Raw genomic sequence first — 72,089 nt, 5'->3', positions numbered from 1 at the left:
TGAATATTCCTCTGCACACTTTTAAGTTGACCTCAAAAATTTTATATTTCTATTTAAAATGTTATATTGACATAAATTATATATATTTAAAAATACAAATATATGATTTCCACTGTATCATAAATATGGAGATTTTAATGTAAATCTGTTAAAGCACTTTTATAAATGTATCCCATGGAACCTAAGAATCATAATGACTTTGCACTCAGCAACGTCTACTTTATAAATTGTCGGAAAGCTCTTCCCTCACAGCTGGAACATTCACCGTGGTCCTTTGTTTCTCCTGAAGCTGTATTTATATTCCACTTCCTTAATGGACTTTTGTTTTAACATAATATACATGTTATGGCTGAAAATGTTTTATTATTTGCTATATCATAGTTCTCTGCCACAAAAAATAATGTATATATTTTGAAAATTGTCAGTATTTTAATAATAAGACTACATAAAATTTTAGTAATTGAATTATAGTTATTAGTAATACATACTATTTTGATATTTATGCACAGATGAAAAGCAATATTATAGGAAATATCTCTCTAAATGAAATTGATTAGGAGAGGTTTTATATTGCTTTGATTAAAGGAGACTTGGCTAATAACAAACTCTCAGAAGAGAAATTAAGAAAAAATTCCACTTACAATTGCATCAAAAATAATAAAATACCTAAGAATAAATTTAACCAAGGAGATGAAAGGCCTATATTCTGAAAACTAAAATATATTAAAGGAAAAAAGTGGAAAAAGACACAAATAAATGGAAAGATATCTTTCCATGTGCATGGATGTGAAGAATTAATATTGCTAACATGTCAATACTACCAAAAACAATATACAGATTCAATGCAAAATTCCTATCAAAATTCCAATGGCCTTCTTCACAGAACTAGAACAAACAATCCTAAAATTTGTGTAGAACCATAAAAGACTCTGAATAGCCAAAACAACCTTCAAAAGGAATGAAACTGGAAGCATCACACTTTCTGATTTCAAACTATTTTACAAAGATATAGTAATTAAAACAGCATGATATTAGCATAAAAACAGACACATAGGTCAATGGAACAGATAGAGAGCCCACAGGAGCCAAGAATATACAATAGGGAAAGGATAATCTCTCCAATAAATGGTGCTGGAAAATTGGACAAACACATGCAAAAGAATAAACCTGGACGACTATCTTACATCATGTACAAAATTAACTCAAAATGGATTAAAGACTTGAATGTGAGACCTGAAACTGTAATACTCCTAGAAGAAAACATAGGTGGTAATAAGCTCTTTGGCATAGGTCTTGGTGAGCATTTTTTGAATCTGACACCAATAGCAAAAGTAACACAAGCAAAACCAAACATCTAACTAAAAAGCTTTTGCACAGCAAAGGAAAGCATTAACAAAATGAAAAGCAACCCACTGGATTGGAGAAGATATTTGCAAACTCATGTATCTGATAAGGGGTTAATATCCAAGATATATAAAGAACTCAGCAACCGATTGAAAAATCTGATTAAAAAATGGCCAGAAGATCTGAATAGACATTTTTCCAAAGAAGACATACAGATGACCAACAGATACATGGAAAGATGTTCTACATCACCAAACATCAGGGAAACGCAAATCAAAACCACAATGAGATATCACCTTATACCTGTCAGAATGGCTGTTCTCAAAAAACAAGAAATAACAAGTGTCAGCAAGGATATGGAGAAAAGGGAGCCCTCCTACACTGCTGGTGGGGATGTAAATGGGTACAGCCTCTGTGCACAAAGTATGAAGGTTCCTCAAAAAATTAAAACTAGAACTATCTTATGATCCAGCAATCCCACTCCTGGATATTTATCCAAGAAAATGAGAACACTAACTTGAAAAAGTATCTGTACCCCAATGTTTATTGCAACATTATTTATAATAACCAAGATATGGAGACAACTTGTATCCATCAATGGACAAATGGATAAAGAAGATAGTGTTTACGTACAGTGGAATATTATTCAGCCATGAAAAACAGTGAAACCTCACCATTTGCAACAACATTTGCTAGGTGAAATAAGTCAGAACAGAAAAGACAAATACTGTATATCTCTCTTATATGTGGAATCTATAGACAAACAAACAAATACCAAGCTCATGGATACAAAGAACAGACTCATGGTTGCCATACATTGGGGGTCAGGGTGGGAGAAATGAGTGAACTGTTTTTACTCATCAAAAAAGGGGAGCTTTTTTATAGATGAAATAAATTGAAAAAAGATACTTTGCTGACCCCACTATTCCAGTTTTTCTTTTTCTTTGATGACTTAGAAGTTATACCTTTGGGGTTGCAATATCACAGCAGGTCAGATTTCAATGCAGGCAAGTCAGGTGTTCTAAAACTGAATCCATCACCCTACTCTTCCCCCGGGAAGTCTCTTGCCTACAGAATTTTGTGCTTTCCAGCTATTGACTAAATGGACCATTTAATTTTCACAATTCCTCTTTACCCTGTGCTTGTTAGTCACAGAGAAAATGATTTTCAAAACAGTAATTCTTCTGATGTTAAGAGGAAAAAATACACCTGTTTTCAAGTGCAGAGATTTTAAAACTTTTGGTTCATTTCTTTAGGGTTTAAAATAGATTAATGTCTTTCTCATATGAGGGAGTAGAAACACATTTTGCTTTAATGAAAAGCCTGAAAAAGATTAAGTTGCTTATAATGCATGTAGAGTTATTTTGCATTTTATATTTATGCAAGAATTTTTCATATTGTATAGAGCTGTGTAGCTGTGTCCTAGGTTCCTGGTTCTCTGAACAATGTTTTTAGTCTCCACCTTATTTTACTGGCCTGTATCTTCCCTTAAACTCCCACCTCTATTTACCATTGATATAAAGACAGGAAGAGTAACTATCCACCTTGCAGAAATCCTATGAACTGGCACTGATTTTTCTAAGTTCCTGAAGTACTGTATTGCTGTGGAAAGAGATTATATTTAAACAGGGCTTATTTTTCCAACTTATGTCTTTTTCCAAAGTTCAACCTAATCAATGTGCCTTTTGAATCAGATCTCCAATAAGTTTGTTGAAATATTAAGAAAAATTTGCACACTGACTGCGACTCAAAGGAGGGGAAAGTTTAGAAAGCTCATTGGCTTTTCTACGTGCACTAGTATAGAAACAACTGACAGCTATGAAGTGAGTGTGTAGAAGAAGAAATATAGAAAGTCAGATTCCAACTGATTCAGTGTACTGTGAATTTGACGTTAAAATCTTCTCTTTTTATATGGCTTTTGCTTTAGCCCATCCTTCCCAATTTCCTAATGTAAGAGTCTGTGAATAAACAGAAAGTAAAGTAGATAATTTTTTAACTTATCTGACAATCATTCTCACCTCCCTTTGGGTTTATTGCTTTGCTGGGTAGAGTAGAATAGATTTTATCAAATACATTTTTTAAAGAATAAACTGGATTTGCAAATAAGCCTGTGAGTACTTTTACAGATGGTAGTTCTGTGAAGTTTAAAGTTAACTCTTTAGGATTTGTGGACATATGTTTATATATAGGAAACATGATGAATTTCAATAGAACTCCAATGGAAGGAAACAGAAGGCAACCACAGAGGTAGAAGTCAAGCAAAAGACACTGCAGTGTTCTCAAGGTGGTTGTTCCAATGTGTTACAAAGCAGTCATGATATGTGCCCCTATTGTTAACTGCAAATACTCTCTAACAACCGATTTCCATATAAACATAAGGAAAATGGAATCAACTTACAGCATCAAACTCTAGCAAGACAAAGAGAGAGAAATAGCCTAGTGGGAAGCCACTGTTAGGGCAATAGGAAGACATTTCTACTGAGGGATTTCCAGGCATTAAAGCCATTGCACAAATAAAGGTATAGATTAGAAGACTGAGGTTGGAAGCCATAACAGATGACAAGTTTTACATATTTCAACTGCTAACTATTCAATAATGACTGTTTTTCACCTTCTTTATCTCATTTCAACTAGCAGATGCATTTTCTTTCTGTCTCCACTAAGGGTAAATGTTCATCACTGCAAGGAAGAATTTTCATGTTTGCTGTATTTTGAGCTCTGATTCCCACCAATGCCACTGTGAACCTGCCGTGACAAATCCTGACGTGATGCCTTCGGTACCACGCCCTCTTGTTTTCCCACCAAGGAAAAATTCACTAATGCTAAGCACAGCAGAACCTCCAGGTGATCTTGGAAGTTTCTGAGTTAGAGTGGGTGGACGGCAAATATGACTTGTTTGTGACAATTCCACTCACGCCTGCTCTCCAGGCAGGGTAAGTCACAGCCCTTCCTCTTGGGCTCAGTGGTACCTTAATTTGGGCAATAAATGGTATAACCATCCTACCTACAGATGCAAAGAGGAACATTACCTGACCCAATAAAATTCAAAATGTTTAGAAATACTGCTTCCCTAGATTCAAGAATGTGACAATTAATTGAGTGATTTAAAAAATACTGTTTTCTATTTTACTAGCATAGCCTCTCCAATAAATTGAATAATTCATTCACTTAAATGTGTGTTGATTTACTTACATACATACATAAGCCCTAAGTAGTTATTCATCTCAGATCATGAAACAGGCCACCACAGATCATGCCTCAGGGACAGTGTGCTTTAGCTTTCCATGGCAGCATTTGGAGTAAGCTAACTAATGCCCTGGGTAGTGCCAGTTTGGTTTAGAATCCTGGTTTCAGGTCTAGCTTTTGGGAAATTAACCATCCTAAACTGTAATTTCCCTACCTTTAAAGCAGAGTAGTTGGAAGGAATATGGACTGAAATTCACCTTTAAACCTAAGGACTGCTTCTGGTACATTGCAAATTTACGATGGTGTCTGTCTTGTCATAAATCTTGCTTTAGCCTCAGATTTGGTTCTAGTGGGAGTATCTCACATCCTCACTGAGAAATAGCTGAGTTGTTTTTGATGCTTGTTCCTCTTAATTCCCAAGGGGTGAGCTAAGTCTCAGAAGCCTTTCAAAGTCTATCTGCAGTATTTAGAAATGAAAATAAAGGATACCAGGTTAATTTTGAATTTCAGATTAAAAAACAAATATTTTTGGTATAAGTATGTTCTATAATTTTATCTGAATATCCTATCCTTAATGCTACTCAGACGTGCAATAGGAAATGTGCAATAGTTGTGTCCCCTGTGAAGACGTGGGAGCAGGATAAAAGAAATAAAATTGGAAGACCAAAGTTGTTTCTTTAATCTGATACGGTATTATATAAAGATAAATGATGCTTTCATTTAACTATTAGGATATAGCCACTCTAATATTGATTTGAAATAGCCAATACATTATGAAATAGAACACTGTATACCATTACTAAGGAAAAATAAGAAAAATAGAAAAGAAATAAAGGTTATTTTAACAATATGTTGATGGTCAAAGAATAAATCTGTTCCTTTAAATTATTATAAAAGCTCTAACTATGTAGATGGGCAAGACTTAAAGACATTCTTCAAATATAAGAAGAGATAAAATGTCTCCCAGATAAACAAAAACTGGGATAGTTCATCAACTCTAGACCTGACTTACAAGACATGGTAAAGAGAGTCCTTCAAGTTGAAATGAAAAGATAATAAACAGCAATATGAAAGTGTATTAAAGTGCAAAGCTCATGGTAAGGATAAATAAACAGACAAATACAGAATATTGCAACAGTGCAGCAATGGTGATAAAACACAATTCTGGTATAAAAGTTAAAAGACAAAAGTAGAGAAATAACAGTGAAATATATTAATAAATATATAACAAAAAAGTGTGACTTGTGATATCTATAATACAGTGTGGAAGAGGGAAGTAAGAGTATAGAGTTTAAGTATGCAATTAAAGTTAAGTTGTTACATCAGTTTAAAATAGATGGGTGTAACTACACTTTTTTTTCCTGTAAGTCCCATGGTAACCATAAAGAACATACTTATAGAAGATATACAAATGAAAATTGGAAAGCAATCAAAGCATACCACTGTCAAAAACAAAAACAAAACACAAAGGAAGGTAGCAAGAGAGGAAAATAGGGACTAAAGAGCTGTAAGATTGACAGAAAACAACAAAATGGCAGAAGCAAGTCCTTCACCATAAAAATCTACGTTAAGTGTAGAATTAAGCTCCCCAGTGAAGAAATGTAGAGTGACTGAATAAATTTAAGAAAAAATAATAAAAACAAGATCCAGTTATATGTTGTCTACAAGGGACTCACTGTAGGTGTAAGGGCACACATATGCTAAAAGTGAAAGGATGGGAAAAGATATAACATAGTAACGAAAAAAAAGGAGGGCTGGATACACTCATATCAGATTAACAGGCTTGAGTAAAAAAATGGTCACAAGAGGCAAAGGAAGACATTGTATAGTGACAACAGTGTCAATTCACTAGGAAGATATAATAACAATAAATATACATGCACCCAATATTAGAGCAGCTAAATATATAAAGCAAACATTGACACAACTGAAAGGAAAAATAGACAGCAACATAATAACAGTAAATATCTTATTTTCAGCAATGAATAGAATATCCAGACAGAAAATGTATACAAAAACAGGTAATATTAACAGTAACAGGCATATACAGAACATTCCACCCAACAGTAGCAGATTAAACATTAGTATCAAGTGCACATGGAACACTCTGCAGGATAAGTCCTGTTAGGTTACAAAATGAGTCTTAACAAATTTTAGAAGATTAAAATCATGCCAAATATTTTTTTCAACCACAATGGAATGAAACTAGAAATCAATTGCAGAAGGAGCACTGAGAGATCCACGGTTATGTGGAAATGGAACACTACACTCTTGGACAATCAATGGGTCAAAGAAAAAGTCAAAGGGGAAATTAGAAAATATCTTTAGACAAATGAAAATGAAAACACAAAATACCAAAACTTACGGGATGCAGCACAAGCAGTACTAACAGGGAAGTTTATAGCAGTAAAGGAAGTGTCCACATTAGAAAAGAAAGTTCTCAAATAAACAATCTAACTTTACATGCCAAGGAACTAGAATAAGAACAAAGTAAGCCCAAAGTGAGCAGAAGAAAGGAAATAATAAAGATTGAAGAAAAATAAACAAAGAATTTAAGAAGCAAAAAAACCCAACAGAACTAGAGTCAGTTCTTGAAAAGATCAATAAAATTGAGAAAACTTCATCTAGAATAACAGGAAACTAATAAAGAATAAATAAAATTTAAAAATGAAAGAGGAGACATTACAACTGATGTCACAGAAATAAATATTATAAGAAAGTAATTTGAATAGTCATATACCAACAAAATAGATAACCTGGAAGAAATGGGTAAATTTCTGGGAACATACTCACCAAGACTAAATCATAAAGAAAGAGAACATTTCAACAGAGCTGTATTTAGTAAAGACATTCAATCAGTAACCAAAACATCCCCAAAAATTAGAGCCTATGACTAGATGTTTTTGCTGGAGAATTCTACCAAACACTTAAAGAAAAATTAATACCAATTCTTTTCAAATGCTTCTAAAGATTGAAGGAAATTTATTGAAATTTATTTTATGAGGAAAAAATTACCCTTATTCAAAAACCACCCAAAGACACTATGGGGAAAGAAAACCTCAGGCCAATATCCCTTGTGAATATAGAAGCAAAATCTTCATCAAAATATTAGGAAACTGAATTCAGGAGCACAGTAAAAGGATTATAAAAATGATCAGTTGTAATTTCACCCTGTAGAGCAAGAATGGTTCAGCATATAAAAATCATCAATGAGATATACCATATCACCAGGATAAGAAGGATAAAAATCACATGATCATCTCAAGCAACATAGAAAAACCATTTGACAAAATGTAACACCCATGTATTGTAAAAAAAAAAATTACACAAACTAGAAATAGATGGAAATTACCTCAACATAATAAAGGCCCTATGTGAAAAGTACACAGCTGGCAACATATTCAATAGGGAAAACCTTAAAAGCTTTCCCTTCAAGATCAGGAACAAGGCAAGGACACCCACTCTTACCACTTCTATTCAGCAGAGTATTGAAGTCCTAGTGGGAGCAATTAGGCAAGAAAAATAAATAAAAGAAGTAAATGGTTTCTACAGCAGAGAAGATATAAAATTATCCATTTTCAGATGACATGATCTTTTATGTAGAATACCCTAAAGCTTCCATAAAAACTGGTTAGAACTGATGAATGAATTCAACAAAGTTGCTGGACAAAGAGCCAATGTATAAAAAAACAATTGCATATCTATATATTAACAACAAACAATCTGAAAAGGATGTTTTTAAAAATCCCATTTATAATAGCATTTAACAAATACACAGGAATAAACTTAACCAAGGAGGTGGAAGACTTGTATAATGAAAACTGCAAAATATTACTGAAAACAATGAAAGGAAACGCAACTAAATGGAAAGACATTTTGTGTTCATGGATTAGAAAACTTAATATTACAAAAAATGTCCATGCTACACAAAACAATATACAGATACAATGCAATCCTTATTAAAATCCCAGTGGCATTTTTTACAGATATAGAAAAAACAATTCTCAAATTCATATGAAAGCATAAATGGCCCAAATAGCTAAAACAATTTTTTGAATGATGAACAAAGCTGGAAGCCATACATTTCCCAACATCAAAACATATTACAGAGCTAAAGTAATCAAAATAGTATGCTACTGGGTTAAAGACAGACATATAGACCAATGGTACAGACTAAAGAGCCTGGGGGGAGGGGGGACATGCATATACAATCAAATGATGTTCAACAAAATGCCAAGAATGGAAAAGATAGTCTCTTCAACAATTGGTGTTGGAAAAACTGGACATCCACATGCAAAAGAATTAAATTAGATTCTTATCTTACACCATACACAGAAATCAATTCAAAATGAATTAAAGATTTAAATGTTAAAACTTTAAACTTCCTTGAATAAAACAGGGGAAAATTTTCATGACCTTGGTCTTGATAATGATTTCTCGGATCTGATACCAAAAGTACAGGCAACTAAATCAAAGATAACAAGTGGGACCATAAATTAAAAAGCTTCCATACAGCAAGGAAAACAATCAATGAAGTGAAAAGGCAATCTATGGAATGGGAGAAGATATTTACAAACCATATATCTGATAAGGGGTTAATATCCAAATATGTAAGGAGTTCCTATAACTCAAACATTTAAAAAAACCCCGAATAACCAAATTAAAAAATGAACAAAAGGCTTGAATAGACATTTCTCCAAAGAAGACACATAAATAGCCAGTAGATTTATGAAAAGATGCTCAACGTCGCTAAACATCAGGGAAATGCAAATCAAAGACACAATGAGACTTCACCTCACACCTGTTAGGATGGCCATTATAAAAAACAAAAACAAAAACACAAAAAATCCAAAATAACAAGTGTTGACAAGAAGTTGGAGAAATTGGAATCCTTGTACCCTGTTGACTGCTGTAGAAAACAATATCATTTTCCTCCAAAACTAAAAATGCAGCTACTATATAATCCAGCAATCCCACTTCTGCATGTTTATCCAAAAGAATAGAAAACAGGGTCTCAAAGAGATATTTTCCCTTCTGTGTTTACTGGAACAGTATGCATTTGGTCATGAGGTAGAAACAACCTAAATGACAGATGAATGGATAACATGGTATAGACATGCAATGGAATAATATTCATCCTTGAAAAAGAAGGAAATCTTATGTGAATGAACTTTGAGGACGTTAAATAAAACAAGCCTGTCACAGAAGGACAAATATCCCTGATTCTACTTACACGGCCTATATAAAGTAGTCACACTCAGAAGTAGAAGGTAGGATGGTGGTTGTCAGGGCTAGGGGCAAGGAGTTGCTCTTTAACGGATATAAATTCTCAGTCATGTGAGATGGAAAATTTCTAGAAAAATCTGTACAGCATGGCACCTATAGTAAACAATATTCTACATTTTAAAATTTGTTAAGAGAGCAGATCTGTTGTTATGTTTTTCACAATAAAAAAAATAAGAATTGAGGACAGTAAGTGAAAATGGTTAGTGTCCTTTTCTTTTTTTCAACATTTTTTAAATTGAGTTATAGTCATTTTACAATGTTGTGTCAAATTCCAGTTTAGAGCACAATTTTTCAGTTATACATGAACATACATATATTCATTGTCACATTCTCTTTTGCTGTGAGCCACCACAAGATCCTATATATATTTCCCTGTGCTATACAGTACAATCTTGTTTATCTATTCTACATTTTGAACTCCCAGTCTGTCCCTTCCCACCCCCTATCCCCCTGACAACCACAAGTTTGTACTCTATGTCTATGAGTCTGTTTCTGTTTTGTATTTATGTTTTCTTTTTAGATTCCTCATATGAGCAATCTCATATGGTATTTTTCTTTCTCTTTTTGGCTTACTTCACTTAGAATGACATTCTCCAGGAACATCCATGTTGCTGCAAATGGCGTTATGTTGTTGGTTTCTATGGCTGAATAATATTCCATTGTATAAATATACCACTTCTTCTTTATCCAGTCATCTGTTGATGGACATTTAAGCTGTTTCCATGTCTTGGCTGTTGTAAATGCTGCTGCTATGAACATTGGGGTGCAGGTGTCATTTTGAAGTAGGGTTCTTTCTGGATATATGCCCAGGAGCGGGATTCCTGGGTCATATGGTAAGTCTATTCCTAGTCTTTTGAGGAATCTCCATAATGTTTTCCACAGTGGCTGCACCAAACTGCATTCCCAACAGCGGTGTAGGAGGGTTCCCTTTTCTCCACAGCCCCTCCAGCATCTGTCACTTGTGGACTTTTGAATGATGGCCATTCTGACTGGTGTGAGGTGATGCCTCATCATAGTTTTGATTTGCATTTCTCTGATAATTAGTGATATTGAGCATTTTTTCATGTGCCTATTCATCATTTGTACTTCTTCCTTGGAGAATTGCTTGTTTAGGTCTTCTGCCCGGTTAGTGTCCTTTTCATATTTGATTCTGACTTCTCTTTTCCAGGCAAGCAAAATTTTCCTCTTAGGACTCAACATGTCTCCCACATGATGCTGGCTGATTGAGTCTAAATGCCACTCTGTGACTGTTTACACTTGGATAATCAGCAATGTGTAACTGCACTGCATGTGACAATATAAAATGATTTTTCTGCTTCTATAAACCCATTAGTCACACTCTAGGACTTCAGTTACTCTTAGTATTGAATTAACACAGCTATAAAAATGACAAAGTTAAGATTCTCCGATCATCTTAAGATGGAAGTAAATTCATGATGAGCCAAACATCAGTTGGACGTCTATGGGTTTCATATTCTGGTGACATCATATGATAATAATGGGTGTTTTATTCTCTAGTTTAAATTTAATCAGGCTTGCAACTTGGGTGGTAAAATTGAGCACAAATAGATACCCACAGTTTCATCTAAGTTGTCTTAATGGAACATTTAAGAACAATTCATCTTGTTTAGAAGATAATAAGGCAGCATGGAAATGTGTACCAGCTTGATTCAGCCTTAACTTTAAAAATGAAAATCCTAGTAAGTCAGCAATTTAATGTTCTTCCCTAGGGAAACAGGCAACCCATATTCCCTCACATTCCAAAGATGAGGAGGAGGACAATCTCACTAGCTGACAGCAGTAATCATCTTTGTCTCCAGGAATCACCTCTTGGATGAGAAGATGGTTCTCTGTAGGACAAACACAAAATATTTTTGAAGAAAGGAAAGGAGTATGAACATTGATACTATTATTTGGTTCTAAAAATAGACCTTGAGTTTATCTGTAGCTATTCTTAGAATAGACCTAGCAACTCATGAATAGATTTCCTTTTTTGTAATCTTACAAGAAGGGTAGGAAGGAGAAGGAGGGGAGGATAGAAGTGGAATGAAATTTTTTAATACAAAATTGAAATCAAGGCAAGTTAACTTCGGTGGCAAAATGAAAAAAACTATAATGCAAAAGACTATTGCTATTTTGAACTGCGTGATGGAGCATTAATGAGGTGATTAGAAAAACAAACACAACAAAATTAGACTCCCAGGGAGTGCTCAGCCATTGGGGAAAATGGCACCCAATGAGAAAAGAAGACTAGGTCTGAGTTCAAAGGCTTTCCTGCACAAGCTGTGTGACCTTCAATGTATGACTTAACTTTTCTAAATCTGAGTTTCTTTTCATCCATAAAATAGCATAATAATTGTATAGACTCATTAGGTTACAGTGATCATGAAATGAGATAAAGCATTTAAAGCACAGATGAGAGCTGCGATAAACCCGCACTCTTATGGTATGAGTACCTTCATGGTATCCTAGGGCTCAAAGTAAAAAATGGCAATTCATATAGAATACTTGCCCTTCCTGTCCACAGTCTAATTAGTTATATCAATGAGATTATTTATGTATCTACTCCCTGTACAAGATTAGGTATTTATTATTGCAATTTTGTAGACGTTAAATAAGTTTTTAAATACAATAGCAGAGACTGTGGGAAGAGTTGGGTAGTTAAACCTTCAGATACAATGCTCTTGTGAACACGTAGGCACCTGATTCCAGAACACGGTGAGGCCAACACATTCCTCAGGGAATCACTAGGCTGCAGCATTTGGACAAAGGCGGCTGTGAGAAAGGACTTTCCTCTTCTCAGAGAAGCCATTCCGCCTCGTCTTCCTTTGGATTCACAATGACACTCCCTGAAACATGGCAGGTCCTCCTCGAGACCCAGTCCATTTTCCTGACCATAGACCAAGGCAGACAAGCCTGGAGCTGGGTTAGACCTGCAGGTTAGCTACGCTGCCCTCCTTCCTCCTCCCTCTCTGGGCTGCTTCTCCTATTGGAAGCAAACTCACATGCAGAAATGCTACTTTGCTTCCTGTTTCACAAACAAACAATTCTAAATTCTTAGATTTGTCTGTTTCTCATCTGTCCTACACCAGGATGTATCAACCCCCATCCTGCTTTCTATAGAAATAAATCCCTGTGAGATACTCCATTCAATGAAAAGATGTTTAATGAGTGCCTGCCTTGAGTTCACACTTTGCATTAGATGCTGCAGATGATGTGGTCAGACCCCATCTGGGTCTAGGCAATAAGACTTTACAGCATCGTGGGTGAGTGATTACAGCCAATGGAATAATGGACAATATGGGGTCTATGGGGTCACTGAGGAGCAGAGCCCAAGCTAAATTTAGGAATAAAGAGGCGTCACTGAAATATTCAGGGAGCAGTTTCCGAACCAGTGTTTGGAGAATGGGCCGCAGTGGCGGGTGTGTGCTTTAGGACACTGGTGTCTGTGCTAGAGACATTACCAAGCCAAGGACGTAGTGAGCGTGAAGTCCCAGAGGGAGAGGACTTGGTGTGCTCAGCAAACCAGAGGTACTAGTACAGCTGGAGCAGAGGAGGGCAGAGAGGAAGGGCTAATACAGGCATGAGACCGCTCAAGACAAGAGTCTGACCACGGGGGGCCTGGCACACATGTCACAGGTTGGGATTTCCTCTTGCAGACAAGAGGGATGTGCTTTGTGAGACTCGTGCTGGGGCGAAATGATCAGGCATGTGTTTTAAAACCTTCTGGCAGCAGACTGAAGAAAGGCTCTCTCGTGGGTGCCACAGGAAGGGTGCAAAGTGGGGAAGGAAGGATGCAACTGAGGCAGGAAGATGAGCAAGGGGGAGATAATGGTCATTCAGCGAAAATAGTGCCCAGAGCCAGGGCAGGGCCTGGGCCATGAGGGGAATAGGCCCCCTGTGAGGGAGGGAAAGAGCCCACTGGAATTGGGAATTACTGGGTCTGGTTGACTGGGAGAGAGGGACCTTACTTTCTAGCATGAGCTGGACATACCACAGTGCTTTATGGGGAGAAAATTTCTTAGCATTCAATCCCTGCTTTTCTCATTCTGAAAAGTTTGTCAACACGGGCAGATGTCTTTGAAAGTTCAAGTTTGTCTTGACGTTTTTGCTTTAGCTCAGTTACAGCCCCTAAATGTTTACTGAGTGCTTACCCAGAAGGTAGGTAAAGGCAGGATAGCTGAGATCCTTTTTGGGGGAAACTGTGACACGTAAGTCAGTGGGAAGAGAGCCACAGTTGAGACGTGTGTGGAATCAGAGATGGGCACGTGAAGGTGTCTGGAGGACAGCTGGCCCCAGCATCTCAAGCAACTACCACTTAACTGTTAGACACATCACCTGGAACGGAACTTGGACTTGCCCCCCACTCTGTCTCCATCTCTCCACCAGCAGCTCCACGTATTCTGTTCTTGCTTCTTTCTGCTCATCTGAGCTGCTGTCCTCTCCTCTTCAAATCAGCTTTTTCTCCTTTCTGCTTCTTCAGAAATTTGCCTTCTCATAGCCCAGCCATGTCCTTCTCACCTTCTTCTGACAGGATGGTCCAGTTGAGCTAAAGAAGCTTTGCTACTGACCTCACCTCTCCATATTTCTTATGTTTCAAATTGTCAACAAGAATCTGATGGTCTCACCAAAAACTCTGTCCATGGGGAACGTCAAATATCCTTGCAGACTCTATGCTTTTGCTGCCCGTGGGTCTTCCGCCCACTTCTAGTCTAATTATATGACTGGGTTAAAAAAGCCCTTTATGGCCATGTGGTCCAGAACTTGATGGCAGGGTACTTGGAACTGTTTGTGGGAGATGGAGATGGGGTTGTGTGAGCAGCAGGCTTCCTTGAGGGCACTTCATTCAGTGTCTGACATGGAGAATTGCAGCATCGACTTGGGATGCCCGATGTAAAGGGTGCATGTGTTAGATATCTGTGGAGGAGAGGAAGTTGGCAGAGTGAAAAGTGTCTTCTGAGCAGAGTGGCTGACATCTGGGTTCATTCTTGAACCAAAAGAAAGAAGCAGAGTAGGGAAGAAAGGATGTAGTCTTGTGAGTGGCAATTTCAATTGCAGAGACATGAGGGTCTGAGAAGCCAGGCACCATCAAAGAAACATCCAATCAGAATAGCTGCTGGGCTTTCATTTCCATCAGGTGAGAATGTGTGAATGGTTTGAGACAGGAGCAAAGGGGGCAGGGCACAATCATTAAAAGAATGACACAGCCATTAGTGCAATATGGCAGAAGGTTCAACTCCCAGTGGAACTTGAACTTCAGTATCCACTCACTGAAAGGCAAGAGCTGCTAAATGGTCCTCCCACAGGTTCCAGGACAGCTCTAAGGGTGACCATCAAAGGTCAAAAGGTGGGTGATGGCTCAGTTCCTGGGCATCCCAGCCTCTTCCCCAAAGTAGTTGGAATAATCCTTCCACTTGTCAGCATATGAAGTTACCCAGCCCATAAAAACTAACAGCCCCACACCTCGTGGCCTTTCTCTTGCCTTCTGAAATGGCCCGCACTCTTTCTATGAAGTGTACATCTCTCTGAATAAATCTACTTTTACTCCACTGTGGCTCACTCTTGAATTCTTTCCTGCATGTAGTCAAGGAACTTCACTTGACACAGCACATCCCAGGGACTTGTGGTCCCCTGGGACATGGCCATCCTCTCCTGCCCCATTTTCTCCTGCATCAGGTTGACTGGAGCAGTGTTTTCCAAACAGGGATCTGCAACCCTGCAGGGAGGGGATGCATTGCTGCAATGGAACCACGGAGACCAGTTAAGTTAGAACCTCCTTTTCTTTGTGTTCACATGAACAGGAAACAGAAGACAGAGCATTTTCCTACTGTTTGCGTTTAGTTTCTAGGGCCACCACAACTGAGTACAACCAGCAAGGAGGCTTAAAACAACAGAAATTCATTCTCACAGATCTGAAGGTCAGAAGTTAAAGTGTTGGCAAGGTTGTTTCCTCCCAGAGGCTGTAGGGAGCCTGCTCCAGGCTGTTCTCCTGGCTTCTGGAATTGCCTGCAAGGCTTGGAGTCTCTTGAGCTGTAGCTGTCAGTCCCACATTGGCCTCCATCTCCACGTGGTCATCTTACGAGTCTCCAGATATGACATTTTTGCACTGCTCTAATGCAATATGATGTCTTAAACTGATTACATAGACAAAGACCCTAATTCCAAATAAAGTCACATCAACATGGCTTCCTGGGGAAACAAATCAACCTATGACCAGCACTACTTCTCATGTAAGAATCAGTGACTCTCCAGGGGTGACTCAGTGGTCACAGGGGATCTGTGAAGACTCCCAAGTTGCTTTCCAGTGAAAGAAAACTAGAAAAGATAGAAACTGCATTTCATTGATTGCCTTTTTTGCTATTTTTGAATTCCTGTTGATGACTTCTGGCTTTCAGACATGATTTTACTGGATGACTGCTACAGTACTTAAAGTAGCAAGCTGGTCTGATGAGGTGTCTTCTGCAGATGACCATGTTTGTTTGAAACTGGCTCCACCATCCAGGTCGTTCACATGAGCAGCAAGAATGATGCCCTGAGAACAGCATAATTGCACTGTGTCCAGTGCAAGGAGACATGGTAAACACAGAATGTGGGAGAATGTTCCAGCGACATCTTTCCCTGGAACTTGCAGCCTCGGGTGTAACTGGTGCCAGCAAGGCTGCAGGTGGAGGACAAAGCACACTATACAGGGAGGGGCCACTCAAGTCTAAGAATCCAGGAATGTTCTCCAGTGAATACAAAGACACTCCAAGAAAAGGAAGTTTGAGATGCACAGTCACAGGGTCATAGGACTCATAGCCCTTTTTGGTGGTTTCTCTCAAATACTCTCTTAGCATGGAATCAGAGGATTAGGTGGGAGCCTGGGGCACAGCCCTGTTTGAATTTCCAGGAAGTCTCCACCATCTGAGAGTGGATGTGTAGCATTAAAGGGTTTCCCTCTGTGGGCTGCTCACTGAGCAGGCCCTAGGATAAACACCAAATTAGATAACAGTAATCCTTGTTGACATGCAAGGTGTGTCAATCTTACACCTGGCCCTCAGGAACACGGCATAAATTCTCATATCTCAGAAGGGGCTTAATCTGTCTTCCCAGTTCATAAAGATGTTTGTAGTAGATATTGTGGCTCTTGGAAAAGCATTTGCCTCAAAAACTCAAGCAACCAGCTGCTGTTAGAAAATGCTCCCCCGGTTAGAAGAGATAAGGGCATTTCATTTCTAAACACAATTTTATGTAAAATAGTCTTGTAATAACCATCCAAATAAGGTTTTTATTGACTCATCCTTAACCTCCTTAACAGCATGATAATTCTGTTGATGATTCTGTAGTAGGACATATGAGCCTAATTCTGGAAAGAAAAATGGGGGCAGTGAGAAGCTTCTCACATCCAACTCCATCTGTGACGTTCTCGTCTGAACGTTCAGTAGCCTTTGCAAACTTAAATCTTCTGGCAGTTAAAAAGTTTCTGACAAGTTGGCTCCTTCCATAATTTTGCAAATTCATTCTTCCATCTTCTCAGACTATAAACCTTGGAGCTGTCCCTGACGCTTCTCTTTCTAGAGATGAAAACATATGTAATTCCTTCCTGCTATGAATTTTTCCTTTTGTTTTTGGAAGTGGAAGGAGAATCCAGCATAAGTTATTCCTTTTTTTTTTCCAAAATTGAAGTCTAGTCGGTTTATAATGTTGTGTTAGTTGCTGGTGTACAGCGCAGTGATTCAGTATCCATACATATATATTCGTTTTCATATTCTTTTTCATTATAGCTTATTACAAGGTACTGAATGTAGCTCCCTGTACTATACAGTAGGTCCTTGTTGTTTATCTGTTTTATATACGGTAGTGTGTGTATGTTAATCTCAAACTCCTAATTTATTCCTCCCCTATCCCTTTCCTCTTCATTAACCATAAGCTTCTTTATGTCTGTGAGTCTATTTCTGGTTTATAAATAAGTTCATTTGTGTCATTTTATTTTAATTTTTTAACATTTTTTATTGAGTTACAGTCATTTTACAATGTTGTGTCAATTTCCAGTGTAGAGCACAATTTTTCTGTTATACATGAACATACATATATTCATTGTCACATTTTTTTTCGCTGTGAGCTACCACAAGATCTTGCATAGATTTCCCTGTGCTATACGGTATAATCTAGTTTATCTATTCTGCATATGCCTGTCAGTATCTACAAATTTGTAAATCCCAGTCTGTCCCTTCCCACCCCCTCCCCCTTGGCAACCATAAGTCTGTATCCTATGTCTATGAGTCTGTTTCTGTTTTATATGTAAGTTCATTTGTCTTTTTTTTGGGTTCCATACATGAGTGATATCATATGGTGTTTTTCTTTCTGTTTCTGGCTTACTTCACTTAGAAGTAAGCCAGAAACAGATGTTCTCCAGGGACATCCATGTTGCTGCAAATGGCGTTATGTCGGTTTTTATGGCTGAGTAGTATTCCATCGTATAAATATACCACATCTTCTTTATCCAGTCATCTGTTGATGGACATTTAAGCTGTTTCCATGTCTTGGCTATTGTAAATAGTGCTGCTGTGAACATTGGGGTGCAGGTGTCATTTTGAAGTAGGATTCCTTCTGGATATATGCACAGTGCCTGCACCATACTGCATTCCCACCAGCAGTGTAGATTTCCCTTTTCTCCACAGCCTCTCTGCCACTTGTCATTTGTAGACTTTTGAATGATGGCCATTCTGGCTGGTGTGAGGTGATATCTTATTATAGTTTTGATTTCCATTTCTCTGATAATTAGTGATATTGAGCATTTTTTCATGTGCCTGTTGATCATTTGTATTTCTTCCTCAGAGAATTGCTTGTTTAGGTCTTCTGCCCATTTTTGGATTGGTTTTTTTTTTCTTATTACATCATATGAGCTGCTTATTCTGGAGATCAAGACTTTGTGAGTAATAATATACCTAGGGATAAATCAAACCAAGGAGGTGAAAGACTTATACATGGAAAACTATAAAACACTGATGAAGGAAATTAAAGAAGACTTAAAAAAATGGAAAGATATCCCATGCTCCTGGATTGGAAGAATCAATATTGTTAAAATGGTCACACTGCCCAAGGCAATCTACAGATTTAATGCAATTTCTATCAAATTACCCAAGACATATGTCACAGAACTAGAACAAATCATAATAAAATTTATATAGAACCACAAAAGACCTAGAATTGCCAAAACATTACTGAAGAAAAAGAAAGAGGCTGGAGTATAACTCTCCCAGACTTCAGAAAATATTATAGAGCTACAATAATCAAAACAGCATGGTATTGGTACAAAAACAGACATATGGACCAATGAAACACAATAGAGAGCCCAGAAATGAATCCACAAACTTTTGGTCAACTAATCTTTGACAAAGGAGGCAGAATATACAATGAAATAAAGACAGTCTGTTCAGAAAATGGTGCTGGGAAAACTGGACAGCAGCATGTAAATCAGTGAAGCTAGAACACTCCCTTACACCATATACAAAAATCAACTCAACATGGATCAAAGACTTAAACATAAGACAAGATACAGTAAATCTCCTAGAAGAAAACATAGGCAAAACATTATCTGACATACATTTCAAAAATGTTCTCTTAGGGCAGTCTACCCAAGTAATAGAAATAAAAGCAAGAATAAACAAATGGGACCTAATTAAACTTACAAGCTTCTGCACAGCAAAGGAAACCATAAACAAAACAAAATGGCAACCTACCGAATGGGATAAAATTTTTCTCTCATTACTTTAGATTCCACATTTAAGTGATATCATATGATATTTGTCATTCTCTGTCTGACTTACTTCACTTAGTATTGCCATCTCTAGGTCCATCCATACAAACCACCCTATTCTAAGCCACCATTTTCCACACCTACTTCTATTTGTCACCTGAAGCTGGAGAGGTGTTTTACAACATAGGCCGAATCATGTCACTCTTTTGTTCTGAACTGTCCAGTGGTGCTCTTTCTCACTCAGAGTCAAATCCAAGTTGGTATAGTGCCCGGTGGGGTCGTGTGACATCACTGTTGCCTCTTCCCTCAATAACCCTCTCTGATCTCATCATCCTCCATTCTCCCTTGGCTCACTCCACCCCATCACCTCCACCTTGGGTTTTCATCTTTTCCTTAGATGCCCCATGACCCCGCTTCCCTCAGGTATTCAGGATTCTCAGCCTGTGGGCTCCTCTGTCCAGGTCTGCACACACCCCACCCCTTTCCCCTTCAGCTCTGCCCTCATGTCAGTTCCACACACCTTTAACAAAGCTGCATTGCCTTCCCAGAATGTGTCATTTTTCACTCTTTTACTTACCTCACCCTACACGTGATAAAAGTATTTTTGGTCTGATTATTTCCTGTTTACTCACTGATGTGTAAGCATTATAGAAGCAAGAAATTGACTTTGCTGCTGTAACTCATTCGTTCAGGACCAGAGCAGTACTTGGCACGGAGTAGATGCCCATGGTTGTTGCAGCAATGATTAAGCGACTTTGGTTAAACAAATACAGGCATTAAAGGAAGTTTCATACACATGCTGAAAATTCACTGAAGTCTTTTCCCTATAGCTTAAGGCAACAGAGACATCTAAAGGAATGAAAGAGACTAAAAAGCAAGATTAATATGAAATTATTAAAATGTTTGCTGTGGTTTCATTGTGAAATATCTATGAGTCTATGAGCACAGTTTCTATGAGTCTCAGAAGCAAAAACCTACAATACCACCTTACAGATAACCATTTACCTAATTGTATGAGATGAAAAAAATGTAGATTATGGAAGGTTTAAAGCAATGTTGCTTTTGTTTGAACATTTGTATACCTGATAGATAATTACCAAGTGGGAATTAATGCATGTAAGGTGCAGTTTGAAGCTACACATGACAAAGGCAAACCAGTTTCTTGCTTTTAAAAGATTTTGGCTCCTTGAGGTGATGAAACATAAGGCCCAGGAAGCAATTGAGAAGCAACATATCTGAATACTATAATGAGAAATAACATGGATAAATTTGACGCGTGGTCAATAAAAGAAGTTATCAGATAGATCAGTTCCTTTTGAGTCCTCTAAACTGAGATGCACACACCAAAGCAGTATGTGAGGGTAAGTATCAAAGAGGAAAGGAAAACAGTGTGCTGATTCAATGAGCATTTATTGAGCACCTACTGTATACCAGGCAGTATTCTAGGCACTGGCTATTCAAAACAGAAAAATTACAGTCTGTTTCCCCAGTCTATGGGGAAAGAGACTCATACATCAGTGATTTCATCACAATGGGAAGTATTCCATGGTAGACCTTCAACCAGGGGATTATGGGAACACAGCAGAGGGGAAGGAGCAGGGCCACCACAGCTGCCACCTAACTGATGGGTAGAAGCTGAGGAGTTTCTGAAAGATGTGTGTGTGTGTCTCCAAGAAGATGCAGAGCAAGTACCCAGGAAAGGAGGGGAGAAGGAGCTGTTCTGCCAGGGAAGCCGCAGACAACTTGAAGATGCCAAAGCCAAACCCTTCAGAGATCAGGAGGCAGTAAGTCACAGGTTTGGTCAGTATTGCTTGAGATCTTGAGTCTATCTTTTTTAATCCTTTTTTTCTTTTCCCTTTTTTTTTGTTTTTGTTTTTCCACCATTTTAACCATATATATGGGTATAGTTCCATGGCATTAAGTCCATGGAGAGTGATGGCCAACCATCATCTCCAGCCATTTCCAGGACTTTCTCATTATCTCAAACAGAAACTGTCCCCATGAAACAGCTACTCCCCCAACTCCCGGCCTCATTTTTTAGAAATTGAAGTGACATGTGGGCTGTAAATTGGAATAAGAGAGGCCAATTAGAAGAATGTTGCAAATCTGATTTTTAAGATATTGTGTTTTTAAGGTATTTTTGTGGAAACATCGTGTTGGTGAGTTCATTCTGATGTCAACTTTACAGTCAACAAGATTTTAATAAGAGTCATTTTAAACTAGTATGAATGGAAAGTCACAGGTAAAAGCTAGTTTTTATAGAAACTCGTGTTCACCAACTATTTTTCCCCCCATAGAAATGTTTCCCTTTAAATTGAACTAGACTAGTTTAGTGGAAAAACATTTCTATAAGTTTTTGAAAAGAAAGGTATCTCTCCAATGTTATAATTAAAAGACTGAATTTCTGCCAAATTTTATTTGATGTAAACCCATGTTTATGATTAGTTTTGATAAAACTTTCAATTACCAAGTCTTGTTTTAAGAATACAATGTGTAAGTTAGTTGAAAATTCATATTTATAAGCTCTATTTGTGAAAACTCATGTTTTCTGATATTTCTGATGAAAATTTTAGAATTATAATTTTCTTTGTTTTGAGAAAACTAAAGTATTCAAACCAATTTTAATTAAAATTTAAGTTCACGGGCCATTTTTGTTAGAATGCACGTATCCGATCATATTTGATGAAATTCTATTTTAAAAGTATATTTTAAAAGTTTGGGGATTAAGCAGATATAAGAAAGGAAGGACAAAGAGAAGTTAATTTATGATTCTAGGTAAAAGAGTTGCTCCTAATAAAAACATAATTCTTAGTGTCATAAGTGGTGCATAGTTATATTATCATGAATTCAGATTGCACGGCTCCCTATGGCTTCCATGACGTGGAAAATTTTCCATCTCTAACTTGCTTTCCATTTTCTGTTTTATTCACAGTTTTCCCCCTTCTACTGCTTCTTGGACAGTCTCTAAGTTTTAATGCTTATTTCTCTTCTTATTTCCCTCTATTTTCTTTCCAGGAATAGGCAGAGTTCACTCTGATGCATTTGGGTACATCTCCAAGGTTGCCCTGTAGTCAACAGGATAACATTTCCTTGATGTCCAACCTGGTGCTTTTCTCCCTCTGCTAGTTGTCTGCATCAGAGCATCCATGAGTGAGTGACCTGGAGAATCTCTGAAGTCAATGCACTGATATTCTATCTCCCCATCCCCAAAGCCCCATCACCACCACGCCCATGGTGCGGTCCCCAAGAAGTGCCTGGATCCGAGGAGCCTCTGTGGGATCACTCATACTTTTCCCTCCTTCACTTTCCTACTAAATCTCTGTAGGTCATAACTTCAGCCTCCATGAACAGGGCTCTCCTTATTCTTCTCTGTTTCTTTCCTGAGTTTATTCCAAGGAATCCATCATACTGACTGTAGGGAGACTGGTCTTTACAAAGTATGAGTGACTAGTCCAGAAGTCGTTTCCTGCCACTTGAACAGATAACCATCCATTCTGATGGATGGTTATTCATTTACTATCAATTCTGAAATTACCTCATCATTGTCCTACTCCAACAACTACTTTAATCATCTTCAGGTGCTCAGTGAATATTTTTGAATAAATGAGTGAACAAATGACATCACCTCCCACCTCTGTCACAATTGCTGAATTTTGTACAAGTTATTCCCTAAATGTGTCTACTTTCTCTTTTCTGTTCCTGCTACCCTCACCCTTCTCATCTCTTGGTATTTCTTGCTGGGAGTATGTGTCCATAACCTTCTTACCGATGGATGTTGTATCTCAGGAGTCGATATAACCATTCTGCCTAGAACCCAGCAATGGTTCCTTGGGAGTAAAGTCCTGGATTTTTAACCTTGGAGAAAAACTCTTGTATCATCCAGTATGCGCTGAGTTTTGCAGCATTGTACTTTACCACTCTCTGCCTTAACTTGATATTCTGCCTAATTAAACTTAGTGTCCCTCTTGTTCACTCTGTCCCAGTTTGTTGGGGATGGAGGGGGTTCCCAGAACACAGAATTTTCAGTGTGAAAATTGGGGAAGTCCGGGGAAAACCAGGGCCACCCTAACGTGCTCTATGTGCCTATGGACCAAAAGCCACTCATCCTTAGAATTCTGTCTTCTCCTCTTTGTCTGCCCAAGCCTCACTGATCCTTTGAAATCGTGTCCAGCAGTGCTGCAAGCAGCCCCCTACACCAACCCTGGACCAGGAAAACCAGGCAACGACCTCCAAAGGCTCAAAGACTGTGGTGCCTGTCTTTGAATATCTAGAAACTCTTAAGATGCTCAATTTGTGTTAAGCAAGTAATAAATATGTATTCATGAGTAAATTACCTACCAACAGAATAAATTCTAACATCTACAGTTTGAATTTTGAGACCTCCATGAATAAGCCTAACCAGTAATTCCTTTCCATTTATTCAATTAGTCAATGTAATTTAAGTTCAATTTAACCAAGATTTATTAAATGTCTACAATTTTCTAGGCTTAATTCTCTTCTGTATTACTTTTTAAAAAATTAAGGTATAGTCAGTTTACAATGTTGTGTCAATTTCTTATGTACAGCACAATTCAGTCATACATGAATATACATATATTTGTTTTCATATTATTTTTCACTGTGAGCTACTACAAGATCTTGAATATATTTCCCTGTGCTGTACAGTATAAACTTGTTTATGCATTTTACATAAACCAGTCAGTATCTGCAAGTCTCAAACTCCCAGTTTATCCCTTCTTACCCTCCTCCCTTCTGGCAACCACAAGTCTGTATCTTATGTCTATGTGTCTGTTTCTGTTTTATATATAAGTTCATTTGTCTTTTTTTCTTTATATTCCACATATGAGTGATATCATATGGTGTTTTTCTTTCTATTTCTGGCTTACTTCACTTAGAATGACATTCTCCAGGGCCATCCATGTTGCTGCACATGGCATTATTTTATCATTTTTATGGCTGAGTAGTATTCCATTATATAAATATACCTTCTGTATTACTTTTTATTCTTTACTCACAATTGAACCATTTTTCAAATGTTCTGTGTTTGTTTGTTTTTTGTTTGTTTGTTTTCACCTTTACTACAAGACTGTCCTCAAAAGATATCTCCCTAATCGCTACTAGCCTCATCTATCATGTTTGTTAAGGCCCAGGTTACCCCCAGCTGCCCCCACTCTCTGTCCCCATGAAAAGGGATAGGATCATCAGTCTGAAGGAATTTCTTTAATCCTGTCCTGTTATAGCACCTTCCTTGTTGCATCCTTACGTTCCTTGATGCCTTTGGAGCTGTACTTTATTATTTAGTCTTTGTCTTTTCTTCCTTGCTAGGTTGGAAGCAATCATTTTCAGTATCTTCATCATGATCTGATTCAATGCCTCGTGCATGTATTGAACTAAATATTTGTGTTTTTAGATTATAAATCAAGAATGTGGCATGAAATCTGAAATCCAAATGAACAGTGAAAATCTCTACTGCCATTGAAAATGAAATTATTGTGCTGCAGACCATCTGGTGAGAAGGAGGCAGATTCAAATGCATTTTACTTTCATTTTTCTAGGTATGAATTAGGACATGTCTGGTATAGTTGACTAAATATAACCTTGGCAGCAAGCTTTCTCTTATTTATTTTGAAGAATACTTTGCACAGAAAAATTCTTTTTGGTTATTTAGCTACTAAAAGTCCAATATGCTTCATTCACATTTAAAATTGTCTTAGCTTATTAAGTTCTGTATCACCTTTTATAAATTGTTGCCATGGAAACAGTGTCTCAGGCATTTTGTCTTCCTCTAAATGTCACATCTGCTGTCAGGCTGTATATGAAGACATCACATACAGACACAAATAAGATGCACACATTTCCTACTTATGTAGATCAAAGTTAATACTTCATGATGTCAATACACTACCCTTTACACTAGTGGCTAATATTTGGAAAAGAATTAGGGACAGTAAGACACTAGACTGAAAAAGATTTAGTGGAGGTAATTTACAATCTGAAAAAAATGACTGATTATTGTTTTACCAAGGTGTTATTTTCCAGTGTTCAGCACATGGCCACATGGCTCTGCAGCTGGGAAGTGCTTTGCGCACCTAGACCTGCCTTTCAGATTCACTTATGTAAATAATAGCTTCTTCTCAAAATGTCAGTTCTGTCAAGCCTTCACTCTTCCTTGAATTCTGAGTTTAGCCTTTGTACCTTTGTCTCACACAATGAGAAGACAGAATCCATCCTTCCACCCCATCCTGCCGTGTAATTATGTTCTTAATCCCTTTCATGAAGACATTGACTTAGCCATTTATTTTCCTCTCAGACAAAGAATATGTCATCATCACCAGGTAAAATGCACAGAAAAAAGAGCCAAAGATTAAACCTGAAGAATCCTGACTGGTAGGGGTTGTGTTGAAATATGAGTTTTCACCATTCAGAGGAATCAGCAAGGATTAATATCCCTGGGGCTTTTCCTTTAAAATCAATTATGTGACCAACAGGACTGATTCATAACCTCAACCTGGGTCAACAAATCCATTATCATTAAATGTTCTGCATCTTACCTAGTATGTGCCCCGAAGTGAATTCTGTGGAATGTGAGTGCAACATCTTTCCCCATGGCTGGCTCCTGCTGCAAGGTCAGGATGGTATAAATAACCTGGAAAGGGCTGTGTATGTAAATTAGCTCAAATCCATCATGCCTTCTGTGAGTGGCTTTCTAAGTCAACTGAATTAACAGCCATCAACTTCACTTACTTAGAAAATGAACATAATCTGAACACTTTAGGTGGGGTCAGGGGAGCTCTAAGTTAGGAAGACGTGATACTGGATTTCAAGAGTATTTAGCACAGTGGAATAATGTAAGATGTATCCAAATATATAGTAAGTCAACACTTGATAAGTGTCACAAAAATATTTTAAACAATTCTTAGGAATTCAGTGGCTTACTTCTGCCCCAGAGAATCATGGAAGAGCATGAGCATGTGTGTGGAGGGAGAATAATGCATAGATAACCTTGAGGCTTGAGAGGATATTAGTGCCAATTACAGAGATGACAATTGAGAAGGTATTTCTGGTTAAGAGGATGTCCTTGGGATTAATAGAAACAAACTACTGAATATAAAACAGATAAACAACAAGGCCCTAGTATATAGCACAGGGAACTATATTTAATTTCTTTTAATGAGCTGTAATGGAAAAGAATCTGAAATATATACATATATTTATCTGAGTTGCTTTGCTGTACACCTGAAACTAACATTGTAAATTGACTACATTTCAATAAAAAATAAGAATTAAATTTTTTTTTTAATTTAAAAAGAGGATCTCTTTTAAGACAGCTTTTCAGACATGTTAAGTTTGGTTTTGCCTATGAAATGTCCAGGGAGATCTATCTTGCATTTTATAAAAGCAAAGCTGAAGTTCAAGAAAGAGATCAGGAAAATATATAAATATGGTGTCCATGATATACATTGATTGAAACTTGAGACCTTGGCTCCTGAAGGAGGATGGTATTTAGATTGATAAGTAGGTAGTATAGTAGTTGCTATGGAAATAGAGAAAAACAAGTAAACAGACAAAAAATATCAAAACCTTGGGAATGTTTACAGAGAACAGAAGGGAAAGAGAAAAGAGAATGAAAACATAAAAGTGCAGTGTGATGGGTTTCACCAAAAGTTGTGGAGATCTGCCCAAAGGAAAGGGCTTGTTAATGCCTTTCCTTGGAAGATAAGCACTAAGCAGTGATACTTGGTGATGTTTTGGATATCAGATTTACTGGGTAGCTGGGGAAAAAGATTGTATGGGGCTCTAGGTTAAGTGAAAGAGCAAGTACATATGCGCTGTCATTAGAAAAGTTTCTGTGAAAATAGAAAAATGTAATAGACTTGCGTGAGTAGCAGAAGTAGGAAGACCACAAGGTTTTCTAACTATCGATTGAGAGTATAGAATTATATTCCCACGTTTTACCATTCTGATTCCTTTTCTGCCTCCCATGAATAACTATGATGTTGTCTAACTAATTTGTATGGCTTGGCACATACCTTTTAGCACACCTTTTAAGTTTGTGAGAGAGCCGTCTGCATTATTTCATAAAATGGTATATTTTTAGGATGACTGCAACAGATCTTAAGATGTGGCCAGTGTCCTGGATGGCAGACTGCAGAGGAAGTCAATGTCTCTAAGGATGTTGATCGAGTGAAATAAAACTGAATGCCCTTGACTGGCTGAAAGTGTGAGCATGCACTCTGTGGCTCACTGAAGGCACACCACTTACTTATATCTAAATACTTCTTTGATGAATCTGTAGAAGAATTACTTTTCTTTTTCAACTTCTCATTTGTTTGATATTCAGCTTTTTATTTTAAGAATTCCAGATTATTCTTCGTTGGTGAGAATCCAGCCGATATCTTTCTGTTACCTGGGAAGATATGATTGTGTGAAGAGACTTATACAATCTTAGTACAAAACTCACATAGAGGGAAGATGAAAATGGTGGGGAGAGGAGGGTAAACATCCTGTTGTTATCTCCTCTTTCACTTACAGAGCATTCAAGGTTTTAATTAAAGTCAATTAAAAATGTTTTTCCAGGCTTCAGGCACCTGAGAGAATCATGGAAGTCTTTAGAGCTGTGGTGAAGGATCTTTTTTTTAAGCATAAAAAATGGCTTTATTAATTTGGCTCATCCTTTCTGCAGCCTGAAAGCAGCTCCCGTCCCTCTTTGAAGCTTTCATCAGGCACCCTGCCAGGTGAGACACCAGCCTCATTCCTGTGCTGAGATCCTGTCTTTGTGTTTGTGCCTCAGGGCAGGTTTCAAAACTGATAGATCAAGTTCTCTGTTCAGCCAGTCTTTAAAAACCGGGCCATTTCTAAATGAGCTATTTCAGCCCTGAGAAAGAAGTATTTGTTGAATCTTGACTTATGGAATGTTCCATTCTTCAATTCTTTACATAGCACATTTCCTACAGTTCCTGAGTCCTGAATTATTAACTGGGTCTCAGAGAGAAGGAATGAGAATCAGCAATTACAGAAAAAATTTTAGTTTGATTTATCCTGTCAGTCAAAGAAAGTGTTGGAGACCTTTAAAAAATACGCTTTTGGGAAAAAGATTTTAAATTGTGTGATTCAAAATCCATGTTGTAAATAAACATCACAGAAATTCTGAAAGTCCTCCACTCCTTGAGACTGGAGAGAAAAGGGCCATGATCAGAAATAGCCTACACTTCTGCTTCTCAGTGTAGGAGAAAGAAGGTCCCAGAAAGTGTTTAAGTATTAAAATGGTCATATGTTTAAAAACCAAGAAAAGTGGAATGGCCCTCAAAAAATATTCCAAATAATATTATGTTTGAAATCCCTTCTAAAATCAGAATGCAGATGAAAACTTTTGGAATGAAATGAGATGGAAACACCTTGGACAATTTGTGACTAGAAGTCATTGAGTCAAAGGCTGAATCCTACAGAGTTTGACTAACTCCTGAGTTTTAGAAAAGTAGGGTAGCTTGAAAAGTCTGTTTGCTCTGCCCAATACAGGTGCCATGAGAACTAGAGATTTGTCTGCTTCCATGGACTGCTGTGTTCCTTTCTTTTTTTTTTTGAAATTTATTTTACTATACTATTATTTATAGTTGTGAAAAATCTAGTTTTTATTTTTACATAAGTAAAAACTCCCAAACCTGGTGGGTTTAATTCTATGGAGCTTCAAGAATTGTTTTCATAATGGATTCTATGGTATTATTCAGAGCCTTTATTTTTGCTTTAAATTTTTTTAAATTAAAGTAGAGCTGATTTATAATGTTGTGTTAGTTTCTGATGTACAGTAAAGTGATTCAGTTATATATATATTCTGAATATATATACTTTTTCAGATTCTTTTCCATCATAGGTTATTACAAGATATTGAATATAGTTCCCAGTGCTATCCAGTAGATCCTTGTTTATGTATTTTATATATAATACTGTGTATCTGCTAATCCCAAATTCCTAACTTATCTAATTTATTTGTAAACACTATTATCCTTGCAGTTAAGTTGCTGTTATTTCTGAGCAGTGACTTGACAGGATTCAGTATGAATTCGGTGTGTGTTGTTCTAATCACATAAACATGCAGGGTCTTGTCAATACTGTGATGGATAATTCAAACTCAAATGTCTTTAAGCAAACCAAACACTGTGTTCAAATACACCAACATTTATTGAAGAAATTATCTCCACTTTCTACCACTAATTATTCTGCTTTGTTCTCATCAGGTCCTCATGATCATTATTACCAAAAAATTTTGATCCTTTGGAACTTCCCAAACTTTTGAAATGAGACATGATATTTTTATTTGAGTCACTGGAAACTTAGTCATGAGTGTTAATCTGGGGATTCATCTAAGATTAGTTGTAAGTTTTAAAAATTCTGAATAAATCCCTGACCTTAAACAGCACAGGTTTTTTAAAGCAGCAAGTCTACTAAAAGCTATAAAAGGAAAGATATCAAACAGAAAGGACATTTGCATATTTGTTTTCATCTTCCTCTTGGTAATATCAGTAACTATAAAAGGCAGTGCATTTCCAGTAACATTTAAAAGAAAAAGATGGTTTTCTTACTTGTAAACTTTTTTTATTCACAACATCTGTCTTTTAGGTATTTACACAATTTCATAGAACCTTTCATTTTGTTCATTAGATTTCTTCTTTGATTCTTAACCATTTTTATTTCTTTTTTTAAAAATTGAAGTATAGCTGATTTATAATATTGTGTTAGTTTCTAATGTACAGCATAGTGATTCAGTTATACATATATTTATATAATATTTTTCATATTCTTTTTCATTATAGGTTATTGCAAGCTATTGAATATAGTTCCCTGTGCTGTACAGTAGGTTCTTGTTGTTTATCTATTTTATATACAGTAGTGTGTATCTGCCAATCCCAAACTCTCAGTTTATTCCCTCCCCCTTTCCCCACTGGTAACCATAAATCTGTTTTCTATGTCGGTGAGTCTGTTCTGTTTTGTAAATAAGTTCATTTGTGTCTTTTTCTTTTAAGATTCCAAATATAAGTGATATGGTATGATATTTGTCTTTCTCTGTCTGACTTACTTCACTTAGTATGCTAATCTGTAGGCTAATGATTTTTCATGTGATTTAAACTATTGAGAAAGTTTTTATTGCTTGCTTAACTAAATGTATCAATTTGTTACCTAAAGTTTCTGAAACTATTTAAATTTCTACATTACCTAAAGGCTAGATTTGAGTATCACAATTTGAGTGAAAACATGAAAGATTTTTAAATTCAACAAATATTCACTGAATAACTATGGTGCTCAAGGTCCTTTGTTTAATGCCACAGGAGCAGACAGAATAAGAGACACTCAAGGAGCTTATAATGTATTCAGTTGGGGTAGTGTATCTGAAATACAAGTCAGAATGGGCTAACTGCCATTATATGAAGGTTTTAAAATTGTTGAGAGGATTAGAAAAGACATATTTGAAGGAGGTGAAATATGAACTGGTGGTCTTTAAAGATAAGTAGGATTGACATGATGTCTGGCAGGAGGGAGAGGTGGAAGGGATTCCTGGGAATGGATGGAGTGTGAATAATGTCTCAGAAGAGGAAAATGTCGGGGACATTTGGAGCTGAGCCTAAGTGGATTATTGGACATTCACTGGGGATCAGTGGGTTATAAAGCTGGAAAAAGAGACAGAGGCCACCTTGGAGAGGACTTGAATATTCGACGGCATGCACTCCAAGAGGTGACTGAGGGTTCTTAAGAAGAGACCTGGTAACTAAAAAAATAATAACTGGGCATTGGCATTTTCAGAGAATTAGAGCAGAAAGCCCTGCAGGCAAGAAAGCAATTTATGAAGATTTGCAATAAACATTGTGGTTTAAGTGGAATTGAAAGGCACTGTGGACTTTTCAATTGTTTGAATACAGCCCAAAATGTCATAAATGATCAAAGGCTGTGTCTTGGTGAATGAGCAGATAGAAGCATCTTTGAAAGAGACAGGCATCAGAGGAGGTGTGGGCTGTGAAGGAGAAAGTGCAACAACTTCTCTGGTCCTATGAACTTCCTGGGGTGGGGAGGCATCCAGCAGACAACGTTCTGTTCCAACCATTTCTCAGGAGGGAGGACGTCTGGACTGGACAGAGGAAGGGGGAGTCATTCCCAGACAAGTCTGCTAAAGACCATGAGGACTAATGAGGAAATGAGGGGTAGAGTACACTGAGAAGAGACATGCACACTGAGAAAGTCTACCTGGAGAAATGAGTTGCAGTGGGGGTGGGGAGAAAGAAAGAATTACACAACAATTAAAAAAGAAAAGTCAAAATTGCATGGGAAGAAAAATCAGATGCTTGTGTGGCGGATGTTAGGAAAGATAAACTACAGCAGAACAAGGATGAGAAGAATGGGGACAAGACCTCTGACCTGGAGGTGAGGACATTGTGGGCACATTAGTAAGGGGAGTTTCCCAAGACAAGCAGAGAAGACAGACCACAAGATGGTGGTGGTGGGGTGGGTGGTGTCAAAGCAGTGGGACTGGATGGAGATACCTCGAAAGTGGTGTGACCATGGAGACTGAGTGACAGCTCAAAGGACCAGCAGAGCCCAAGGATCACGTGACTCCATGTATTGGATGGAAACACTTGTGCATACGAGAAAGCAGCAGAGAGGAAAGCCATGTAGTTAGGAGATATGAGAACTGGGTAACGCCTTAGAGAGGGAAGGATGCAGAGCACAGGCAGGTGAACTGTGTCAGAGCATCATCTGTTTCTCAGAAACCACCAAGAAAAAGTGACTATGAAGGGTGGTGCATGTGTGTTTGTGTTTGGAAAAGTGGTCATTTTTTCCCTCTTTGTTGATGACTCCAGATAGACCTCAGTCTCCGTGAGCTGGGATGTAAGGTCACAGTGAGGTTGGGGACTCATGTGAGGGGTGTTTCAGGGCTCCATAAGAAGCACCAATCCAAGGACTGCCTCGAAGATATGTGTTACTTCTTGATATCACTCATCATTATTTTTCTACTTAATTGTTGTCACGGGTTTTTGATTACATCAAAATAGAAATATGTACGTTTTTAATGAATCCCAACAGCGAAGAGACTATGTGTATTTACTGATAAAGCTCTTGATTTTTTTTCCTTTTGATAATTCTGGCCAGACTTAAATTAATTCTCACTTCAGTTTGCCCTGTGGGTATGCTCTTTGCAAGAATGTGTGCTTACTTAATTCTTACAATGGATGAATTCACATATTAGCCACATTAAGACAATTAGCTGTGTATTATAATTACCCATTTAAAAACGTGGTCAATATATATGTATATACACATACTGTATAACTTTGCATGTATAAAACCATATGATAATCACAATTTAAATGATATACACTCAGTATAAATTAATTTTTCCTCCAAAATCGTTTAATTCCTATGATCAAAACTATTATGATTGACCAGGTACTTTTAAGGAAATGGTATTAGTTATGTTAGAGAGATTTTACTAAGAAGGTCTTTTAAATTGGGCATCCAGAATTGCCGCACACACACACACACAGGCAACCACAGTTACTTAAAATTTGATGAGAAGATATATTAAACCAGATGTAAAGGTAATTTCATTTCTTAACCTATGGTTCACAAATGCTGTGATATTCTCACTCTTCCTGAAAGTAATGTTTAAACTTGTAAGTAAAGGACGATCAAACATTAAAGGATCAGCAGAAATAAACTTGCTCATGTTGAGAAATATCCAACAAGCTTCTGCTTCTTAACTCACAATATTCTAGGTTCCTCAGCCTTCCTTGTACCTCAGTGAAACAACGTGATACAGTTTTGGCCACATGTTCCCAGGGGAAAGTAACACACTCCTGCATTTCCAGGCATAGCCATAGAACGTCCTTCAAGATCATTCATGCTCTCTCTCTAGCGAGCTGAGCTTGAAGGCAAAGGACTCTGAGATGCTGGAGTTGGAAAATGGAAGGATGCCAAGTATCTGGCACACTTCTTGGGGGAGAGCCCCCTAAAGGAGACACAGGGTGAAGCTCCATGGCTTTGAATTTTGCACTCACAAGAAGTAAACACTTTACATGCTAAGCCACTGTGATTTCAGGGTTGTTTATTATAGCAGCTAACATTACTTATGCTGACCAATGCAGAATATCTCAGTAAACTAATTCAGTTTCTCCCAAGAAGGAAAAAAAAACAAACCTTAGTATTATTGTAGATCAGTTTTTTCTAAACTCAGCATTTTTTAATAATGCTTTCCCTGATAAGTCTGCAATATATAGAAAAAGTAAAGTTAAACATTTCTTTACTATAGGTCTTCTTGGAATCTAACATTATTGTAAATATTTGTATGTTATTTTCCTTTCTCTTGATGCCTCACACCCATTTCAGTGACTTCAATGTCTTTGTGTCTTCAATCCTAGTTCCAAATTTAAAGGAAGACCTTGGAGATATTCCAAATTTGGTTCCAGAACATCACAATAAAGCAAATATTACAGTAAAGCAAATCACATGCTTTTTTGGTTTTGTTTTGTTTCTCAGTGCATAAATTAGGAGTTTGGGATTAGCAGATATTAACTACTATATATAACACAGATAAACAAGGTCCCACTGTATAACACAGGGACCTACATTCAATATCTTGTAATAACCTATAATGGAAAAATATGAAAAGGAATATATAAATGTGCATGTATATGAATCACTTTGTTGTACATCAGGAACTAACAACATTGTAAATTAATTACACTTCAATAAAAAGATATATTTACATTCTACTGTAGTCTATTAAATGTGCAATAGCATGTCTAAAAAAAAGAATGTACATACCTTAATTAAAAAATACTCTATTCCTGAAAAATGTTAACCATCACCTGAGGCTTTAACAAGTTGTAATCTTTTTGCTCGTGGAGGGTTTAGAATATTGTGAGAATTAGCAAAATGTGACACAAGGCATGAAGTGAGCAAATGCTGTTAGAAAAAAATGAGGCTGAAAGACTTGCTCAATGCAGGGTTGCCACAAAACCTTCAATTTGTAAAAAATGCAGTATCTGCAAAGTGCAATAAAATAAGGTATGCCTGGACTATGCCTTCTTAGTCTAAAATTTTGCTCATAGTTAGTCTTAACAACCCACACTGGTGGTTGATCCTGAATATTGCCATTAGTTCTTCCGGTCAGTTCATGAATTTGGAAACTCTAGTATGCTGATCTCTCATCAGACACTTCTCTCATTCCAGACCTCCCTCATCTATTCCTTTAACACCTGTTCTCTGTTTACTATTCCTCTGGACCTTTTTTTCCCACCATCACTAGTAGGCTTCCCTCACAACTCACTACTCCAGCTGATATCCTCTGCATCTTTAATTCAGTCTCTTTTACCAACATCTTCAAAGCCTTCACTCTCTAGACTTCCAGAACACTTTCTGAAAAGTCCTGAACTTGAATCGCTCCAACAACTTGCAGACTTTGCTTCTAAGTGTATGGAGTGTTGGATGCTGTGTAAGAAAAAAAATGTTACTGACATGGACCGGTCTGTCTACAAATATGTAAACTGAATGGGCTAAAATCAAAGTTCAACCTCTTAGAAAAACATAAAAGGAATCTACGATGTGACCCCCCACTTCCCTCCTCTTCTAGATATATATTTCAGTGAATCCCTACTCATTTTCCTGCCAAGAACTGTAAGGTCTGAGGCTTTGCTCTAACTGCAGACTACCAAGTTAGCCTGCTATGATTTCATGGATGTTGGCAGAAAACATGAGACCCCTGGTTAAGGATGTGTAGTGAAGAATTTCACCTTTGCAAGAGAGGTCTGGCTTTTGTTCTCAGTTCCTGGGAGGTGGCTGCTAAGCTCTTGGGATGTACTTCTTGTTTACCTGGGAGCTTTGAGCCATGTTAGATGGTGTAACAGTGTGATTCATGGTGGAGATTTGCAGTCTTGTCATATCAGCTAGACTACTGGCAGGGAGGAGGGCTGGGGATTAAGGCTGGCCGCATGAACCATATCTACAAGACAGAGCCCCTAAAAAGCCTCTGGATGTCAGGGCTCAAGTGAGTGTCCCTGGTTGGGAACACGCAATGTGCATCACCACATGCTGTTATGGGGAGAAGACAGCTAGCACCTCTGTGTCTGGAATTCTTGGATTCTGTTCTCCGTGTTTCTCCCCTCTGCTGATATGATCTACCCTTTTTCTGTAGTAAACCTTAATTGTGAGTAAAACAGCTTTCAGGGAGGTTTTGTTGAGTCCTCCTAGAAAATTATCAAAGCTTAAGGTGGTTGGTAACCCCGAAAAGATCAATGACCCCTGTTGTTTGTATCAGAAGTCCTAAAAACTTTTTAGGTAATGATTAAGATTAGGCCAGAAGCAAATTAAATTAGCTCTGTTTTTTGTTTTTTTCACTTGTTTGTTTTTGCAACTACATGCATGCTAATAACTCAGAAAACAGAATTATTCAGTGACTGAAGATTCCAGTTTTATCTATAAGGGTCCTTTTTATGGAACTTAAAGAACACAGTTTTTACCAGCTGGTTCCATAATGACTTACTCCCTGGAATCCAGCCCTTTCCCACCCTCTCCACATCTACACCTGGGATGAAGACATTATTCTTCACTGACTTGGCTCGATAGCCTCCTGCCTTTCCTCCTTGGTGTCTCATTCAACAGCTGGAGTGATCACCGTGAAATGCAGATCAGACCATGTCCCTCCCCTGCTCAAAACCCTGCAAGTCTCCTCTTTCCCTCCCAGCAAAAGCCTAGTGCTGCACGAAGACCTCCTTAGGGCTTCCGAGCAGGCTGTTCCCCACCTGAAATGCGCTTCAACCACTCAGTCCACGGGAACAACCGCTAACCCTACATGTCACCTGCTTCAAGAGGACCCGTCCAGTGAGCGCCACGCTAAACACATGACCGGAATTACAAACGGAGCTCATATCCTAGGCTCTCTCGCTCTTACATTTGACTACTTTTGTTTTTTATTTTCTGCAACAGTTATCGTTTGCTCACTTATATATCGTGTATTGTAGGTTTCCTCCAGAAGGTAAGCTCCCTGAGGGCAGAGAGCTTTGTCTGCTTTGTTCACCAGTGATTACAGTGCACTTAGAACAGTGTCTGGTGCATAGTAGATGGTCAACAAGTTTTTTCTCTGTGATCCAATTCCTAATGACTCAGGGATGTTCTTGCCATTGTCCCTGCTCTAGGACCTGTGCTGTTTCCAGTCGGAAGAGGGGATGGTGAGAGATGAGGGAGGACATTAGCGGATGAGACCACATTGGGAAGGCTGAGTTTAAGGCATTACCTGGACAGCGTGAGACTCCAGGCACTCAGGCTCTTGACCCACTTCCTTGACTCTGCAACCTACCTGATGGTGGAGGATGCTAACACAGCGCCCCCTGTGTGAACATACATGAGCCACTCACGTTGCATTTGGGAATCCCTCCACAGACTAGGAGAAAGGAATGATTTTTAACCACATTAAGTATGCTTCTCATTGAATGTTATGTTCCCATCTCTTAGTTGCATACATGTTATACATTACTTTCTGTTTTATTTTATTTTATTATTTAAATAATTATCCACTCTTTTATCTAGTTTATAGTTATTTTCCTGTAGGGCAGATCACCTATTTCCCACAGTCTTCAAATCTGTTACTTTCTCTCCTTAGTAATCACATAACCTGGCTCTTATCTTTGCTGTGATGACTGTAGGAGAAGCCAGAACAGAAATCTGTCTCCAGTGAGCAGCCCTGATGCATAAACAAAGTATGGTTTCCACGGTACTAGATAATCATGCCTTTGGGTATTTCAAAGCAGGAAGCTTAAATCTGAAATCTTGATTTTGGCAGTATGTGTTTTTCTACTGATAACACTTTGGAAAGATGTAGGTGTGTGGTTGTGAGGGTGGCAAATATTTCTGACTCTTTAGAAATTTATTTTTACTGTAATTGGTAACTAAGTATGAGTCATTTAGCTAGAGTATAGATGATGCTTTATCACATAATAGTGAGATTCATAAATGTTTCCTCTGTAAGACTGACTCAATAAATACTTGTAAGTTTTTTCCCTCACTCTTTCCTCAAGCAAGAAATCTGATTTTTAACAATTGTAGGTATTTTCAAAAAATGAGTTTTTTCCTCTTTTTTCATAAAATTCAACTTTAATACAATATTTTAATGTCTTTTTAAAGTTTCATCAACAGGAGTTTTATTTATTTTCCCATAAGATACTGGAGTTTGTAATTAGATAAATTGTTGAATTTTTTTCTGCTTATAGTGTTCCTGTATGTCTTATTTATTTATTTATTTATTTATTTATTTATTTATTTATTTATCTTAAATTTTATTTTTTATTGAAATGTAGTTGACTTACAATGTTAGCTTCAAGTGTACAGCAAAGTGATTCAATTTGTATGGCTTATCAGTAAAGGACAAGTTACCTAGTTTCCTCACACTGAGCATATTCATTTATTGAGAGGATATTAATCCATCAGAGATAAAACCAAAAGACAATATTGTAAGCAATCCATGATATGAGACCAGACGGAAATAATGCTCAGCAGTGTTAAGAACAAGTCTGTGCACTGACATGTTCTTCAAACAACGTGGTATTTAGATCTAATGATATTTCCCACTTGGAAAGTAAATCGCTGAATGTGCTTCCTGGCTCCGTCTTCCTAGTGCCAGAACATGTCATGTTTTTTCCTTTGAAAGATTTTTCATAAAGAGATCGGTGCCTTCAACTCAAGTTGAGCTAATCCTTACATGCTGGGTTCCTTTATTGCACACCAGAGAAAAAGAAATTCTGAGTTCCGTATTGTGGAAATGAGCCCCTTCAAGTTCTCTCTTTTCTTCATCTGCCTGTCCCCTCAGACCCCACCACTTTCCCTCCCTGTCTCTGTTTCTCTCTTTCTTCCATATTTCTGGACTTCAAAGAGTCATAAACCCTCTCCTGGCTTTGTTATTCCTCTAATTTCTAAAGGACAGGGTCATATTTATAGACTGGCATCCTGCCCCTTCAACACAATAGAGCGCTGTGCGTAATCATGCCGATTTGTGTTTGAGTCTGGACATACGGTAACTCAGAATAATTAAGCAGTGAGGTAAAACATAGCAATAAACATTCTGAAGCCTTATTGCTTTTCATTAGTTGCACGGGATAACCCAGTGATCTAGTCACAGGTAATGGGAGTTGAACACATTCCAAAGAGTCGGAGAAAGATCTACTGATATGTGCCCTGAGAATTCACTCCCAAGAGTAACTTGAAGGATGCTTTTGCCATTATTCTTGTTACTGCCATTTTCTGAGAGCCGCCCGAACAATCAGAATGTTTTCAGTTCAGTGCCCATTATTCAAAAATAATAACATCTTTGATGAGTAACAACAGTGCAAATTGCACATTGTGAACTAGTGGACAACAATCCTTGTGATTTTCCACATACAACCTCAGGTGAGCATCACAGAATTCTGGTGAGGACAAATAAGTGCACTTCTGCAGATCAAAGAATTCAGCAGTGGCAGAAATGGAATGCCCTCTGGGGTAGATCATCTGACCAAGTGCCTTCCAGGAGAATCTTTGGTCCAAAGCCATGACCACTCCCAAGCCACCTCTCCGTCCTCATAATCCTCTGGAAGAAAACATATATACAGGAGGAATTCACTATCACGAAAGACAGTTGATTCCATTGGGAACATTAGCTTTTTTTTTTTTTTTTTGAAAGTTGAGCTGAAAACATCTTCCTGAAGCCTTCGTACATTCGAGTTCAAGTTTGCTTGCCTAAGAAATATTTAACCTGAACTCCAAACTAGATTCTCCACTACACTTTCAACTAAACCCAGTGTGAGCTAGATTTCAGGTTTCACCATCTTTGCTTTTGACTTTGTAGCCAAGTAGATTTGAGTCTCTTAACGTCTCTCAGCTTGAACTTCATCCTCTGACAAATGAGATATTTAGGTCAGATCAATGTTTCCCAACCTCAACTGCCCTGCACAGTCATTAATAAGTCAGAGGGGACAAGAATAAGGAAGTGGAGGGAAAGCTGGGTGCCCGTCAAGTTAATATTTGAACTTGGCTGTAGACCAGAGGAAGACCCACTTCCTGTTCTGAACATTGGTGATTTTGCAAACTCTACAAAAAAGCTCTGCTCTTTCAAAACTTTGTTGGTGGTTTATGTGGTATTGAGACATTTGTATTGAAAGTAAACATCTCACTATCTCAATGACTAAAAAAGACATAGTGTTGGAAATGGGTTTATTTGACTTTAAAGGGGGCAAAGTTTGAAATACGCACCTCTAACATGAGTGAATATGAATGTTCTCTTTCCTTTCTGAAAACTTTCATTACTTCAACAATGATTATTTGGGGCAATGATGAGTTTGTACCAGAAGCTTACTAATAAGCTTAGAAAATTACTCAACATTAGATAACTCACGCTAAAGAGTCTTTGAATGTGGTGACTGACTCTACATTATTTATTCCCTTCTTATAAAATTCACATCTCAGAGGAAACTTCTTAGGGAGAGCAGCGTGGCAAAGTTCCCTATATGAGATGCTTCTTTTCTGTACGTGACAGACTTCATGCTGAAAGAAATCCTCAACTAAGGTATCTCTCCTCTGAAAGTTTTCTGTCCTCTGAAATTTTTCCCAAGTAGGACAAGTCACCGTGTTGATCATGCGCCTGGAGCACTCTGCACCGGCTCCTTTTATCCAGCTTCTGTGTGCCCTGGGATTGTTTGTTTTTTCCACCAGACCCACTGGAGGAATAAAGCCCTGTTTCTTTTTGTGTCTTCATCTCTGGCATATTGGCAATTTTCCACCTATTCATTCCTCTTCCCCTGAACCAGAGAAAGTGGGTATCTTGCAACAAATTTCTAGATATACTATGTAGATTTTGTAAGGGATGACATAACCAAAATACGAGAAAGAGAATGCATCAGAGACTCTAAAAGCAGAAGGATGTGTCTCATCAAAGGAAATTTTAAATGAATACTCTCTTTCTAAGCAGAAAACAAAGAAAAGCAAAGCTTTTTAAATTCCAGAGGTTAAAGAGCAGAGGAAGTGAACAGAACAATCTCAATGAGGCTTTGTTGGGGGATTGGGGTGGGGGATGGCATATACTAAAGGAAATTGTCAAGATGTCTAATTTTGCTGATCACAGTAAATATTTGTTTCATCTTTGTTGTTATTTGTTTAGTTTTTGGTTTGTTTTGTCCCACTTCTGAAGCCCCTCACTCTGGGGAGCACCTTCCTGTGGGAGCCTGGGTGGTCAGGTCCCAGCTCTGGCTGCAGGACACTGTGCCTCTATTTTGCAGTTCCCATTTTGGACACTTGGATTGTTCTTGGCCAATCACATGTCCCCTGGGCGTCTGAATCCAGCAGAAATGAGCCTGGAGAGGATGCAGATACTACAGCGTCAACGTCTGGCTACCAAAGACAGTAGAGGAATTGGGGGAGTAACTGGATCCCTGTCATGTGCCAAAAGAGGCGTTTCTGGCAACGGTTGTATTGAAGGAGCAATGATCACAGCAAAGTGTCCTCCACCAGGCTGTTCACAAGGGCAGATTTTGACTGTGAAGGGTTCTGTCTATTTTTTGAACCCAGTTTCCCTACCCCCCACCAGTCTTCCTAGTAATTTAGAAAGCTACCCAATTTCCTTTCAAAATATTTATTTCAATTCACCAGAGTCTGTGATTGAATGCAAGTATGATCCTTGCTAATTCAATCATTTTCAAAGAAATGCTGGTTAAACCCAGGTACTGTTTTATTGTCCCTGAAAGAAAAGCATTTGTATGCACAGGTGATAGATTGGTAGACATCATAGAGAAAGGACTAGAAAGATTGCATTGAACCGGCCACATCAGTGAACTAAGGCTGGCACTGCAAATTGATACTAAACAGAAGAAGGGTAGATTTCTAAACTGTTATGACTCTTCAAACTGTTTTCACTGTTAAAACAATTTCAACTTCTCAATATGAAGTAATAATATTTCAAAACAAAGAAATACTTACAAAATCACAGGCGAGAATGAAGATTTGACTGTCCATATTTTTAAGACAATGGGAGCACCAGGATGACTATCAAGTGGCTCCTGGGGAATCAAGTAGGTCCATCTATTGCCTATAATGTTGAAAAGCAATATAGTGATACGTATTGGGTCATTATAACATTCGTATTCTTGACCCAGTAATTCCACTCCTGGGAATTTGTACTGAAGAAATAACTACAGAAAAAATGTGTATGAGAATAGTCGTGGGGAGGTGGAGGCAGGTAGAGCTCAGCAGTTGAGTGTGTGGTTAGCGTGCACAGAGTCCCGGGTTCAATCCCCACTACCTCCATTTAAAAAAAAAATGGTAGGAAATATGTAAAAAAAAAAAAAGGAATATTCATTACAGAACTCCCTAAAATTGTAGAAAGGTCGAAAACAAATTGAGTGTCCAGAAATGGGTGAGACAGTAATCAATACTGTTCAAAACTGTGTTCTTTCTCCTCTCAGGCCCATGGTAGACCTGTATTCCCTGAGCCCCTGAAGTCAGGCAGAGCCAGGTAAATGAGGATGTGAGCCTTCCTTCCAGGCAGAAGCTTTAAACCTGCATGTGAGTCTCCCCTCCAAGTAAGATGTCCTGGAGAGGAGCCCAAACCCACAATGTGAACAGCATGAGTGAAGTAAAGTTTTCTGACTGTAAACCTGCTAACACCTTGGAACTGAATGTTACCACAGCGTAACTAGTCTACTCTGAGCAAATGAACAGGCTAAATCAATTATGATCTTTAATTATATGAGGGAAAGAAGCAAGATATTTACTATCTATTTGCACTTGCAGACAAAGGCCTAAAATAAGAACAAATGGAAATAACTGGAGTATGACAGATAGAAATGTAATCTTTTTTTAATCTTTTAAACTTCTACTGATAACTTAAATTTGGAAGATAACCAGTGTTCTTTTCAAAACAACTCATATAGACATTGAAATTTCTTTAAATTGATTAAATAAATATTAAACTGAATATTAAAATAAACATTTACTTGAGAAATATTTAAAAACAAATTTTTGGATATCTTGTAAATTTTGCATATCATGACTTTAACGCATACGTTGATAACTCTGCCCATTAGCTGAATCTCTGGAGATTTCCATTATATTTTTAAGGGGACCAAGGATGTTATATGTGTCAAACTCGACTTTTAGAAGGATTTCACTAAGAAGACAATAATGAACAAAAAGATTTTATTCGTAACAGCAGCATATACAGGATCCTTTAAATTTCACATGAGGGGTTCTTCACTATTCTTGAGCTCAGCCCACTGAAGCTAGAGGAAAGGCCCTGAGGAGATTTTACACTTTAGTACTTGCTGCCAAAGAATTCACCATCTGTGAAGAATTTACATTAAAATCTATACACAGGCATGTTCCCTCAGAGCACAAGCGGCAAGGTGAGAAGTTACACCTCCACCATCTGCTGTGAGAAAGACAAGGTTTGGAGTGAAGCTACTTCACCCAGACGATGCCCGCCACACAGCCTAAACTCGTACACACAGCCAGTTCAGGAAGAGCTCCCCTCACTCAAAGATGAGGAAAGAACACAAAGAGACTAGCCAAACACCATATAAAAACACTCATAGAAAAAGAGAGGGGAGAGAGAAAATAGGAAAAAACAAATGGCAGATAAAAAACATGTACCCAGAAAAATATAAAAATAAAGCAAATGAAAATCATGACATAGATATCTGAATTTTTTGAAATGTCTATTTAAAAGAATAACTATTATCTAATAGGAGGAAATTAACAGGATTACAGAAAGATAAAAATAAATAAACCTGCTTTTTGTCATTCAGCAATATGTTGAACATTTTTCCATGTTAATAAATATGGATTTACATCACATATTTACACTGGGGAAAAAAAGAGAGAAAAAAAGAGAAAAAAAACAAAGAAAGGAAAAAAATCTAGGCCTTTTGACAAAAAAATAAATAAATAAAAATCCACATTACCCTTTGTTATACACTGAACTGTGTGTCCCAAAACTCTTATGCTGAAACTGCAACACTCATGTGACTGTGTTTGGAGATGAAGCCCCTAGAGGGGTAATCCAGGATCAGTGAGGTCACAGGACAGCACTAACATATCTGCAGGAAAAGGCAGAGGGATCAGGGAGCTCTCACTCACACACAGAGGAAGAGCCACATAAGGACCTGGTGAGAAGGAGGCCGTCTGCAAGCCAGGAAGAGAGATCTCACCATAAACCAACCGTGATGGCAACTTGATCTCTGACCTAAAGCCCCCAGAGCTGTGAGAAAACAAATGTCTGTTGTTGAAGCCACTCAGCCTATGGTGTTTTTTTAGGCTTATTGAGCAGAGCCACATACTCTTAAAGCAGGAAAGGGCAGCCTGTCTCGGCCATTGGCACAGCTGCATGCAGGACACTGGGACACACGGGGCCATATTTACAGACTCTTCTGGCAGGAAAATATGACTCCACAATTCTACATCTGGCCACACTGCCAATCAAGTCTGTTGCAAAAACAAAATACCTTTAAACATACAACTTGAGAGAATTTGGTTTCTATGAACCCTTCATGAATTAACCATCAGACAATAAGCTTTAGCCAAACAATAAGAATGCATAAAGTACAGCCAAAGACTTACAGTGAGCAAGTAGTCCATTTAAGAGGTAGGGATAAATGCTCTTCTTTTCTGGCAGAATCTATAGCTATAGAACAGAATGTAAATATTATAAATTAAAACAACAGGAATAGTATCAAGTTGACAGGCACAGATGGAAAGGAGGAAAATATAAAGACACTGATGCCCTTGTGTCATGGAATCAAAAGATATTGTTTTCTTGGTAGAGCAGCAGAGACACCAGTAAACATAAAGTCACAAACATAAATATCAGAGTAAGTTCACTAACATAAACAATCAAAAGCATGGGATAGAAGAAAGGAGGAGGAGGTAAGAAATGTGGACATGTACCAACTTGGTCACTAAGCACAGTAGGAAGTAATCATCCCTAAACAAATACAGGTAAGTATCTTATGCAAAAGTACAGTTAAGTTAAAATATGTTTTACCAATTATCAGAACTAATATGCACCCAATAGAAACCAAAGAGAAAGCCAAGCCTGAGTTTTAAAATATCCATACATAAATAAAACACACTAAAACCAGAAAGCACAGCACCAGAAAAGCAGCTGGGACCACACACGCCTGCCACACAGCCCAGGCCATGTCAGCACGGGCAATGGGAGAGCTCCAACTCCAATCAGCAAAGCTACACCCCACCTTCGATTTTACCAAGTTAAGAAAGTGATTTCCTCTCTCCATGAATAATTAGCACTTACTTCACAGGAGTCTAAACAAAGTGCTTATCGCAGCACCTGGCATGGGGAACGTACTCAGTGAAAGTGCATTATTATCACTAAAATCATCAGCATGTACCAGTGAGAAACTCACCTACTGAAGAGAAAGTCTCTGAACTAAGACTATGAGACAAAATCAAATTCCATTGTCAAGCCAAGGGACATCTAAAACAAGGTGCCTCAGAGAGGTGCACGGTTGTGACAGCTTCCAAGGTCAGAAACAACATAACTGCACGTAACTAGGAACTGATTACACAGATTAGGTCACATCCATAAAATGTAACACTTTGCAGCAATTAAAAAGGATGGGAAGTGTGTCTGCAGATATGAAAAAATATCTACTATAAATTTGCTACATGAAAATAGGCCTCTCCATACATACACATGCTTAAATATACTTCTGTATCTACAATAATTTTTTAAAAAACAAGGTATATGAGGGAGAGAAGTGAGGAGCTGTTTATGGGCACAAAGTTTTGATCTTGCAAGATGGAGAAGTTCTAGAGATCTGTTACACCATAATGTCAATGTAGGTAACATTACCAAATGATACATTTAAAACTGTGTTAAGTGGGTAAATTTCATATATTTCAAATTATAATTTCTAGAATTTTTAAAGTAAAAATCAAAATGTACCATAGTATGTCTATTTTGTTACCATTTTATGAAACAAGTTTATGTGTAATCCATGTGCCTGCACATAATTATTGCTGGTTAAGCACCAGTAAAGGTGGTTTCCTCCAGGAAGGGGATCTGGAAGGCAACACAGAAGTGGGAGGGAGACACTCTTACACTGGGAATCCTTCTGCACCTTTTGAATTCTGTGCTGTGTGTATGCTAACTCTTCAAGCAAATAATCTAATCTGGTTATCAACTAGCTGGGGGCTTTAGTTTATACTCCTGTCTGATACAAAGCTCAAACATCATGCCCCAAGTAAGTTTTAATTGCTCTAATTAGAATCAATACACTCCCTGAATGGGAGAGAGAAAGCAATCTTAAGACATAGACAAGAAATAATAAAGTCATCAAAAGCAGATTGTAAGTGCTCTAAAAGTCATTCAACAACACATTACTTATTTTATTGTGCCTACCTCAAGGGACTGAGATCAAATTAGTTAATACCTTAATGTTCCCAGTACACATTTAGCACTGTGTTAGTGATTACTATTTCAGATTTTTTTTTCAGTTTTCTTTCGTTTAAAGCACATCAAGAATAGCTGTGGATTCCAATATTTAGGTTACAATATATCTCCTTTTGGCACCTCCTATCAACCTGAAAAACAGGACTAATAACTACCTACCTCACAATTGTCTGTGGGATTAAATAAGTGAGTGAATTCATGCAAATACTTGGTGGGGAGAGGGCTGGGCCCTTAGCAAGGGCTGAATATATGAACAATCAACTGTAATATCAACAATATATCTCAGGCCAGAAGAAATTGAATGTATTAACTCCAGAGACATAGAGTCTTCTCTTACCTTGAAGAGGAATCCAAGCACCTTAATAAGTTAATTTTATAAACATAACATTTAAACTGATTAGAGGGGGAAATAGGATGAAGAGAGGAAGGCTAGAAAGGTATGCAAAATGGGAGCATAGTCATGCAATGTTTCCTTCCTGCCTGGCTTAAAAAAAAAAAGTGAGCCTATAGAAGACATTCCAACAAGAAGTAGATTAACCCTGGCTCTGGATTCTTCCTGGGTTTAAATTCAGTGTCAAGTGATGTTCCAAATAAATCCCAGATCAATGAAAAATATATATAAACATCAAAGGAAAGTAGGTCTACTTACATAAAAATTTACAATTATAGATGTTCAAAAACATAACCTACAAAAAATCAAGTGAGAAAAAAAGTATCTGCTTATGACAAAAACTTCTTATCTGTTATATGAAAGAGTTCACACCATAAACAGATTTGGCCATACATATAACAGAATATTATTCAGCCCTAAAAAAGAAAGGAAATTCTGACACTTGCTACAATGTGGCTGAACCCTGAAGACTTTATACCAAATGAAATAAACCAGTCATGAAAGGACTAATACTGGATGATTCCACTTATATGAGGACCCAGAATTGTTACAGTCATAGAGACAGAGGGGGGATGGTGGGGGCTAGGGCTGGGGGAGGGGGAAAGAGAGTTGTTCTTTAATGGGGACAGAGTTTCAATTTGGAAGATGAAGAAGTTCCTGAGATGGATGGTGTTGATGTTTGCACAACAATGTCAATGTACTCAACTCACTAAACTGTACATTCAGAAATGGTTAAAATGGTAAATTTTATGGTATGTGCATTTTAGCACAAAAGAAAAATTTAAGTAAAAAAATGTTCAAAGAAATCATAGCAACAATAAAAGCAATAAAACACTGATATGTACAAAACCCAGGACATGAATAGGCAATTCACAAAGGAGAAAATACAATTAATAAATACATGAAAAAATGTTTAAGATCAAAGTTATTCAAACTGCAAATTAAAAAGTCAAGTAATCAAAAATGATATTAATCAATCCTAAGAGTTCAAATAATGTGGCTTCTTATACATTGAAGATTTCAGTGTGAAATTGTATACCAGAGATTCAAAATTATTAACACATCTGAACCACCAAATTATATATATATATATAATTTTTTATATTCTTAATATAAAAATGCTCTAAATATAGAAAAAAATGTGCAAAGATTACTTTATGTTATGTCTTACAAAACCAAGAAACTGGAAACAAAAGTAAACATCTAAAAATAGTGGGGCTGCTAAACAGATAGGAAACAACCACTGGATACATGATTGTATGACCATTAAAATGAGTATTATGAAAACCGCACAAGAAAATGGGGGAGAGGGATGGAGGACACAATATTGAATGCAAAATCATATAAAAACATGAGTGAAAAGAATAAGTATATCTATACTAAATGTTAATATTTAACATAATGGGATAGGAGTGTGAATAGTCCCACAAGCATCTTCCAAATTTTCTAAATCGCACTTATAGTTCTATAATAAGAAAAAAAATTCTTTACAAGAGTTGTGAAACCATGAGTTACAGCCTGTGTGCGCAGGCCACAGAAACTCCCAATACAACTTCCTGGTTTATTTCTCCACAGTCAGAGAAGCTAACAGAATAAAGACTTCAGCCCAGGGCAGAAGCTGCAGCACATGCTGGTGTGGCTTTTCCCTAGCCTGTTGGCTCTGTAACTTGGAAAACACTTTCCATATCCAACCACAGTTGTGAAGACAGCTGAATTATTGTTCTGCCACTGTCTTCATACCTGTAGTCACATCATTATGGCAGGCACTGCAGTTTCCCTACACAGTATCTATTCTGCCTTCTGCCTTAATGACAGAGCACTGATCAATCCCAGGCCCAGAAAACAGCATTTCCCAGACTTCCTAGTGGACAGGGATGGCTAAGTATGTTCTGGCCAATAAGAAGCAAAAGTTGTTGGATGTGTCTTCTGGGAAAGCTCCTTACAAGGTTGAAGGTAGACTAATGTAGTAGGCCCACTTCTGCTCTTAACCCCTTCTTTCCTGGAATATGGAGGTGATGACTGGAGCTGCAGCAGCTAAATTGTGATCTAAGGCAATCTTAGAATGGAAGCCGTATGCTAAATATACTAGAGCACATAGATCCCTAGTGACACCAGGAAGCTGACATACCAGCACTGCCCTCCCTACTACAAATGTCTTTAAGAAAAATAAAACCTTTAACTTGCTTAAATCATTGATTTTTACACTTCAGTACTTGCTGCCAAAGAATTCACCATCTGTGAATAATTTACATTAAAATCTATACACTTCCATTAAGAGAATATTTACAATAAAATTAGGTTCTCCTGTTTCCTGAATCAAATTCAGCATTATTAAAGACACATTCTTCTGGGTTCTCAGAACCATAATCATAAATCTGTGTTTTACTCAATCCTCATTTTCTCCTATGTTTACCACCAGTAATTGCTCCTTTAGAGGACTAATTTAAATAAAACCTTCCAAAAACCATTATTTATATAATAAAAAAATCTATATTGGAGATATCAAGTTTTTCTTATTTTTTAAATACTGAAGCACATGATTAAAACTTCACATGAATACAAGTTACATAAGCATTTTTATTCATAATAATGGTAAAATATCATCAAGTATTAATTCAAAAATGAATAATTAGTCAGTACTATAAAAATCAATCCATATTTCTGGATAAAGAAAGCTAGCTGAACACATGCAACTAATATTGCTCAAGTCCCAAACCTCTCCATAACTGCAGTAAAGAAACATTTTTAAAAACATAAATCCTCAAGGAAGGGCAAGTAGGAGCGGAGATGACAATATACTGAAAATGGGACGAACACGGGCCAGCAGTAACAGACTCAGCAGGGCCAAGGAAGTCCAGCTCCTCACCGGCCAATGCTAGTGTACTGGACAGAGCAGGTCTGAGCCACCCTCATGAACCAGGAAGGGAGTTACTGTGGTAAGCCAGGACAAACCACGTCATGGTAAATTTTATGTGTCAGCCTGACTGGGCTAAGGGATACCCCGAGAGCTGGTAAACCATTCTTTCTGGGGTGTGTCTGAGAGGGTGTCTCTGGAAGAGCTTAGCATGCAGTAGACTGAGTAAGGAGACCTGCCCTTGCCAATGTGGGTGGACAGCACACAGGCTACTGAGGACTTGATTGGAACAAAAGGATAAAGGAAGGGTGATCTTCCATCCCTGAGCTGGGACATCCATCTTTCCTGCTTTCGGGTGGATGGCAGAGCTCCTGGTTCCCAGCATCCTTGGGCAGCACTGCTGCTTGCTCTTCCTCCCCTGATCCATATTCAAAAAGTTTGCAAATCTCCTCTAAAGTTACAATTCAATTTCCCCTCCAGAACACTGCAGTTCTTTAAAATATATGATTCTGTTTTGAACACTGGGCAATTCAGTATTAGAGAAAAGAGCGTGGTTCCCATTCGCTATCTGCTTAGTCCACGTGACCAACATGAGATGAGTCTCTGAAACTTCTTGAAAAACATGAGCCGTGCTGAGCTCATTCCCACCATGGATGTGCAGACATCTGTCATGGCAGTCAGAAGGGACAATTTCATAGGCTACTGAGGGAACTTTAATTTAAGACTTTTAGATTCTTTTACACCAAGAAGCCATTAGCTGATGTAGTGGCTCAGTAAATGTCTTCAATGAATTTCTGGATATGGCCACAAATCCCTGTACCTGCTTCACTCCCCTTTAATCATCCCATTAACTGATGACAAAGGACATAAGCCTGAGAAACACCCACCCTTCTAATAACTTCCTCTGTCACATCATGCAGCAAACCCTCCTGCTTACTTCAAAGTACAATACATGTAACACAATATTTTGTTATGTTTAATGTAATAAACTTGATTATTTTTGAACATTCACTTCAGATACTCATTTTTGGCAAAGGACTTAAGCTTTTCCATATTCATACCAAACACCTCCAATTCCTTCCCAGCAATTGGTTTTATTTTACTGCACTGTATATGCCAGCTAGAGCAGAAAAATTCCTGGTAGGAAAAATTTCCTGTGGGCTGTGTCCTGGTGGTTGCATTTGCTCCATGGGCCTAAGACTCAGACTCCCTCTGAGCAGAGCGGGATGGGGCAGGCAGAGAGAGGCAGCTGGGCCCCAGGCCCATGCCTGGAGTCCTACCCACAGGTAGTTATGTGATGTACGAGAGAAGGGAACATGCCAAGCATGGCAGGCGAGAGTCTGTAATTTGTTTTGGCTGTAAAGACAAAGCCACTCAGACATACTGTCAGTTTCCTGGCTCCATGTATTTTACATAAACCATCGTACATACACAGGAGAGAAAATACACAATGGCCTGTAAAACACAGTACTTGGATGTGGCAATTCCTAGTTGTGAAGATGCAGCCAAGAAAAAGCTTACAGCACTTTCAAGGATTTGATTTAATAGACACAAAATACATAGATTCCACTAACTACCATAACTGCCTTGTACTTAATATATTTTAAGCCAGATAATTCTAAAGCATATTCCATCTTTAACACTAGAAAGAATTATATAATTTGGATCAGGGACCATTTGAAAATGCACTAGCATGGAAAAAATCCAAAGCTAAATTATGTAGGTTTTAATGTGCAGCTTAGGTTACATGCAATTGTTATCCTTAAAGTAAGTGTTTTATACGTGTAATTAATTTTAACTTGAAAAGAACATAGAACAATGAAAACAGACTCCACAACCAAGAGACACTTCTCTTCATTTCTCTGTATTGTTTCATTTCATCTGAACAAGGTCAATTACATCCACAATATCAGGGCCCATAACTCAGCTCAGTTTTACAGTGAGATTTAACCTTGGCAAAATAGCACCTTGACTCAGCTCCCTCTGCTGTAAGAAGCAAAGGTCAGAACCATCCAGTTATTTCAGGAGGACACCTAACTACACAGGTGGTTTCCTACCCAAACCCATTCCTCCCTCCTCATTCCTTGTTGCTGGAGGCCGGTTTAGGTACTTACCTCTTGGGGCCAGGTAATGAGACTTGGTCCACTCATCAGCAACAGGAGAGAATCTTGACTTATCAAAATGTACTGAAGTAATTTCATTCCCCTCTAGGGCCAACACTGGGCACGGAGAGACAGGGCAAATCTGCCAGGAAGGTTTCTGAGGAAGGGAGCCTTAATTCTAAAACTCTGAATGTAAATACACCGAAAGCCAGTACAGGAACTCGGGCAGCCACTCTGGGGCCTGAGGGGAACCAGCACAACAGTCCAAACAGGTGAATTAGGCTGGGTTCTCACCTCCACCTCTGAGCTGCTCAAGTAACCAACCCTGAGTGGCCTGACTCTGGCATCCTGTTTTGTGGGATAATAAGCCCTCTTTGGTTTTGGACATTTTGGTTGAGCCTTCTGTTATTTGCCCAAAAAGCACTCCAACTCATACAGAGATCTTTAGTGGGAACTAAAAGCTCCCCAGAGAAGAATATCCTGGGTTTATAATCTAAGAAACCCAGAATCCAAAGGGCTCTTCTCTCAGTCCCAGTTACTCACCATCAAAAAGTGATGGCCCTCAGGTTCAGCTCAGGGAAAATTAAAAATAACTTGTTCCATGAACTTCTCTATTAGATCCCCGTCTCCAATTATTCCATGTCTTATTGGCTACTAAAGCAAGAGAAATCAAACTATGTCAAGCTTCAGTCCATGTCAGTAAGAGCAACAGTTTTAAAAGACTGGACCAGAAGAGACGGAGTTATTAGAGAAAACAGGTCCTTTGCACTGGGTGAATGTTAATTTATGTAAAGAAATAACAGGCACTTTACCAGAAATATTAAGTTATATAATTGTTTATATTCTACTTCACATCTCTAAGTACAAATTATCATCTTAACAGTGGAGTAACAGATGGAAAAGTACAGCTAATCTGCCATACCATTCCATTTGGAGTTTGGAGGTTTTTAGAACAAATACCTAGTTAAACAATTTTAGTGCTTCTTTTTAATTAATCAATCTAGAGCTCTTCTACATCTGACAGGTTAGTGAGTCAACCTGCAATTTTCCCCAGAAGCAGGTCTTGCTCTCACATGAAGCCCAGCATTCCCAGAGTCAATCCTGCATTCCGGGGTTTTGTAAATTCACTTGATTCCCCACATGAAAAATACCTTGTTCAACTAACACAACACTGTAAATCAACTATACTTCAATTTTGAAAAATACCCCATACAAAACCTCTTTTCCAACACAAGAATACACAGCTCACAAGTACAATTGCTATGAAATCTACCATTTTGCATGATTCATCCTACTGCTCTGTTCTTGGTGATACACTTACAGAAGCAAATCCCGGTGGGGAGTTTACCTTTGTGGCATATGTGGGTTTATCTATGACTATGAAAAAGGCCAGGTCATCAATTCCCCTCAGCACCCTCCTTTGGGCTTGGTCAGCCACCTTTGCTGTCTCTCTGATGGCAATACCTTAGGGAGAACAGCACAAAGATTTCTGTCTGCATCCATACTCATTTCAAGGATCAAGGAAGCATAATATAACCCCTGTGTATGTACAAGTAAATTTTCAATGTCAGGGTCTTATTTGGAGTTGAGTGTGTTCACAGAAAAGACACTATCACAGAGCACATAAAGTAATACAGAAACCTTTCTTATGTTCTGGTATTATTTTAGTGTGGCACAAGGGAACTTAGCTGGTCTGCTTTTAATACTGACAAAAGATGAATTAATAAATTTTTCAGTTTCATCTGAAAAAACATCCCTCATGATAGTGAAGTGAAAAGCACATATCAATTGGTTCCAAATTTTAGAATACAATGTAGAAGGACACAAAATTTAAAATATAATGTGAAAGAAGAAAGTAAACTGAAAAATGCTCATACACTCTCAAGTCATTTTAATAAAACTGTGTCACACAGATTTAAAATATATTTTTATTCTTGTTACAAAATCACTAGAAGAAAAAACTAAGAGGTTGCCTACTAATATCTGACAAGAAAAATTCAATAATCAAACAACTGTATTATGTAAAAATATTAATGGCTTTATGATATATTATTTTAATAACAGTTTAACCACGATATTTAGGAATATACTTATAGTTAATAATCATATGAAACTTCACTGTAGAATATAACATCCAATGAAATGTGGAAAGCTTCATGAAGATTCAATTTTCAATTTAAATTCCTAACCCCTGGTCACACTTTGCTTTCCCATAAACTCATCTTCACCAAATTTATTCCAAAACAAATGAGTAAACATATACCACAATTTTTAAAAGTAGATTATTTGTAGTTCCCAATTGATTAGAAATGAAGAATAGCAACAAAGCTAAGGGAGTGAATTTTAATCCTTGTCCTCAGAAAGGCATCTTGAAATAATAGCTTGAAAAGTTAGAAAAAAATAAGTACAGGACAGAAATCACTTTGCTCACCTCCTCTTCTGACTCCAACTCACTGCCGCACTTAGTCCAGAAGCTTTCAATTTACAGAAGGTGGCGCAAATCCAAAGGGCAGGATTTCTGCAGGACTAAGGCAGCAGGCGTGATGTGGACATGCTGGGGGCGGAGCCCAGAGAACGCATCCAAGGCAGAAGCAGCAGGCATGTCAGGACCACGAGGCCGAGAGTGGGGCTGGGGAGGTCTGGAGGGCCGGAACGGACTGCAGCAACTGCAGACACAAACACACCCGTCCCCGAACACAGGCCCCGCCAGGGACGTCGCACTGACGGGCACCGCGCAGCCACCTGTGCACACGCAGCACGTCAGCGGGCCCTGGCGGGACGGCCCGCAGCCGACCCCAGACGCCCGCGCGGCCGCGGCGCTGCTGCCAGACCGGCGGGAGCCCCTGCAGACATCTCCTTGCGCCATGCGCCCCGACTCGCCCTCGCCCCCACCCCCGGGCGGGGTGGCGGCCTCCGCAGGAGCCGCGGCAGCGAGAGCCCGCCTCTGTGATGAGGTCCAAGCCCGACCGGCCGTGGACCTAGGACCGCGATGGCTTCAAGAAGCGGGCGGCGTCCCTGTGCTTCCTGAGCGAGCAGGAGGACGACGTGCTGCTGGTGGGCAGCCGTCGGTCCCAGACCAGTGGACTGGCCCTGGTGAAAGACTGGAGCCCCGGGAGGAGCCTGCCAGTGCTGCCGTGAGGGAGGCTTACCAAGAGGCTGGAGTCAAAGGAAAGTCAGGCAGACTCCTGGGCATATTTGAGAACCAAGACAGAAAGCACAGGACATATGTCTTATGTCCTTACTGTCACTGAAATATTAGAAGACTGGGAAGATTCTGTTAATACAGGAAGGAAGACAGAGTGGTTCAAAGTAAAGGATGCCATCAAAGTTCTCCAGTGTCATAAGCCTGTACATGCAGAGTATCTGGAATAATTAAAGCTGCGTTGCTCGCCAACCAGTGGAAACTCCACAGTCCCTTCCCTTCCAAACAGTAACACCTTGTTTGTAGCTGCTGCACAGCGAACATCTGGGCTGCCATCTAGCATAAGATAGACAGGGTTGGAAGGACCTCTTTCATCATGTGCAATCTCGTGGGCAGAGGTTTCTTTATTTTCCTTGGCAAATATCTGAATGACGCTTTCAAACTGAATTTGCCATGCGAGATTTTTTTTTAACAATCTGCATGATTTTTAGGTGTTTTCAAATCTTCTTAAAAAAATAGTGTAAAATATTTTAATAAGGCAAAGCCATGTGGAATTTTTTTTAGGTGCCTTAAATGTGCTCTCCCACCCAACCCACCCACCTTGTTATTTTGGTTGACATTTTCACTTTTTCCCCAGTATTTTTTATCCATTTGATGTCGGTCTGTGGTTTTTGTCAGATCAGCTTACTTGTGGGTATATTATCCCCGTGAATTGTTTTCTCTTTCATAATATTAACATATTCAATGAATCCATTTGTCAACTCGTTTTTCTCAATTTTCACAACTGGTACTATGTCACTAGCTACCTGATATGGCCAATTCCCCTGTAATTCAATAGTCCTTTAATACAGAGTTTAACTCTATAGAGCTGGTGATTTTTAGACCGTTTACTGTAAGCAAAATGCATATAGCAGATATCTTATCATGGAACCTGTATTCATGGAATTGAAATAGAGTGCTCAGATGCCAATTCCCTTTATTCATAATCTCTCTTTACACAGAATACACAAGAACCATATTTCCCTCAATGTAAATTGCTGCATTTAAATATATATTTTCAGTTTGAATTTAGTGACATCTCTTCAGTTAAACTTGCTGGTTACTAGTAAACACCTTAAATACCAGTCAGTGGTGACTGCATCACAATTGAGTAAAATGACCTTCTTGTTCAGCTGTTACAGACCTAGATTGTTAGGGTGCCTCAGAATGTCTCATCTTTTGTAGGTGGTCAGCAGGTAGGTACTATTTATCATGTAACTAACTACAGGGACACTGGAATGTACCTGACTAGGAATTATTTTGTCTTATTTTTATATTCACATAAATCCAAGTATCCCATCTAAAACACATAAATACCTAGTCTGAAATGCCTGTACTTCCTCAACCAAGTCAGAGATGAAATGGGGCAAGTAAAAGATGGTTCTCTATGTAGATATTAGCTTTTTGTAAAGGTCATAACTGTTGAGTATAAAGTTGGAATAAGCGTATTTAGACATTTGTTCTACAAATTGTTAAACTTTAAAAATATAATTGCTGCTGAAAATAGTGCTGTTATAAGGAAAATCAGTGCCACAATTTTGAAACTGAGCTCTTGTTCCATAAAAGCAGCTGAGCTAAGTACGAGTATTACTTCACAAATTAATGCTGTCAAAGGAATGAGTAAGACAGAAACACTTTAAACCAGTGACATTTCACTCTAAATTATATAGTGTGATCAGACATGATCTTCCAGAATTTTTATATTTTTCTTTCTACAGAGGTTATGTGTTCTGGGTGTTTTTTAAAAAAAGGAAATATTCAAAAATCCCACAGATTGACATGTGTTGTCAATCTTCAGTGGACCAAATGTTTTCCTCAGTAATCTCTGAAGTTTCTTTAAATTATATACGGAACACAGCAGAGAAATTGAATTGTTTTTGTACATAACACTGTCCACCTGAAATGTCACAAGTACTGGGAGGGGCTGGGTATCTTGCACATTGATATTCTTAGAGGTAATAATGCATGAATTTCTTTTATAAACTCTTGGACTATGTATTTGATGTTTAAAATATGTACAGTATTAATGTCAACCATTTCTTAAAGGTGAGCCTATAAATATTGTTGTATCATTTTCTTTGGCCAGTAACATTTGAACCAATAGTGCCACTTGGGTCAGGATTTTCTTCAGTGCCATTTAGCAAACCACCTGTCTTTGGTCTATGAAACTAGCAAAATTTTGTATAATGCATCAGAATACTTCAGAGTTGTCACACTTTAAATTTCAAATGAGGGGTTCTTCACTATTCTTGAATTCAGCCCACTGAAGCTAGAGGAAAGGCCCTGAGAAGATTTATTTCTGTTAAGAGAAAAAAGCCTACATTTGCAGGCTTAACAATTGAATCTAATACAGATAAAAAATAGTGCCTACTCTCTCAGTCTTTCAAAGTTTACAGTGTTGGGACTGTCATTTGTGCTGCTTTCTGTCAGGTAGTTGGATAAAACTGGGCAGCTAAAGTTTTCAGTCCCATGTGCCTACTAAATTAAAAAAAAAGTTTCTAAATTGACTTGCAGACACAAACTAGCAAGTATCCTACATGTTTGATTTTGAGTTTTCTTAATTTCTTCCTTTTTTTTTGTAAACAAGGTGAAATTTTCCAATTAGGCACATGCCATTCAATTTTCTGTCAATCACATAGTTGTATAAAGTAGCAAATCTGAAGGGGGGAATGATTGTTGTATACACTATAAAATTGCTTTGCATGGTCTCATTTGAGATAACTGGTGTAAGAATCTTGATGTTTTACATATTTGGAAATATCAAATTAAAAAATTGAAATTAAAAAAACATCCTCACACAGTCTATCAGTAAAAATTCCAGTCTAACAGTGCAAGTTCCAGACTCCATCCTCTGTGCAAGATCAAACTTAATTATGCATGGATTTAGAATTAAACTGCCAAGTGAACATGAAAGACTGTAAAGAGACAAAGGCAAAAAGGTTCTTCAATACATGACTTTACTCAAGTTCACCAAGAATTTGAGGGCAATATTTCTACTCAAAAGAAAAAATCACCACCCTAAAGAAAAAGTGCTAATTTAGTAAGAATGAAACTACCAAGCTCAAAAATTTAAATGATAACAAAGTAAATCTTATCTTTCCCAAAAGGTAGATACAAGTACTCTGACCCCAAATCATAGTAGACCTTTGTTTCCATGCCCTTTAGAAATAAGAACAAAGCACATAAATTCTGTTAAGTATTATGTGGAAGCACCTAAACCCATGAAAGTGAATAAGGGTATATACAGCTTATACTCAAAATCTTTTGTTGGCACCTATGAAAAGCAAGCTGTGGACCAAAGAGCCCTTGTGGACATGATGGAGAACCAAGTCTAGGAGAGCAGCTGTAATGAGTATCTCCAAATACTTATGGAGTATACAGATGACTTATCATAGAATGAAGACTTCAGTCACCAGCAGCTGTCTCCAACACACTTCAGCTTACACAGGACCCTGACTCAGGTGTACACAGAAAACACAAGAAATGTGCAGAAGACACTAAGATGGAAGGGAAAATAAATATATCAGGTAACAGGACCAACACCTAAACAGTGCAAGTGGTTAGATACACATAGCATCTCCATGCACTGAAACAGCATGAGGCCATGAAAAATGGAGAAGAAGTTCTTCTTGTATGAATCCAGAAGGTTCACTAAAATGGAGTGTTATGAGAAAAAAACAGGATGTGATACGGTGTATGCAGTATGCCACCACCTGGGTAACAGTGCATCTGTGTACGTCTGCTGATATCTGTAAAGTTACCTCAGAAGGAAGCACAAGTAACCAGAAACACTACTGCCATCCAAGAGTGGAATTGGGTAGGAGAATGTTAATTTCACTGTAACTTCTTTTTATACCACTCAACTTGTATGTCACATGAATGTATTATCCATTCAAAGTTAATTAAATTTGGACTTCTGCTTCTGGAAAGATGGATAAACATACTTTTCCCTACTCCTCCCACTAAGCATGGCTAGACTCCCTAGGCTTTATATTTGAAATAAACATAAGAAATGCTGAGAGGTGAAGAGAATGTGGCAGACTGGCCAGGGATCTGGACCTGAGGAACTACACAGTGGTGACTTCCTGAGTTTTCTTTTTGTCTCATGCATCCCACGCTAGGTGCCAGGGAAGCCAACAACCCAGAAACACCAATGGGAGCAAATGAAAAAGGTCCCCAGAAAGCCTGCTCTCTCTAGCCAAAGGAGATGAAGGGACAGTGGAAACACAGAAAACTTACCAGTAACTGCCTGACTCCAGCCAAGCATTAAAGGAAAACAAGCCCCCACCTGCAGTGTAGACATCACATGTGGAACCAGAACCTCCATCCCCCTCACTGCCTCCATGTTGGGGTTATGATAGGAGGCCCAGTGGAACATCAGGAATTCCACCAATGACAGCAGGGCACCCCTTGCCATCCCAGCCAGATGGTACCTGCAGAGGCCTTGGGGGGAAGCCCGAACTCTTGTCCACAATCAGCAGTAACATGGAGCCCCTCCCCAAATGAGTGTCAGCAAAGGCCAAGATTAAAATCTGAGCTTCAATTCCTAACTGGCATTATCCCCTTCTCCCTGCTGGAACAATAACAGAAATGACTTACTAAAACATAATATTTAAATAAGACCTGGAAACTCATAATATAATACCCAAAATGTCCAGCACTGAATAACAAAAATTCCCTCAACATAGAAAGAACCAGGAACATCTCAACTGAAATGAGAAAAGATGATGGACAGATACGAACACTGGCATGACACAGGTAACAATTACCAAACAAGGCTTTAAAAGCCATCACAGAATGTTTCAGTGAGCAACTACAAACACACCTGAAACAAATGAAAAACAAACAAACAAAAAAGTCAGCAAAGATACACAAAATCACAGCAAAGGTAAAAGGCCACATGGAAATTTTAGAACCAAATAACATAATACCTGAAATAAAAATCTCAATACATGGACTCAACAGCAGAAAAGAACAGAGGAATCACTGAACTTGAAGACAGGACAATAGAAATTACCCAATCTGAAAAACAAAGAGAAAATAGACTGAAAAATGAACAGGGCCTCAGGGACAGATGGGCGCAATATCAATGAATATGACATTCATGCATTCTGTGTCCCAGAGAGGACAAGGAAGTAGGGCTGGAAAAGTATTCAAAGAAATAATGGCTAAAATTTTGCCAAATTTGTCATAAATAAATAAAAATAAATAATAAATAAACAAACCTAAATATTTAAGACTGAACAAACTCCAAACAGGATCTTAACCCAAAGAAGTCCACTCGGACATATTATAGTCAAACAACTAAAAACTAAAAACCAAAGGAAAAATTCTGAATGCCTCCAGGAAATTTCTCATCAGAAATCAGGGAGCCCAAAAGGAAGTTACATATTTTTTAAGTTTTGAGAGAACTGCCCACTCAGAATTCTGTATTCAGCAAAAATATCCTTCAAAAATGAAGAGCTAATCAGCTGTTATCTATAGAATAGATAAATAACAAGGTCCTCCTGAACAGCAAGGGAATTCAGTATCTCATAATGGCCTATATATATAAAGTTGAATCACTCTGTGGTACACCAGAAAGTAACAACATTGTAGATGGACTGTACTTCAATAAAAGAAAATATTTTTACTTTACGTATATATTTTTAACTGAAGTATATTCAGCTTACAATGTTGTATCAATAAAAACAGTTTTAAATAGGAAAATAAGACATTCTCAGATGAACAAAACTAACAGAATATGTCAACCAACATATATACTCTAAAAGAATGGATAAAACAAAGGGAAAATGATAAAAGAAGGAATCCTGGAACATCAGGAAGGAAGGAAGAACAATAAAAATATTACAAATATGGACAATTACAGTTTCTTTCTCCTCCTGTGTTTGCTAAATTTTGTTTGATAGTTGAAGCAAAAATTATAATGCTGATGCGCTTCTCAATGTGTGAAGAGGAAACATACAAGACTATCATAACAAACTGGTAAGTGTTGACACCAGCAGACTAAGAAAATTTATGTGTATATAATGTAATACTTACAGTAAACACTTAAAAAGATACACAAAGAACTGTAGCACAGGGAACTATATTCAATATCTTGAAGTAACCTATAATGAAAAGAATATGAAAATGAATATATCTGTATGACTGAACTACTATGCTGTACACCAGAAACTGACACAACATTGTAAACTGACCCAACTTCAATTTAAAAAAAAATGATACACAAAGAGAAGCACTCAAAAACACCACAGATAAGTCAAAATTAAGTTCTAAAACATTTTCAGGTAATCCACAAGAAGTCAGGTAAAGCAAAACAGAGAAGTGAAAAGCAGAACAAACAGAAAAAAGGACTAATCAATAACCACAATAAATCTAAGTGGTCTAAACACACCAGTTAAAAAAGTCAATTAAAAAAAATGACTGAGCTCTATGTTGTCTATAAGAAACTCTTCAATTTAACAGTATACAAACATACTTGTATACTGAAGGGTAGTAACCCTTCAGTTTATTGAGTTTTACAAATTGAAGTTTTCTGGCAATTCAGAATCAAGCAAGTCTATCAGCACCACTTTTCCAACAGCATTTGCTCAATTTGTGTCTCTGTGTCACCATTTGGTAATTCTCACACCACTTCAAACTGTTTCATTATTATTTTTTTATGGAGATCTGTGATCACAGAACATTGATTTAACTACCACGACTCACTGAAGGCTCAGGTGATGGTTAGAATTTTTTAGTAATAAAAGATTTTTAAATTAAGGTACATGCATTGTTGTTTTAGACATAATGCTATTGCACACTTAGCAGACTACAGCACAGTATAAACATAACTTTTAAATGGACTGGGAAACTAAAATTTCATATGACTGGCTTTCTTGTGATATTTGCTTTATTGCAGTGGTCTGGAACCAAAACCACCACATCTCGAAGGTATGCCTATATGTAGGTTAAAACTAGAAAGATGAAAAAAGATATTCCACATAAACATTAATCAAAGAAAGTATGAGTGGACATATTGTTATCAGATAAAGTAAAATTTATGGCAAAGAAAATTACCGCTTACAGACAGGGATATCAAATAATGATCAAAAGTCAATCCATCAAGAAGACATAGCAATTCTAAATGTGCATGTACCAAAGAACAGTGCTGCATAGTACATGAAGCAAAAACCAAAAGGAGAAGTAGAAGAGTGCACAGTTACAGCTGCAGACTTCAATCCCTTCTCTCAGAAACTGATGGCACAAGTAGAGGGGAACTCAGCAAGGATACAGGACTCAACAATACTATCAACCTGCAGGGTCTAACCAACAGGAAGAGAGCACTCTGCCCAGCAGGAGCAGAATGCACATTGTTTTCAAGTGCACAGAAGACCAAAATAAACCTAATACTGACCATAATACAAACCTCAACAACTTTAAAAGAACCAAAACCATACTGACAATGCTTTCTGACTACAATGGAATTAACCCAGAAATCAGCAACAGATGGGTAATGAGAAAATTCCCCCAAACACTTGGAAACTAAAAACATGGTTCTAAATAATCTATAGATCAAAGAGGAAGGCTCAGGGAAACTAAAAACTATATGAACAGGATGAAAATGGAAAATACAAAATATTAAAGTGTGTGGAACATAACTAAAGCAGTGCCAAAAGGAAAAATTTTAGAAAAGAGAAAAAGTCTCAAATCAATAATCTAAGTTCTCAACTTAATAACCTAGAAGAAGATAAAAATAAACCCAAATCAAGCAAATGAAAGGAAATAGAGGAAATTAATGAAATGTAAAATAAAAAATAGAGAAAAATCAATGAATCAAAAAGACAATTCATCAAAAATTAAAACTTTTGCTCAGCAAATGACCCTGGGAAGAAGATGAAAAGGCAAGCTATGTGATGGGAGAAATTACACACATCTGACAAAGGACTCATATCTAGTATATACCAAGAATCCTCAAAATAAAATATAGAGATGGAAACAGATGAGTGGCTGTCAGAGGTCAGGAATAGTGGAGGGGAGGGGGAGTGTGTAATTATAAAGAAATAGCGTAGAAATGATCTTTGCAATAATGAGACAGTTCTGTATCTTGACTGTAGTGGTGATTACAGAAATCCACACACGGGATGAAATAATGGAGAACTGCACTTACATTGTACTGATGTCAAACCTCTGGTTATGATGTTGTACTATAATTGTGTAAGATGTAACCTTTGGAGGAAACAGAAAGAAGAGTAAATAGAAGTTTCTAAACTCTCTTTACAACTCCCTGTGGCTCTAAAGTTGTTTCAAAATAAAATATTTTAAAGACAAAAAAATGTTTTAAATAATATAAACAAAATAAAAATTAAAACACCCCAGTTAGCTTTAATGATGAATCAAAACTAATGAGATTAAACTCAATAAAGAACAATGTAAAATTTTTGAAGATTTTTAGAAAAAAATAGAATGTGTGTAACCAGAAGAGACATGATACTCTCCAAGTGCTAAAAAGTCATCTAAGGGCAATCTAAGGGAGATTATTAGGGACCATATATCTAAGGAAGGTTTCATCTAAAGATTTAGATATAAATTCTGGATCTTAAGAACATCTACTACAGCAGTTGACAATAGTAATTTTTAAAATAAAAATATCCAATATGTTTCCCAAAAGAATGTCATATAATTTACTAAACATTTACAGAATAAATAATTCCTAACTTATATAAACAGTTTCAAAGAATAGAAAAAGAAAGCTAACAAATTCATTTTACAAAGGCAGGAAAATTCTGATATACAAACTGCATTAAACTAGTACAAGAAAGGAAAATTATCTCACTTTTGAATATTGATACAAAAATCCCAAATATATGCAAATACAATTTAGAACGTACTTGATATTTCATAACCAAGTAGGGTTTACCTCAAGAATGATATAAAAGACTGTTCAATATTTGAAAAGGTATCAATGTAATTCACCATGTTAGGAGCTTAATTATAAAAGCTATATAATCATCTTAGCAGATATACAAAAAGCCTTAAATGTGAACATCTATTCATAATAATTTTTTTATAAAAAACCTCTTGGTAAACTAGGAATGCAAAGGCACTGTATTATCCTGAAAAAGCATTTCTACAAAAACATGTACTAATTACCAGTGAACCACTAAAATCATTATTTTTTAAGTCAGAAAGACAAAGGTGCCTGTTACTCCCAAGTTCTAGCCAGTGCCCCCAGGCCAAAAAAAAAAAAATAGTATTGGCATGAAAAGAGACATGATAACCATTATCTGCAGTACATCTTGAAGGATTTTAATAAATATTGTTCAAAAAAAATTTACACACTGCACATAAAAAATAAGTACATTAAAAAATATCCAGCCTCATTAGTCATTAGGGAAATGAAAATAAAAATCACTATGAGATACAACTTCACACATACTAGGATGGCTAAAATGAAAAAAAAGGACAATAACAACTTTTGGAAGGATGTGGAAAAGTTGGAAACTTCAGCTTTGTTGGAGTGAATATTATATGGTGTACCCACTCTAAATAACAGTTTGACAGTTCCTCAAAATTTAAACACAGAGTTATTATGTGTGTAACAATTGCATTCCTAGGCATATATCCAAAATAATAAAAACATATGTCTACACACAAGCTATACACGAATGTTTATGGTAACCAAAAGTGAAAACAACTCAAAAAGCTATCAGTTGATGAATGGGCAAAAGCAAAATTGAACACCTATATACAATAGAATTTTTTTTAACAATTAAAAGGAATAAAGTACTGATATATACTACAATATAAATGAATCTTGAAAACATTATGATAACGAAAACAGCCTCCAGTTGTAGGGATCAGTTTATAAGAAAATGTCCAGAATGGTCCCAAACTATTGAGACAGGAAATAGTTTAGTCTTACCAGGAGCTGAGGGGGTAGGGTGCTAGAAATAACCACTAATAGCTATGGAATCCTATTATTCTAAAGTTTAATAGCTTTCAAGAGTGAATAATGTTGGGAATATACTGGGAATAACTAAATTGCACATTTATGGGGGTTAATTTTATCACATGAGAATTATATTTCAATAAAGTTGTTATTAAAAATAAATTATGTATGGAGTACATAAAAATGAAAAGTTAAGTATATTAAAATAAAGCCATATATCACTTTGGCTAATGGAATCTTTATGAATTTTTAAAAATTAAAAATCTAGAAAGAATGATCAATATGTTTCTCTAAAGAAGAAACACTGAATTACAAAACACTGTCAGCTTGAAATATAATAACCCAAACTATGTATGCAAAATGAAAAAACAGATCATCAGTGCATTTGAATCCTACTTACATAGCAGCTATTATATGCCAGATACTTAATCTAAGTAATCCATACATATTGACATATTTGATCTTATAACAAACCAATGACAAGAGACTACTACAATCCTCCCATTTTAGAGCAGAGGATACTGAGAAGTAAAGTCATCTTAGTTTCACTTGGCCCCTAGTTAGCAGAGCTAGGCTCAGACACCAGTAGGTTTCCTCCAGAGGCCGGGCTTTTAAGCCCCTACACACACTGCTGACCTTGTCAATCATGAACTGAAATAGGAATAAAGACAGGAAAGAAGAACAAAGAAGCAAGCAGAGAGAAAAATGTCCAAATCAAAGGAGGTCAAATATCCTGATAGGTCTGAAGACGAGAGGCTAGATATACAGTGGAAATGCATGGGTAAAGGGAAGAAAAGTTGACAGATCTCCTGAGGTCAGGAAACCACAACCTGTAAATTAGAGTCAAAAGTGGTGTCTTCACTGTCTCAGCAGCAGTGAATGAGGATGACCAGGAGTGGATGGTGCATCTGTCTTCTTAAGCTGTGATTTGCACATTTTCAGTATCTCTTACTATAGGTGTTATTTAAATGTTTTTGTTCATATATTTGGTAATGATTAGGAAGTACCCTCTAAGAATTATTTATTACCTTTTCCAGTTCTTACGTTTTGAGTTTACTATTTTTCATGTTTGTTCTTCAATTTTACTTTTAGTGCATTCCTCATCTTTGAAGTTTTGTGTAGAACATTTTTGATTGGGATTTTTTTCATTCTTTATGTCAACTTTATGATTAGAAAACCCTTCTTCATTCTAATATAATACATTTCCCAATATATTTCACTCATTCCCTTATTGTTGCAACAATTCCATCAAACCCTTTAACATTTTGTTTCAAATTTTTTTAACATATTTTATTGATTGATAATCATTTTACAATGTTGTGTCAAATTCCAGTGTTCACCACAATTTTTCAGTCATTCATGGACATATACACACTCATTGTCACATTTTTTCTCTGTGATTTTTCATAACATTTTGTGTATATTTCCCTGTGCTATACAGTGTAATCTTGTTTATCTATTGTACAGTTTTGAAATCCCAGTCTATCCCTTCCCAACCTCTACCCCCTTGGTAACCACAAGTCTGTATTCTCTGTCCATGAGTCTATTTCTGTCCTGTATTTATGCTTTGTTTTTGTTTGTTTGTTTTTGTTTTTTAGATTTCACATATGAGCGATCTCATATGGTATTTTTCTTTCTCTTTCTGGCTTACTTCACTTAGAATGACATTCTCCAGGAGCATCCATGTTGCTGCAAATGCCATTATGTTGTCAGTTTTTATGGCTGAGTAGTATTCCATTGTATAAATATACCACCTCTTCTTTATCCAGTCCCCTGTTGATGGACATTTAGGCTGTTTCCATGTTTTGGCTATTGTAAATAGTGCTGCTATGAACATTGGAGTGCAGGTGTTATCCTGAAGTAGATTTCCTTCTGGATACAAGCCCAGGAGTGGGTTTCCTGGGTCATATGGTAAGTCTATTCCTAGTCTTTTGAGGAATCTCCACACTGTTTTCCATAGTGGCTGCACCAAACTGCATTCCCACCAGCAGTGTAGGAGGGTTCCCCTTTCTGCACAGCCTCTCCAGCATTTGTCATTTGTGGATTTTTGAATGATGGCCATTCTGACTGGTGTGAGGTGATACCTCATTGTAGTTTTGATTTGCATTTCTCTGATAATTAGTGATATTGAATATTTTTTCATGTGCTTTTTGATCATTTGTATGTCTTCCTTGGAGCATTGCTTGTTTAGGTCTTCTGCCCACTTTTGGATTGGGTTGTTTATTTTTTTCTTATTGAGACGTATGAGCTGCTTATATATTTTGGAGATCAAGCCTTTGTCGGTTTCACTTGCAAAAATTTTCTTCCATTCCGTAGGTTTTCTTCTTGTTTTATTTCTGGTTTACTTTGCTCTGCAGAAGCTTGTAAGTTTCATTATCAAATTTTTTTTTAAGGAAGTAAGTATCCATGTTTACTTCTTTTTCTAATCTGTAACTAATTGTGTCAGCATCATTTGTTTAAGAAAACTTTCCCTCATCTGTTATTTTTTATCCCTGTATTTTTAAAATAAGGTAGTATCCAGGGACTTAGCAGTATCCACAAAGCATGGCTCCAAAAATCTACTCTATTGTGTTTCTGAATTTACCTGTATTCACAACATGTGCATTTCTGTTAAAAATGGCTTCCCTCCAACTGATAGACACAGATTGATGGCACCAAAAAAAAATTATTATGGGGCTATTGAATCTAGGTCTCAAATGATGAAAATATTCTCTCCATGAAGAAAGTCAAAGAGAGGGTGAAGAGGAGGAGGGGCTGAAGAGAAAGGGAAACATCCTGTGTGTTCTGGCTTCCATATTATTTAGCTCAAGAAGAATATATTCTTAATAACTATCAAATAAAATAACATTTCTCAATGTCATATTATAGATTATGCATATCATGTTTCTGAAGCTCCCAGGGGGAGCTTTTGTGGACTTCAGGAAAAGCCTTATGACGTGGGCAATGGGAGAGGATCTGGGACTTAGACCCTAACAAAGATATCACCGTGTAGCACAACTGCGTGATAACACCCCCAACACCACCGCAGGCTATCATGAAAAACAGGGTTCCTGGGCGAGCATTTAGGCAGTAGAACAAAGATTCCAAACAGAAAGGCCAGAGTCATCCGTCCATTTTACACCAAGACAGGTAGTGGACACATGGCCGGGTATCATATGGAAGAGGTCAAACCTCTGCAGATATCAATTCAGGATGATTCAAGTTAAAAATATTTTGAAAAATCTCACATGCCAAAAATAAATCTCGATGACCTGCAGTGTAACAGTAAGATAACCAGTGTGTGTAAGATAGACAAGCCCACCCTCCTACACTGCTGGTGGGAATGCAGTTTGGTGCAGCCACTATGGAAAACAGTGTGGAGATTCCTCAAAAGACTAGGAATAGACTTACCATATGACCCAGGAATCCCACTCCTGGGCTTGTATCCAGAAGGAACACTACTTCAGGATGACACCTGCACCCCAATGTTCATAGCAGCAATATTTACAATAGCCAAAACATGGAAACAGCCTAAATGTCCGTCAACAGGTGACTGGATAAAGAAGAGGTGGTATATTTATACAATGGAATACTACTCAGCCATAAAAACTGACAACATAATGGCATTTACAGCAACATGGATGCTCCTGGAGAATGTCATTCTAAGTGAAGTAAGCCAGAAAGAGAAAGAAAAATACCATATGAGATCGCTCATATGTGGAATCTAAAAAACAAAAACAAACAAACAAACAAAAACAAAGCATAAATACAGGACAGAAATAGACACACAGACAGAGAATACAGACTTGTTGTTACCAGGAGGGTGGAGGGTGGGAAGGAATAGACTGGGATTTCAAAACTGTAGAATAAACAAGATTATACTGTATAGCACAGGGAAATATACACAAAATATTATGAAAAATCACAGAGAAAAAATGTGACAATGAGTGTGTATATGTCCATGAATGACTGAAAAATTGTGGTGAACACTGGAATTTGACACAACATTGTAAAATGATTATAAATCAATAAAAAATGTAAAAAAAAATAAAAAGACAGACAAGCACACAGGGATGCAAGTATGAGAAAGCTTTGTCACAAGCAGAACAGCTCAGGGGACCACATCATAACAAAGATGAGCTCCTTTGCTGGATGAGAATAACTGGAAACCATCATCCAAACACAAAGTATATCTGGTATTTTTAATTACATGCATATATTCTTTTACCCAAACTGCATAACGTATTTTTAAAGTCTATTTTCAAATAATCTTTTAAAAGTAACCCTTAAGATCTGAAATAAACAAGTTTTCCACCATTTTCCTATATGGCTATCTGGAAAGCACAGCCCTTCGCTATCTGCTATAATCAAGATCCCTTCACCCAATGAAGTGAAAATTATCCATGAATATAACCTTGAGAATGTTTATCAAAATATCTTATTTTGCTATCTGTGTCATTCTGCAACAGGAAATCCCTTTAATTTAGATATTGTCTTAATCAGAATATTGTGTGATCACTTCTAGCTTATATATCTTTTCATGTTTTTTCCTCTTTCTTCTAAGTGGAAGCAGAATCTTCCAGACTCAACTTTACAATCACCATTCCAGACAGCATTTCTGAATAAGTCATATTTTTATTTTGCTTCCTCACTTTGAATAAAGCATGGATCTTTTCACTACACTTAAAGTAAAACTCGATGAATATCTATTGATCATTTAAATATATCAGGTACTGTGATTAAGAATTTAAATAAATAATAAAATTTCATCCTTTAAACTATCTTTTTAAAATGCACTACTATTAGCCCCATGTTATATACAAGAAAACTGAAACATACTGATGTTAAATTAAGTTTGGAGGTCATCGACCGCTCTGGGCTGAATGTTTGTGTGCCCCACCCCACAGTTCATCTATTGAAATCCTGGTGCCTGTGAGAGGTGATTAGGTTGTGAGGGTGAAGCCCCAAAGAATGGGTCAATGCCTTTAGAAAAGAGACCCCACAGAGATCTCTCACTCATTCCATCATTTGAGAACACAGGAGAAGGCTTGCTATGAGCCATAAGGTGGGGCCCTCACCCAGGACATTAACGTCCTCATACCTTGATCTTGGACTTAGCCTCAGAACTGTGAGAAAGACATTTATGTTGTTTATGTCACTAATGTGGTAGGATTTTGTCACAGCAGCTCAGCAGAATAAGACATCTGTCAAAGCAATGGTCTAAGATTGGCATCCAACCAGTCAGACTCCAGAACTGACCTGCTCTTGTGATTTTACAATCACTAACTCATCTTCCTCTTTCCCAATTCTCCACTACTTTAGCCAAACATCAAAATCACCTGTTGAGTTTTTCTTTAACACAGATACATCAGTTCTACTCTTTGCCTCCATCCTGATTCAGCAATTCTGATTTTTACTCTTTGATTTTCTCAGCATTCTCCCAATCTTAAACAGAGGAAATCAAATGTGTGATTGTGATGCTCAGTCACCAGGGAGAGCTATGGCCTTAGAACCGACACTTCCTATATTCAGGGGCAAAATCTTGACTTATTCAGAACCCCTATTACATCTCTATAGTCTTGCTGCTGATAGACACTCCATAAATATTTCCTCAGTAAGTAAATCTTTATAGGCCTCAACACTAATAAACAGTTTCCTTAGGGTGCTAGTATCTGGAAAGTTAATTGGAAAAACCTAAAATAATGTATTATATTGAGTTGATTGCTAATTTTATTTTCAAGGCAGTACAGAAGGGAACTGGGGGGGGGAAGAAAATTTGTAGTACAGTTCTAAAATTTTGAAAATTGTATGGCTACTGCTAATTGACTGTTATATATTGTTTGAGAATAATAATCACAAGGTTTGACAACCTGTAGGTAATGAACACTTTTCAGTTAGAATGTACAAGGCAGTGAACATCAGGTGTCATTACACTGGACTCCAGCAGCTGAATTTCAGACCTGTGTTTAACCACAGGCGTTTGTCACGATCTAAAAGATAAATTCTGTCTGTTACCATGTGGTCAATTTTAAAGTTAAGTTTATTTTCCCATTTCATATAAAGTTTGTACTCACGGTTCTAAATAACATGGTCTCCGCATAGTACACTTCAAATGCGGTTTTCTGTGTAATATACATTGCTTTGATATACAGTGACATTAAAGTCATTTCCTTTCTAAGTTTGATTATGTCAGTATGATTTTTACTTTGCAATATTGTGAAAACTATTTTCCTAGCTTTTAATGTGTACACAATATATGTTTATAAAATAGCAATAAAAGTAATTTAGGCAAGCTTCTAATTATTGAAGGTCAAAGAAATACTACTACCTTAAAATTTATGTGGTTTTTTAAAAATTATGGAAATTTCTTACTGGCCTATTTACTTAGATATTTAAAATATCACAGTGAATATAAATTAAATATATATATTGAATTTGATAGATACATTACTCTTAACACCTTTCTTTCCTAAATTAAAAAAATTTCATTTATCAATTCAAAGAAACACAGCAGAAACCGAAATGTACAGGAATTAAAATTTTTATTTCAAATTGGTAGCAAACAAAAAGTGAAGCAACTGCGTTATTTGGTAGACAAGCTACCACCAGGCGGCGCAGGTGATCCCCCAGCCAGGAGTGGCCGCGCGCTCTCGCTGGCGGGTGCCGCGCTGGGTAACTGGGAGCCGGATCGCTGCCTCTGCGCCTGGGCTGGCCGCCTTGGGGCCCCAGCTACCGGCTCGGGTGGGGGCTGGTTTTCTCGCCGGCCATCGGGGAAGGCCGCTGGAGAGAGGGGAGGGAGGACAGGGGATGGGAGCGGCGGGAGGGCAGCCAGAGAGCAGGGCCAGGAGGCGGTAAGGGGAGGGGAGAGGATGGGCCGCGCGAAGCTGAGGCCAGGCCGGGAGGGGTGCTGGCAGGGTTGGGACCGAGAGAGAAAGTAACTCCAGGACGAGACCGGAGCGCCCCGCGCCGCGGACACAGGCGGCGTGGCTGCGTCCGAGGCCGCTCCGTCGCTCCCGTTCCAACGTAAGCCCGGCGAGGGCGCCACCGTTCAGCGATGCGCACCCCTGTCCCTAACGTTGCTGCGACGCCCAGAAAGTCACCCAGCCGGGATACGGACCTGGGCAGGGGCGGCGGAACACACGGTGCGGGGACATCCAGCATCTAGGCCTGGCGTGGAAGGGAGGACTGCCCACGTGGCCGGCCCTGGCCTCGGGTAGACCCTCTCCAGGCAGGTTGGGGGCTCAGGTCCTGGCACGTGGGCCCCAGTGCAGGGCTGGCGAGTGTCCGGGGTCAGAGCCCGGCTCCCGGAGCTGGGGCTTTGGGCTGTCCGAATCAGAGAGAGAAAAGGTCTCCATCGGGACAGATATGCGCCCTCTGACGCCCACCCGCGAGTCCGAATTGGAGTGGAAGGGGCTGGGGCGCTGCTGGTCGTGCCAAGCGTGCGGGGTCTAGAGACCCAGGGGGGCAGCTGGGAGACGTGATCGCCCCGCGGGAACCTCGCTGCCTGCGGGCATCCCTGGATCTGGACCGCGCACCGCATACACTCGCAAACAGCCCCCTCCCCCGGAGCTGAAGCGTGTTTCCCTCCCTCGTCCCCCACCCCTGACTGCAGAAAGATAA

General features: G+C 37.8%; 1 pseudogene; it reads left to right on the top strand.

The window, feature by feature from the left end:
* The first annotated feature begins 54,324 nt into the window (after positions 1-54,324).
* Positions 54,325-54,867, top strand: LOC140693953 (diphosphoinositol polyphosphate phosphohydrolase 2 pseudogene; annotated as a pseudogene).
* Positions 54,868-72,089: the final 17,222 nt, after the last annotated feature.

The sequence above is a fragment of the Vicugna pacos genome, unplaced genomic scaffold, assembly GCF_048564905.1.
Source record: "Vicugna pacos unplaced genomic scaffold, VicPac4 scaffold_20, whole genome shotgun sequence".
Classification (NCBI taxonomy): Eukaryota; Metazoa; Chordata; class Mammalia; order Artiodactyla; family Camelidae; genus Vicugna; species Vicugna pacos.
This window is presented reverse-complemented; position numbering and strand designations above follow the sequence as displayed.